The sequence below is a fragment of the Camarhynchus parvulus genome, unplaced genomic scaffold (assembly GCF_901933205.1).
Source record: "Camarhynchus parvulus unplaced genomic scaffold, STF_HiC, whole genome shotgun sequence".
Taxonomy (NCBI): domain Eukaryota; kingdom Metazoa; phylum Chordata; class Aves; order Passeriformes; family Thraupidae; genus Camarhynchus; species Camarhynchus parvulus.
In genome coordinates, this window is record NW_022148012.1 from 1 (window position 1) to 63,198 (window position 63,198).

Consider the following 63,198-nt stretch of genomic DNA (forward strand, 5'->3'; position numbering starts at 1 on the left):
CCCTAAAATAGCCCCAAAAAGCCCCAAAATGCCAAAATTCACCCAAAAAATCCAAAAAAATACCCCAAACCCAGCCCTAAAATAGCCCAAAAAGCCCCAAAATGCCAAAATTCAACCCAAAAAATCAAAAAATACCCCAAACCCAGCCCTAAAATAGCCCAAAAAGCCCCAAAAATGCCAAAATTCACCCGAAAAAAACAAAAATACCCCAAACCCAGCCCTAAAATAGCCCAAAAAGCCCCAAAATGCCAAAATTCACCTGAAAAATCCAAAAATACCCCAAACCCAGCCCTAAAATAGCCCAAAAAAAGCCCCAAAAATGCCAAAATTCACCCGAAAAAATCCCAAAAATACCCCAAACCCAGCCCTAAAATAGCCCAAAAAGCCCCAAAATGCCAAAATTCACCCTAAAAAATCAAAAAAATACCCCAAACCCAGCCCTAAAATAGCCCAAAAAGCCCCAAAAATGCCAAAATTCACCCGAAAAAATCAAAAAATACCCCAAACCCAGCCCTAAAATAGCCCAAAAGCCCCAAAATGCCAAAATTCACCTAAAAAAAAAAAAACCAAACCCAGCCCTAAAAAGCCCAAAAGCCCCACTAAAATTCACCCTAAAAATAAAAAAACCCCAAACAAGCCCAAAATAGCCCCCCAAAATGCTAAAACAAAAAAAAAAAATACCCCAAACCCAGCCCTAAAATAGCCCAAAAAGCCCCAAAATGCCAAAATTCAACCTGAAAAATCAAAAAAAACCCCAAACCCAGCCCTAAAATAGCCCAAAAAAGCCCCAAAAATGCCAAAATTCACCCTAAAAATAAAAAAATACCCCAAACCCAGCCCTAAAATAGCCCAAAAAGCCCCAAAATGCCAAAATTACACCTAAAAAACCAAAAAATACCCCAAACCCAGCCCTAAAATAGCCCAAAAACCCCAAAAATGCCAAAATTCTGACTCCCAAAAAATCCAAAAATACCCCAAACCCAGCCCTAAAATAGCCCAAAAAAGCCCCAAAAATGCCAAAATTCACCCTAAAAATCAAAAAAAACCCCAAACCCAGCCCTAAAATAGCCCAAAAAGCCCCAAAAATGCCAAAATTCACCGAAAAAAACAAAAAATACCCCAAACCCAGCCCTAAAATAGCCCAAAAAAAGCCCCAAAATGCCAAAATTCACCCGAAAAAATCCAAAAAAATACCCCAAACCCAGCCCTAAAATAGCCCAAAAGCCCCAAAATGCCAAAATTCACCCTGAAAAATCCAAAAATACCCCAAACCCAGCCCTAAAATAGCCCCAAAAAGCCCCAAAAATGCCAAAATTCACCCTAAAAAAAAAAAAACCCCCCAAACCCAGCCCTAAAATAGCCCAAAAAAGCCCCAAAATGCCAAAATTCACACCGAAAAATAAAAAATACCCCAAACCCAGCCCAAAATAGCCCAAAAGCCCCAAAATCCCAAAAAAAAAAACCCACCCTAAAAACAAAAAAAGCCCCAAAACCCAGCCCTAAAAACCCAAAAAAGCCCCAAAAAAAAGCCCCAAAAAAATTCAACCCGAAAAAATCCAAAAAATACCCCAAACCCAGCCCTAAAATAGCCCAAAAAAAGCCCCAAAATGCCAAAATTCACCCAACCAAAAAAACCCCAAACCCAGCCCTAAAATAGCCCAAAAAAAGCCCCAAAAATGCCAAAATTCACCAAAAATCCAAAAAATACCCCAAACCCAGCCCTAAAATAGCCCAAAAAAGCCCCCAAAAATGCCAAAATTCACCCGAAAAAAAAAAAAAATACCCCAAACCCAGCCCTAAAATAGCCCAAAAAAAGCCCCAAAAATGCCAAAATTCACCCGAAAAAATCAAAAAAACCCAAACCCAGCCCTAAAATCCCAAAAGCCCCAAAATGCCAAAACAAAAAAAAAAAAAACCCCAAACCCAGCCCTAAAATAGCCCCAAAAGCCCCAAAAGCAGCAAATTCACCCTAAAAAACAAAAATACCCCAAACCCAGCCCTAAAATAGCCCAAAAAGCCCCAAAAATGCCAAAATTCACCCTAAAAATCCAAAAAATACCCCAAACCCAGCCCTAAAATAGCCCAAAAAAGCCCCAAAAATGCCAAAATTCACCCTAAAAATCAAAAAAATACCCCAAACCCAGCCCTAAAATAGCCCAAAAAAGCCCCAAAATGCCCAAAATTCCCCCAAAAAATCAAAAAAAAATACCCCAAACCCAGCCCTAAAATAGCCCAAAAAAAAGCCCCAAAAATGCCAAAATTCACCCGAAAAAATCAAAAAAATACCCCAAACCCAGCCCTAAAATAGCCCAAAAAAGCCCCAAAAAACAAAATTCACCTAAAAATCAAAAAATACCCCCAAACCCAGCCCTAAAATAGCCCAAAAAGCCCCAAAAATGCCCAATTCACCCGAAAAAATCCAAAAAAACCCCAAACCCAGCCCTAAAATAGCCCAAAAAAGCCCCAAAATGCCAAATTCACCCTAAAAAATCCAAAAAATACCCCAAACCCAGCCCTAAAATAGCCCCAAAAAAAGCCCCAAAAATGCCAAAATTCACCCGAAAAAATCAAAAAAAAACCCCAAACCCAGCCCTAAAATAGCCCAAAAAAGCCCCAAAATGCCAAAATTCACCGAAAAAATCCAAAAAAAACCCCAAACCCAGCCCTAAAATAGCCCAAAAAAGCCCCAAAAATGCCAAAATTCACCCGAAAAAATCAAAAAAATACCCCAAACCCAGCCCTAAAATAGCCCAAAAAAGCCCCAAAAATGCCAAAATTCACCCAAAAAAATAAAAAAAAAACCCCAAACCCAGCCCTAAAATAGCCCAAAAAAAGCCCCAAAAATGCCCAAATTCACCCTAAAAAATCAAAAAATACCCCAAACCCAGCCCTAAAATAGCCCAAAAAAAGCCCCAAAATGCCAAAATTCACCCCAAAAAATCCAAAAAAATACCCCAAACCCAGCCCTAAAATAGCCCAAAAAAGCCCCAAAAATGCCAAAATTCACCCGAAAAAATAACCAAAATACCCCAAACCCAGCCCTAAAATAGCCCCAAAAAAAGCCCCAAAAATGCCAAAATTCACCGAAAAAATCAAAAAATACCCCAAACCCAGCCCTAAAATAGCCCCAAAAAAGCCCCAAAAATGCCAAAATTCACCCTAAAAAATAAAAAAAATACCCCAAACCCAGCCCTAAAATAGCCCAAAAAAGCCCCAAAAATGCCAAAATTCACCGAAAAAATCAAAAAAAATACCCCAAACCCAGCCCTAAAATAGCCCAAAAAAGCCCCAAAAATGCCAAAATTCACCCTAAAAAATCCAAAAAAAATACCCCAAACCCAGCCCTAAAATAGCCCAAAAAAAGCCCCAAAAATGCCAAATTCACGAAAAATCAAAAAAATACCCCAAACCCAGCCCTAAAATAGCCAACCAAACCCCCCAAAAGCCCCAAAAATGCCAAAATTCACCTAAAAAAAACAAAAAATACCCCAAACCCAGCCCTAAAATAGCCCCAAAAAAAAAGCCCCAAAAATGCCAAAATTCACCCGAAAAATCAAAAAAATACCCCAAACCCAGCCCTAAAATAGCCCAAAAAGCCCCCAAAAATGCCAAAATTCACCGAAAAAATCAAAAAATACCCCAAACCCAGCCCTAAAATAGCCCAAAATCCCACAAAAAAAGCCCCAAAAATGCCAAAATTCACCCTAAAAAATCAAAAAATACCCCAAACCCAGCCCTAAAATAGCCCAAAAAAAAGCCCCAAAAATGCCAAAATTCACCCAAAAAAAAAAAAAAATACCCCAAACCCAGCCCTAAAATAGCCCAAAAAAAGCCCCAAAAATGCCAAAATTCACCCGAAAAAATCAAAAAAAAAACCCCAAACCCAGCCCTAAAATAGCCCAAAAAAGCCCCAAAAATGCCAAAATTCACCCGAAAAATCCAAAAAAATACCCCAAACCCAGCCCTAAAATAGCCCAAAAAGCCCCAAAAATGCCAAAATTCACCCTAAAAAATCAAAAAAAATACCCCAAACCCAGCCCTAAAATAGCCCAAAAAAAGCCCCAAAAATGCCAAAATTCACCTGAAAAAATCAAAAAAATACCCCAAACCCAGCCCTAAAATAGCCCAAAAAAACCCCCAAAAATGCCAAAATTCACCCGAAAAAATCCAAAAAAAAAACCCCAAACCCAGCCCTAAAATAGCCCAAAAAAAGCCCCAAAAATGCCAAAATTCACCCAAAAAATCCAAAAAAAATACCCCAAACCCAGCCCTAAAATAGCCCAAAAAAAGCCCCAAAAATGCCAAAATTCACCCGAAAAAATCCAAAAAATACCCCAAACCCAGCCCTAAAATAGCCCAAAAAAAACCCCCAAAAATGCCAAAATTCACCCAAAAAAAAAAAAAAAATACCCCAAACCCAGCCCTAAAATAGCCCAAAAAAGCCCCAAAAATGGCAAAATTCGCCCGAAAAAATCAAAAAAATACCCCAAACCCAGCCCTAAAATAGCCCAAAAAAGCCCCAAAAATGCCAAAATTCACCCGAAAAAATCAAAAAAATACCCCAAACCCAGCCCTAAAATAGCCCAAAAAAAAGCCCCAAAAATGCCAAAATTCACCCGAAAAAATCCAAAAAAATACCCCAAACCCAGCCCTAAAATAGCCCCAAAAAAACCCCCAAAAATGCCAAAATTCACCCAAAAAAATCAAAAAAATACCCCAAACCCAGCCCTAAAATAGCCCAAAAAAAGCCCCAAAAATGCCAAAATTCACCCGAAAAAATCAAAAAAATACCCCAAACCCAGCCCTAAAATAGCCCAAAAAAAAGCCCCAAAAATGCCAAAATTCACCCCAAAAAAACAAAAAAATACCCCAAACCCAGCCCTAAAATAGCCCAAAAAGCCCCAAAAATGCCAAAATTCACCCGAAAAAAATAAAAAAATACCCCAAACCCAGCCCTAAAAAAGCCAAAAAAAGCCCCAAAAATGCCAAAATTCACCCGAAAAAATCAAAAAAATACCCCAAACCCAGCCCTAAAATAGCCCAAAAAAGCCCCAAAAATGCCAAAATTCACCCGAAAAAATCAAAAAAATACCCCAAACCCAGCCCTAAAATAGCCCAAAAAAAGCCCCAAAAATGCCAAAATTCACCCAAAAAAACAAAAAATACCCCAAACCCAGCCCTAAAATAGCCCCAAAAAAAAGCCCCAAAAATGCCAAAATTCACCCGAAAAAATCCAAAAAAACCCCAAACCCAGCCCTAAAATAGCCCCAAAAAAAAGCCCCAAAAATGCCAAAAATTCACCCGAAAAAATAAAAAAAAAATACCCCAAACCCAGCCCTAAAATAGCCCAAAAAAAGCCCCAAAAATGCCAAAATTCACCCGAAAAAATCAAAAAAATACCCCAAACCCAGCCCTAAAATAGCCCAAAAAAAGCCCCAAAAATGCCAAAATTCACCCGAAAAAATCAAAAAAAATACCCCAAACCCAGCCCTAAAATAGCCCAAAAAAAGCCCCAAAAATGCCAAAATTCACCCGAAAAAATCAAAAAAAATACCCCAAACCCAGCCCTAAAATAGCCCAAAAAAAGCCCCAAAAATGCCAAAATTCACCCGAAAAAATCCAAAAAAATACCCCAAACCCAGCCCTAAAATAGCCCAAAAAAAGCCCCAAAAATGCCAAAATTCACCCGAAAAAATCCAAAAAATACCCCCAAACCCAGCCCTAAAATAGCCCAAAAAGCCCCAAAAATGCCAAAATTCACCCGAAAAAATCCAAAAAAAATACCCCCAAACCCAGCCCTAAAATAGCCCCAAAAAAGCCCCAAAAATGCCAAAATTCACCGAAAAAATCCAAAAAATACCCCAAACCCAGCCCTAAAATAGCCCAAAAAAAGCCCCAAAAATGCCAAAATTCACCGAAAAATCAAAAAAATACCCCAAACCCAGCCCTAAAATAGCCCAAAAAAGCCCCAAAAATGCCAAAATTCACCCGAAAAAAAAAAAAATACCCCAAACCCAGCCCTAAAATAGCCCCAAAAAAGCCCCAAAAATGCCAAAATTCACCGAAAAATCAAAAAAAATACCCCAAACCCAGCCCTAAAATAGCCCCAAAAAAAGCCCCAAAAATGCCAAAATTCACCCGAAAAAATCAAAAAAAACCCCAAACCCAGCCCTAAAATAGCCCCAAAAAAAGCCCCAAAAATGCCAAAATTCACCCGAAAAAAAAAAAAAAAATACCCCAAACCCAGCCCTAAAATAGCCCAAAAAAAGCCCCAAAAATGCCAAAATTCACCCGAAAAAATCAAAAAAATACCCCAAACCCAGCCCTAAAATAGCCCAAAAAAAAGCCCCAAAAATGCCAAAATTCACCCGAAAAATCAAAAAATACCCCAAACCCAGCCCTAAAATAGCCCAAAAAAAGCCCCAAAAATGCCAAAATTCACCCGAAAAAATCCAAAAAATACCCCAAACCCAGCCCTAAAATAGCCCCAAAAAAAGCCCCAAAAATGCCAAAATTCACCCGAAAAAATAAAAAAAATACCCCAAACCCAGCCCTAAAAATAGCCCCAAAAAAAGCCCCAAAAATGCAAAATTCACCCAAAAAATCAAAAAAATACCCCAAACCCAGCCCTAAAATAGCCCAAAAAAGCCCCAAAAATGCCAAAATTCACCCAAAAAATCAAAAAAACAACCCCAAACCCAGCCCTAAAATAGCCCAAAAAAAGCCCCAAAAATGCCAAAATTCACCCTAAAAAAATCAAAAAAAAACCCCCAAACCCAGCCCTAAAATAGCCCAAAAAGCCCCAAAAATGCCAAAATTCACCCGAAAAATCAAAAAATACCCCAAACCCAGCCCTAAAATAGCCCAAAAAAAGCCCCAAAAATGCCAAAATTCACCTGAAAAAATCCAAAAAAATACCCCAAACCCAGCCCTAAAATAGCCCCAAAAAAAGCCCCAAAAATGCCAAAATTCACCCGAAAAAATACAAAAAAATACCCTAAACCCAGCCCTAAAATAGCCCAAAAAAGCCCCAAAAATGCCAAAATTCACCCCCTAAAAATCCAAAAAATACCCCAAACCCAGCCCCAAAATAGCCCCAAAGAGCCCCAAAATGCAAAATGCACCAAAAAAAAAAAACAAAAAAATCAAAAAAAAGACCCCAAAATAGCCTTAAAATAGCCCAAAAGACCCCAAAAATGCCAAAATTCAACGAAAAAACGCCCAAAAACAACCCCAAACCCAGCCCCTAAATAGCCAAAAAGCCCCAAAAATGCCCCAAAAACCTCAAAAATCCAAAAAATACCCCAAACCAAAACCCTAAAAAAAATAGCCCCAAAACCCCAAAGCACCCCAAAAGATCCAAAAAAACCCCAAAAATAGCCCCAAAAAGCCCCAAAAAAGCCCCAAAAAAATCAAAAAGACCCCCAAAACCCAGCCCTAAAATAGCCCAAAAAAAGCCCCAAAAAAGCCCTAAAAACCCCAAAAATACCCCCAAAAATACCCCAAAACCCAGCCCTAAAATAGCCCTCAAAAAGCCCCAAAAAAGCCAAAAATCCCCTAAAAATCCAAAAAAACCCCCAAACCAGCCCTAAAAGAGCCCCAAAAATACCCTAAAAAACGCCAAAATTCAGCCCAAAAAACCCAAAAAAAAAACCCCAAACCGAGCCCTAAAAGAGCCCAACAAAAATACCCCAAAAAAACACCAAAAAAAGCCCAAAAACACCCCAAAAACCCTAAAATAGCCCCAAAAAACCCAAAAAAACGCCAAAAACAGCCCTAAAAAAACCCAAAAAAAACCCCAAAACAGCCCTAAAATAGCCCCCAAAAAGCCCAAAAAACCCTAAAAAAAAAACCCCCAAACAAGAGCCCCCAAAAAAAGCCCAAAAAAGCCCGAAAATACCCCAAAACCCAAAAAACCCCCAAACCCAGCCCCTAAAAACACCAAAAGAGCCCCAAAAAGTCACAAAAACCCAAAAATAAAACACCCAAAACGGAGCCCCAAAAACATAAAAAAACCCCAAGAGCCCCCAAAAATTCACCCTCAAAACAAAAAATACCCCAAACCAACCCTAAAAAGCCCAAAAAGCCCCAAAACTCCCAAAAATCACCCCAAAAGAGCCCTAAAAAAACACCCCAAACCCAGCCCTAAAAGCCAAAAAGGAGCCCCCAAAATGCCAAAAAATCCCCAAAAAGTACCCCAAAAAACACCCCCCAAACCCAGCCCAAAAAACCCCAAAAAAGCCCCAAAAATAGCCCAAAAACCCTAAAAAATCCCAAAAAACTCCAAAAAGAGCCCCAAAACAGCCTAAAAAACCCAACAAAAGAGCCCCAAAAATATCACTTAAAAACCCCCAAAAGAGCCCCAAAACCCCCAAAAAACCCCAAAAGAACTCTAAAGCACCACAAAAATAGCCCTAAAACCCCAAAAGAGCCCCAAAAAAAGCCCAAAACAGAGCCCCAAAAAAACCCCAAAAACCCCCAAAAAAGCCCCAAAAACAGCCCTAAAGACCTAAAAATAGCCCAAAAAAACCCCCAAAAGAGCCCCAAAACAGCCCAAAAACCCAAAAAAACCCCAAAACCCATCAAAGAGCCCCAAAATACCCTTTAAAAGCCCGCAAAAGAGCCCAAAAACCCAAAAACCCCAAAAACTCTAAAAACCCCAAAATACCCCTAAAACCCCAAAAGAGCCCCAAAAAACCCCCAAAAACCCCAAAAATAGCCCCAAAAACATCAATAAAAACCCCCAAATGAGCCAAAAGCCCCAAAAACCCCCAAAACCAAAAAACCCCCAAAAACCCCCCAAACGCGCCCAAGAAAGAAACTAAAAGTCCCAAAAACCCCAAAATACGTCACCCAAAAACCAAAAATGCAAAAACCCAGCCCCAACCAAAAACACCAAAAATAGCCCTAAAACCCCAAAAGAGCCCCAAAACCAGCCCTAAAAAACCCCAAAAGGCCCCAAAAATCCCCCTAAAAATAAAAAACACCCCCAAAAAGAGCCCCAAAAAACCCAAAAAGCCCCCAGCCAAAAACCACCTGAAAAAAAACCCCCTAATAAACCCCAAAAATAGCCCTAAAAAGCCCAAAAAGACCCCCAAAACCAGCCCTAAAAACCCAAAAAACCCCCCAAAAAACACATCCCTAAATAGCCGAAAAGGAGCCCTGCAAAACACACCTATCAAAAAAACCCCAAAACAGCCCCCAAAAAGCCCTAAAAATCCCCAAAAGCTAAAACAACCTAAAACTAAAAAAACCCCAAAACAGACCCCCAAAATATCCTGTAAAACCCCAAAATACCAACCCCAAAACACCCCAAAAGAACCCCTAAACCGAGCTCCTAAACACCCCAAAAGAGCCCTAAAACCAAAATCAACCCAAAACTCAAAAACCCCAAACCAGCCCTAAAACACCCAAAATACCCCCCAAAAAACCTCAAAAACGCCCCAAAAACACCCCTAAAACCCCAAAAGAGCCCCAAAATTCGCCCTAAAAATGCCCCCAAAATTCCCGAAATCTACAAAACAAACCAAAACCGAGCCCCAAAAAAGCCCTAAAAACCCCAAAATCCCCAAAAACACCCGAAACATCCAAAACAACCTGTAAAGAGCCCAAAATCCCCAAATAGCCCCTAAAAACCCAAAAAACAGCCCCAAAACCTCAAAAAAACCTGAAAGGAGCCCCAAACACCCCCAAAAAACCCCTAAAAAAGAGTTCCCAAAAGAGCACCCAAAAACAGCCCTTCAACACCCCAAAAATACGCCCCAAAAATCAGCTCCCAAACAGCCCCAAAAACAGCCCCAAAACCCCAAAGGAGCCCCAAAAGAACTTCAAACACCCCAAAAAACCCCCCCAAAACAGCTCCAAAAAGAGCCCCAAAAAGCTAAACACAAACACCCCAAAATAAACAGCCCTAAAATAGCCCAAAAGCCCCAAAAAGCCCTAAAAATCCAAAACCCCCCAACATACCCCAAAAACCCTGAAAAATATCCCCAAAGCCCCTAAAAGCCCACCACCCGGAAACTTCAAAAGAAATGCCCCAAACCAGCCCTTAAAACCCAAAAGAGCCCCAAAAATCAATCACTTTAAAAACCCCAAAAATAGCCCTAAAACACCCTAAAGAGCCCCAAAAGAGCCCCAACAAGTAAATGTCCCTCAAAAACCACCAATAAAAGGATAACCCTAAAACCCCAAAATAGCCCCAAAAAAGCCCCTAAAAATCCCCAAAATATCCCCAAAAAACATCAAAAAAGACCCCCAAAATACGCTTAAAAAACCCCAAAGCCCAAAAGCCCCAAAATATCCCAAAAAACCACAAAGAGAAATACCCCAAAGCCAGCCCTAAAACAGCCCCAAAAAGATCTAAAAACCAAACTGGAAAATCTCCCCAAAAAACTCAGAAAACCCCCAAAAACAGCCCCTAAAAAAAAGCCCCCAAAAGAGCCCCAAAAATATCCATAAAAAACCCCCAAAACCCAAAATACCCTTCATAAAACCCACCCCAAAATACCCCAAAACACCTCTAAAACCCCGAAAATATCCCCAAAAAAACTACAAAAAAGAGCCCCAAAACAGCCCTATAAAAAACCCCAAAAGAGCCCCAAAATGCCAATAATCATGCAAAAAACCCAAAAAATACCCCTAAACCCACAAAAGAGCCTAAAACACCCCAAAACACAAAGCACCCCTAAAAGACCTAAAACACCCCAAAACAGCCCTAAAACCGAAGAAGCCCCAAAAAGAGCCACAAAACAACCCTTAAAAAAAAAAGCAAACCCCAAAAAAGACCGAGCCCTAAAACCAAGAAATATCCCCAAAAAACCCCAAAGGAGCCCCAAAACACCTCAAAAACCCCTAACCGAGCCCCCAAAAGACCCCAAAAACCCCCAAAAGGAGCCACAAACACCCCAAAAAATAGCCCCAAAAACCCCCCAAAAACCCGCCCCAAAATAGCCCCAAAAAACCCTGAAAACAACATCCCCAAAAAAATCATAAAAAAGACCCCCAAAAACAGCCCTAAAACAACCCCAAAAGAGCCCCAAAATATCCATAAAAACCCCAAAAAAGCCCCAAAAATACCCCAAAAACAGCCCTAAAACAGCCCCAAAACCAAAAGAGCCCAAAAACCAGCCCCCTAAAAACCCCAAAAATACCCCCAAAACAACAACCCCTAAAATACCCCCAAAGAGCTACAAAAATGAAGCCTGCCAGGGAAAAACACGCGCTAAAAAACCAAAAAACCCCAAAAAGCCCCAAAATATCTCCAAAAGCCCCCAAAATAAAACTCAGGCAGCGCCCTAAAAATGAGCAAGGGGAAAAGAACCCCAAAAAAAGCCCACAACACCCCCAAATACCCCCAAAAAACCCCAAAACCGAGCTCCAAAATATCCCTAAAAACCCCTAAAAAAGCCCCCAAAACACCCCAAAAGGAACCCCAAAACACTCTTACAAACAACAAAACATAGAACCCTAAAAAAACCCCAACAAGCCCCCCCGCAAAAAACCCCCAAATTCATCCCAAAACTACCCAAAAAGAACCCCCAAACTAACCCCAAAATAGCCCAAAAGCCCCAAAAGGCCCCCCCAAAAAAATCAACATAAAAATACCCCAAACAACCCCAAAATATCCTAAAAAACCCCCAAAACCCCAAAAATATCACTTCTAAAAAAATCCTAAAAAACCCCAAACACATCCCTAAAAAGACCCCAAAAAACTCTAAACAACCCAAAAAACTGCAAAAACCTCAAAAGAGCCCCAAAATACCCAACAAAAAACCCTGAAAAATATCTACAAACCCAACACAAAAGGAGCCCCAAAATGCTCTAAAACCCCTAAAATACCCTAAAACCAGCCAAAAAGGAGCCCAAAAAAGCCCCTAAAAATCCCAAAAATACCCCCCAAAAACATCAAAAACACCCCAAAACGAGCCCTAAATACACCCAAAAATCCCCAAACATGCCAAAAAGCACCCCAAAACAACCCTAAAACACCCCAAAAAGAGCCCCAAAAACTCAAAAAAGAGGCCCCAAAAACAGCCCCTAAAACCCCAAAATCCCCAAAAAAATCCACCAAAGGAAACCCTAAAATTCCCAAAATCAAAACAAGCCCAAAAAGCCCCAAAACACCCCGAAAAACGGCCAAAATAACCCCAAAACAAAAAACCCTGAAAATAAACCAATAAACCTTAAAAGAGCCCAAAAAGAGCCCTAAAAAACCCAAAACACCACCCAAAACATAAAAAAATACCCCAAAAACCCATCAAACCCGTAAAACAGCCCCCAAAAAGCTTCCAAAATACAAACGCCCAAAAAGAACCCCAAAACACCCCCCAAAATCCAGCCCAAAAGAGCTCCAAAAACCCCTAAAATATCCTTCAAAAACCCCCAAAAAATAACCCCCAAAATACCCAGCCCTAAAACTCCCAAAAACTCCCCTTAAAAAAAAATCAAAGGGAGCCCCCAAAAATTAGTCCTAAAACCACCCTAAAAGAACCCCAAAACACCCCAAAAAACCCCAAAAGAGCCCTAAACACCCCAAAGAACCCCAAAAAAGCCCAAAAAGACCCCAAAACAGCCCTAAAACACCCAAAAATAGCCCCAAAACAGCCCCAAAAACGCCCAAAAATCCCCCAAACACTCCCAAAAAGAACCCCAAACACAGCCCCAAAAAACCCCCTATAAAACCCCCAAAAGAGCCCCAAACCATCCCCTAAAACCAGAAAAAGCCCCCAAAACACCAAAAGCAGCCCAAAAAGCTAAAAGAGCTCTAAAAGCAGCCCCAAAAGAGCCCTAAAAACACCAAGAGAGCAAACACCCCAAAAATACCCCAAAAGAGCCCTAAAAGACCTAAAACCCCCAAAAAGAGCCCCAAAATATCACCAAAAAAAAGCCCCCAAACCAGCCCTAAAAAGGGCCCAAAAAGGCCCCCCAAAAAAGCCTAAAAAACCAAAGAACCAAAAAACCCAAAAAACACCAAAACGAGGGCCCCAAAGCACCCCAAAAGCCCCAAAACCCAAACTAGAGCCCCAAAAAATCAAACAAAAAATAACCCTAAAACCCCAAAAGAAGAGCCCCAAAAAACGCGAACCCCAAAACTCCCCAAAATAGCCCTAAAACCATCCCAAAAAGCGCCCTACAAAAAAGAGCCCCAAAAACCCAAAAGAACCCACAAGGCCCCAAAAAATATCGCTACAAACACACCCAAAACCACCCCAAAACACCTCAAAAGAGGCCCCAAAAAGAGCTCCCGAACACCCCCAAAATACCCCTCACCCACCAAAACCCCAAAAAGAGCCCCAAAACGAGCCTAAAAAACCAAAAAACCCCAAAAAATCCAAAAGAACCTAAAGAATAGCCCTTAATAAAATATGCTCTAAAAACCCCAAACAACCCCCAAAAACCCCAAAAGAGCCCCAAAAAATCCCTAAACACCCCCAAAATAGCCCTGAAAACCCCAAAACAGAGCCCCCAAAAAGCCCCAAACCCTACAATATCCCCAAAAATACCAAAACCGAGCCCTAAAAGGCTCCAAAAAGCGCCCAAAATAGCCCTAAAAATCCCCAAAAAACCCCAAAAATAAAAACCCCCAAAATATCCCAAAAAACCCCAAAAAACTTCAAAAAAAAAACCCCAAAATACCCCAAAAATCCCCAAAAAAAAGCCCCAAAAACCCTAAAATACCCTAAAAACACCCAAAAAATACCCCAAAAACAAGCCCCAAAAACACCCCAAAATCCCCAAAACAAAAAACCCCAAAAAATCCTGGAAAAAACCCCAAAAAGGCCTAAAAAATAGCCCAGAAAACCCCAAAATACCCCCAAAAAATCACAAAATCCCCAAAACCAGCCTAACCAAAATAACCCCCAAAAGAGCCCACACCCCAAAATATCCCCCAAAAAACCCAAAAAAGCCCCCAACTCCCTAAAAACCCCCAAAAACCCCTAAAATGCCCAAATAAACCCCAAAAATACCCAAAAATACCCCCCAATACCACCCAGGACCTGGCACTGAAAGAGGGAATTTGGGGGAGGCCTCAAAAAATCCCAAAATTCGCCGAAAAGTCTAAAACCCTAAAAAACCCCTAAAAAACCCCAACACTACCTCAAAATTAGCCCAAAAATCCCAAATCACCCAAAAAAACCCAAAAATACCCCAAACACCAGCCCTAAAATAGCCCAAAAACGCCAAAATGCTACCACCCCAAAAAACCCTAAAACCCAAGAAAACCCCAAAGCCCCCAAAGGTCCCCAAAAATCCTCAAAACCCCCAAAAATCAACTTCAAAAAATCCCAAAAAATACCCCAAAATCCCCAAAAATATCCCAAAAACCCCAAAAAATCCCCCACAAAAACCCCTAATACAAACCCTTAAAAAATTCCCAAAAAGCCCCACCCTAAAAAATCCACCCCCAAAACCCCCAAAACCCCAAAAATCCCCAAAAATCCCCCAAAAATCCCCTAAAATTCCCACAAAAAAAACCCCCCAAAAACCCCAAAAATTCCCGTTTCCCCAAAATCCTAAAAACCCCCAAAACAGTTCTAAAACAAAATCCCCAAAAAATCTTAACCCCCAAAAATCCCCCAAAAATCCCCCAAAAACCCCAAAAACCCCAAAAAAATCCTGAAAAACCCCAAAATTCCCCCTAAAATCCCCAAAAATTCTACCCCAAAAAAATCCCCAAAAAATCCCCAAAACTCCCCAAAAACCCCAAAAATCTCAAAAACAAAATCCCAAAAACTCCCCCCAAAAACTAACCAAAACCCCCCAAAATTTAAAAAACCCCTAAAAACCCCAAAAATCGCCAAATCCCAAAAACCCCAAAAAAATCCCCAAAAATCCCCCAAAACCGTAAAAAAATCCCCCCCAAAACCCCAAACCATCCCTCAAATTCCCCCAAAAACCCCCAAAAACTCCCTGAAAACACACCCAAAAAACCCAACAAACATCCCCCAAAATCCCCAAAATCCCAAAACCCCCAAAATTCCAAAACACCAAAAAACCCCAAAAACCCCAAAATCCCCAAAAAATCCCCCAAAAATCCCCCCCCAAAAAATCTTCCAAAAACTTCCCACAAAACCCCAAAACCCCCCAAAACAATCCCCCAAAACCCCCCAAAACCCAAGAAAAACCCCCAAAAAAACCCCCCCCAAATCACAAAAACATCCCCAAAAATCCCCCAAAAATCCCTAAAAACCCCAAAATCCACCCCCCAAAAATCCCCCAAACCCAAAATCCCCAAAACCAAATTCCAACACCAAAATACTTCAAAAACCCAAAAACTCCTACAAAAACCCCAAAAAAAAACCCCCAAAATCCTACCAAAATATCCCCAAAAACAAACCAAAAAATCCCCCAAAACCCCAACCCCCAATTCCCAAAAATCCCAAATACCCCCAAAAACCCCAAAACCCCAAAAATCCCCAAAACCCCAAAAACCCAAAAATCCAAAAACCCCAAAAACAAATCCCCAAAAATTCCCCAAAAACCCCCAAAATACACCCCAAAAAACCCGAAAACCCAAAAACCCCAACACAAAAACCCCAAAAAAAACCCCAAATATCCCCCCAAAACCCCCAAAAAATCCCCCGCCCCCAAAAACCCCAAACACAAAAACCTCCCCCCCAAAAACCCCCCCAAAAACCCCAAAATTCTAAACCAAAAAATCCCAAACCAACAAAATCCCCAAAAACCCCCAAAAAATCTAAAAACCCCCAAAAAAAAACCCCAAAATCCCAAAATTCTCCAAAAATCCCCCAAAAACCCACAAAAAATCCCCCCAAAACCCCAAAATTCCCCCCCAAACCAAAACCCCAAAAAAACCCCAAAAATCCCAAAACTCCCCCAAAACCACTAAAAACCCCCCAAAATCCCCCAAAAAACCCCCCCAAAAACCCCAAAAATCCCCCAAAAAAAATCCCAAAAGCCCCAAAACCCAAAAAAACCCAAAAAACCCCCAAATACCCAAAAACCCCAAAAATACCAAAAAACCCCCAAAATCCCCACAAAAACCCCCCAAACCCCCCAAAAACCCCCCCCAAAAATCCCAAAAGTTTGCCCCAAAAACCCCAAAAAATCCCAAAAAAATCCCCAAAAACCCCCAAAAACCCAATCCCCCAAAAATCACAAAAAAATCCCCCCCAAACCCAAAATCTAAAACCCCAAAAATCCCCAAAAAACCCCCCAAAATTACCCCAAAAACCCAAAAAATCCCAAAAACCCCAAAAACCCCCAAAATCCCCCCAAAAACCCCCAAAAAACCCCAAAAACCCAAAAACCACCCACAAAAACCCAAAAACCCCCCAAAACCCCCCCAAAAATCCCCCAAAAACCCAAAAAATCCCACAAAAACCCCAAACCCCAAAAATCCCCAAAAACCCCCAAAACCCCCAACCCCAAAAACCCCAAAAACCCAAAACCCAACCAAACCCCAAAAAACCCCAAAAAACCCCACAAACCCCCCCAAAATTCCCCAAAAACCCCAAAACCCCAAATCCCTCCTAAAAACCCCCAAAACACCCCCCAAAACCCAAAATCCCAAACCAAAAAAATCCCCAAAAATCCCCAAATCCCCAAAAAAAACTCAACCAAAATTCCCCCAAAATCCCCAAACAACCCCCAAAACCCCAAAAATCCCCCTAAAAAACCAAAAAACAACCCCCAAATACCCCACACCAAACCCCCAAAAATCCCCTAAAAAACCCAAAAATCCCCAAAACCCCCCAAAAACCCCAAAAATACCCAAAACCCCCCAAATCCCACAAAAAATTCCCCCAAAAATTCCCCAAAACCCAAAACCCAAAAACCCCAAAATACCCACGAAACCCCAAAAATCCCAAAATCCCAAAAAACCCCAAAAATGTCCCAAATCCCCAAACAAATCCCAAAACCCCCAAAACCCCAAAAACGCCCCAAAATCCCAAAATTCCTAAAAACCCCAAAATCCCCCAAAATATCCCCCCAACAAAACCCCAAAAAATCCTGAAAAACCCCAAAAATCCCCCCAAACACCCCCAAAACCCCCCAAAAAATCCTAAAACCCCAAAAATCCCCCAAAATCCCCAAAAACCCCCACAAAACCCCCAAAAAACCCAAAAAATCCCCCCAAAATCCCCAAACCCCCAAAAAACCCCAAATTTACCCCCAAAAATTAAAAAAATCCCAAAAAGTCCCAAATCCCCAAAACCTCGAACCCCCAAAAAATCCCCACTAAAATTCCCCAAAAACCCCCCAAAAATTCCCCAAAACCCCAAAAATCCCGGGCCAAAAACTTCGACCCCCAAAACCCTGTACCGCTCCCCAAATCCCCAAAGGGTACCCAAACCCCAAAATTCCCCCCAAACCCCAAAAAGCCAAAATCCCCCATTCCGAAAAACCCCAAAAAATCCCCAAACCCTACAGCTCAAAAACCCCAAAACCCCCGAAAACCGCAAAACTCCAAAAATCACCCCCTAAAAGCCCCCAAAAATCTAAACAACCCCCAAAAAACCCCCAAAATCCCCCACAACATCCTAAAAAACCCCCAAAATGCCCAACCCCTAGCCCCCAAACCCCATTTACCCCAAAATCCGGCGCCAATCCTCCCCAAAAAATCCCAAAAACCCCAAAAATTCCCCCCAAAAATGCCCCAAAAACCCCCAAATCCCCTGACAAAGAGCCCAGGATTTTCCCCAAACCGCCAGATCCCACCTGCAGCCGTTGAGTAAGCCGCGGCTGCAGGCAGCTGAGACTACCCAGAAAAGCCCGGGCAGCACCTGCGCCCGGCGCGCGCCCTAAATCACCTCAGGGCCAAGCGCCACGTTCAGCCCACGTCGGCCACTCCTGCAGCACCACAGGGATTAGGGGATTTGTTTATCGGACGTGGGATTAGGGACAGGGCTGATCTCACGTCCTCTAGGGCCAGCACCACGTTGCAGCCGTAGGCACTCCTGAGAAAGGGGATGGGGGATTTAGGGTGCTGCTCGGCATTGGGGATTTAGGAACTATCGGCATTAGGGGTTTGGAATGGGAAAGCGGATCTAAATCCTCTAGAGGGCCAGCGCCACGTTCAGCCCGCATCGACACTCCTGGAACACCCTGGGGATTAGGGATTTTAGAAGGAACATCGCCATTGGGATTAGGGACAGGGGCTGATCCTAAATCCTCTAGGGCCAGCGCCACGTTCAGCCGATGCGGCCCCCTCCTGCAACCACAGGGATTAGGGGATTTGTGGGGATTTGGGATCAGGAAGTTGAGATTGGGGTAGGAAAATTCTGGGATTTGGGATGGAAATTCTGGGATTTGAGTTTGGAATTCTGGGATTTGGGATGGAAATTCTGGGATTTGGGATGGAAATTCTGGGTATTTAGTTTGGAATTGGGTTTGGGATTGGGAGGAGGTTCTTGGGATTTGGGATGGAAATTCTGGGATTTGGTAATGTTGGGAATTCTGGGATTTGGTTGAAATTCCAGGATTTGGGATTTGAACTCAAATTTAATTTGGGATTGGAAATTTGGGGATTTGGGAATAGAAATTGAGGGCTTGAGGATTGATTCCAGGATTTCAGAGGAATTTTGGGATTAGGTCAGATTAGGATGTGTAATCAGAATCCTGGGATTTGGGATTGGATGAGGTTAATTGGATAGGAGACCGGGGATGGGGATTTGGGATTGGGAATTTGGGGATCTGGGATCAGGAATTCTGGGATTTGGGATCAGAATTCTGGGATTTCAGTTTGGAATTCAGGATTTGGGGTTAGATTCTGGGCTTTGGGATCAAACGGGGAAATTTGGGGGAGGGGGATTTGGATGGAAATTCTGAATTTGGGTTTTGAATTTGGGATTTGGGATGGAATTTGGGATTTGGGATGGAAATTCGGATTTGGGATGAATCCGGGATTTGGGATTGGATTGGGAAAATTTGGGGCGGAATCTGGGAATTTTGGGAGAGGAATTCAGGATTGGGGATTGAGGATTTGGAGATTTGGGATGAGGATTCGGATGAAATTTTGGGATGGATAAGGAGGGGGGGTAAGGAATTTTGGATTTGGGGTTTCCGAATAGAGGGGGGAGTTGGGATAGAATCCCGGGACTTGGAACTGAAGATTAGGGTATGATTCAGAGAGGGAGATTCACCTCCCAAATCCCAAAATTCAATCCATCAATTGTGCTTGTAAATCCCCAAAATTCCTGAAAATCCCCAAAATGTCGCAACATCCCCCCCACCCCCCTAAAATTCCCCACAAAAATCCTCACATTCCCCCAAAAATCACCCCCAAAATTCCCCACAAACCCCCAAAAATCACCAAAAATCACCCCCAACATCCCCCAAATCCCCAAAAATCCCCCCAAAATCCCCCCAAATTCCCCCAAAAATCCCCCGAAAATTCCCCCAATATCACCCCCAAATTCCCCCCAAAATCCCCCCCAAAATCACCCCCAAATTCCTCCCAAAATCCCCCCCAAATTCCCCCAAAATGCCCCCAAAATCACCCCCAAAAATTCCCCCAGAAATCCCCCAAAATCCCCCAAATCCCCCCAAAAATCCTAAAAATTCCCCAAAAAATCCCCCCAAAATCCCTAAAATTCCCCAAAAATCCCCCCCAAAATTCCCCAAAATCCCCAAAAACTCCCCAAAATCACCTCAAAATTCCCCCAAAAACCCCACTAAATCCCCAAAAATCCCCCCAAATTCCCCAAAAACCCCCGAAAATCCCCCAAAATCCCCCCAAAAACCCCCAAAATTCCTAAAAATTTCAAAAATCCCTCCAAAATCATCCCCAAAATCCCCCAAAAATCCCCCAAAATTCCCCAAATTCCCCAAAAATCCCCCCAAAATTCTAAAAATTCCCGAAAAATCCCCCCAAAATTGCCCAAATCGCCCCCCAAAATTCCTAAAAATTCCCAAAGTCCCCAAAAATCCCCAAAATATTGTCCCCAAAATATCCCACCTTCCAGCTAAAGCCTCCTCAGGATGCCCCAAAAAAACCCAAAAAATTCTCCAAAACCCCCAAAAATCCCCCAAAATGTCCGGAAAAATTCCCAAAAATTCCTGCCAAAAAATTCCCAAAAAAATTTTCCCCAAAACATTCTCAAAAAATCCCAACAATTCCTAGAATTGAATAAAAAAAATCCCCTTAAAATCCCCCAAAACTCCCCCAAAAATGCTCCAAACCCCCAGCAGAAGTCTCCCAAAAGTTTTTTCCCAAAACTCCCAAAAATTCCCCCAAAACTCCCAAATATTCCCAAAAATATTTCCCACAATTCCCCAAAATATTCCCCAAAAAATTCCCAAATAATTCCTAAAAAATAAAAAAAATCCTAAAAATTCACCAAATTTCCAAAAACTCCCCAAAATTCAAAAAATCTCTGCCAAAAAAACCTCCCAAAAATTCTCCCAAAAATTCCCAAAAAAAACCCCAAAAACTTCCCAAAAAAACTTTCCCAGAATTCCAAAAAAATCCCCAAAATTTCCCCAAAAATTTTCCTTAAAAAAATCAAAAAGTTCCCCCAAATTCTTAAAAACCCTCTAAAAACAATTCCCCCAAAAATCCTAAAAAAATCCCTCCGAAAAAAGAAAAAAAACACGAGAAAAACCTCGTACGATGCCCCAAGAAATATAAAAAATCCCCAAATAACCCCTAAAATCAGCAAAACCTCCAAAAATTCCCAAAAATTCCCCAAAAATTCCCAAATTTAAAAAAATTCCCAAAAATTCCCAAATTTCCCCCAAAACTCCAAAAAGAATCCCCAAGAAATTCCCCCCAAAAATCTCAGACAAATTCCCAAAAATTTAACAAAAACTCCCTAAAACACAAGCGTAAAAAATTCCCCAAAATTCCCCTAAATTCCCAATTTCCCCCCAAAATTCCCAAATTCTCCCAAATTCTTCCCAAAATTCCCAAAATTTCCCCAAAATTCCCCAATTTCCCCCAAAATTCCCAAATTTTCCCCAAAAATTCTCACAAAAATCCCCAAAAATTACTCAGAATTCAAGAGAAAAAATCCCCAAAAATCCCCAAAAAATATTTCCCAAATAATTCCCAAAAAGTAAAAAAATCCCCAAAATTTCTCCAAAAATCCCAAAAAGAACCAAAAATTCAGCAAAAAATTCGAGAAATTTCCCTCGAAAAAATAAAAAAACCTCCCAAAATTCTTTTCCCAAAATTCCTAAAAAAATGAAATAAATTCAAAAAGATCACCCAAAAAAATCTCTAAAACCCCCAAAACTTCCCAAGATTTCCCAAAATTCCCAAAATTCCCAAAAGAACTCCCAAAAATTCCCAAAAAATCCCCCAAAGTGACCCAGAATTCAGGAGAAAAAATCCCCAAAATTCCCCAAAAACCCCAAAAGTTACAAAAGATCCAAAAACCCAACAAAGCCCCAAAAATCCCCCTCAAAAATCCCAAATTTCCCCCAAAAATCCCAAAAGAATCCCCCAGAAATTCCCCCAAAAAAATCTCAAAGGAATTCCCCAAAAATTTAACAAAAAACTCCCTAAAAACACCAAAAAGTTCCCCAAAATCCCCCCAAAACAATTTTCCCCCCCCAAAAATTCCCCAAACAAATTTCCCCCAAAATTCCCAAAATTTCCCCAAATTTCCCCCCAAATTCCCCAAATTCCCCCAAAAATTCCAAATGCGACTCCAAAATTTCCCCCCAAAATTCCCAAAATTTCCCCAAAAATTCTCACAAAAATCCCCAAAATTACCCAGAATTCAGGAGAAAAATCCCCAAAAATCCCCAAAATTCCCCAAAAGTTACAAAAAGATCCAAAAAACCCAACAAAGCCCCCAAAATTCCCCTCAAAAATCCCAAAATTTCCCCCAAAAATCCCAAAAGAATCCCCAAAAATTCCCCCAAAAATCTCAAAAGAATTCCCAAAAATTTAACAAAAACTCCCTAAAAACACCAAAAAGTTCCCCAAAATCCCCCCCAAAATTCCCAAATTTCCCCCAAAATTCCCCAAAATTTCCCCCAAAATTCCAAAAATTTCCCAAATTTCCCCCAAAATTCCCAAATTTCCCCCCAAAATTCCCAAATACTCCGAGAGAATTTCCCCCCAAAATTTCCCCCAAAAATTCCCCAAACAGGTCTCACAAAAAATCCCCAAAATTACCCCAGAATTCAGGAGAAAAATCCCCAAAAATCCCCAAAATTCCCCAAAAGGATTGCAAAAGATCCAAAAAACCAACAAAGCCCCAAAAATTCCCTCAAAAATCCCAAATTTCCCCAAAAATCCCAAAGAAGATCCCCAGAAATTCCCCCAAAAATCTCAAAGGAATTCCCAAAAATTTAACAAAAAACTCCCTAAAAACACCCCAAAAAATTCCCAAAAATCCCCAAAATTCCCAAATTTCCCCTACATTCCCAAATTTCCCCCAAAATTCCCAAATTTCCCCAAATTTCCCCCAAATTCCCAAAATTTCCCCAAAATTCCCCAATTTCCCCCAAAATTCCCAAATTTTCCCCAAAAATTCTCACAAAATCCCCAAAATTCCACCCACCGGAATTCAAGAAAAAAATCCCCAAAAATCCCCCAAAAATATTTCCCAAATAATTCCCAAAAGTCAAAAAAAATCCCCAAAATTTCTCCAAAAATCCCCAAAAGACTCAAAAATTCGGCAGCCAAAAAAAATTCCCAAAATTTCCTCCGAAAAAAAAAAAACCACTCTCCCAAAATCTCTTTCCCCAAAAATTCCTAAAAAATGAAATAAATTTCAAAAAAATCACCCCAAAAAATCTCTAAAACCCCCAAAACTTCCCAAGATTTCCCCAAATTTCCCAAAAATCCCCAAAAGAACTCCCCAAAAATTCCCCAAAAAAAATCCCCCAAAATGACCCAGAATTCAGGAGAAAAATCCCAAAAATTCCCCAAAATCCCCAAAAAGAGTACACAAAAGATCACAAAAGCCAACAAAGCCCCCCAAAATCCCTCAAAAATCCCAAATTCCCCAAAAATCCCAAAGAATCCCCAGAAATTCCCCAAAAATCTCAAAGAATTCCCAAAAATTTAACAAAACACTCCCCTAAAACACCCAAAAAAGGATTCCCCCAAAATCCCCCAAAATTCCCAAATTTCCCCCCAAAATTCCCAAATATTCCACAAAATTCCTAAATACTCCCAAATTTCCCCCAAAATTCCCCAAAATTCCCGAAAAATTCCCAAAATTTTCCCAAATTTCCCCCAAAATTCCCAAATTTCCCCAAAAATTCTCACAAAAATCCCCAAAATTACTCAGAATTCAAGAGAAAAAATCCCCCAAAAATCCCCCCAAAAATATTTCCCAAATAATTCCCAAAAATTCAAAAAAAAATCCCAAAATTTTCTCCAAAAAATCCCCAAAAGAACCAAAAATTCAGCAAAAAAATTCCGAAAATTTCCCTCCGAAAAAACAGAAAAAACCTCCCAAAATTCTTTCCCAAAAGTTCCAAAAAAATGAAATAAATTCCAAAAAATCACCCCCAAAAAAATCTCTAAAACCCCAAAAAACTTCCCCAAGATTTCCCAAATTTCCCCAAATTCCCAAAAGAACTCCCAAAAAATTCCCCAAAAAATCCCCAAAATGACCCAGAATTCAGGAGAAAAATCCCCAAAATTCCCCAAAATTCCCCAAAAGTTACAAAAAGATCCAAAAAACCCAACAAAGCCCCAAAAATTCCCCTCAAAAATCCCAAATTTCCCCCAAAATTCCCAAAAGAAATCCCAGAAATTCCCCAAAATCTCAAAGAATTCCCAAAAATTTAACAAAAACTCCTAAAACACCCAAAAAATTCCCCAAAATTCCCCCAAAATTCCCAAATTTCCCCAAAATTCCCCCAAAATTTTCCCAAATTTCCCCAAAATTCCCAAAATTTCCCCAAAAATTCTCCACAAAAATCCCCAAAATTACTCAGAATTCAAGAGAAAAATCCCCACAAAATCCCCCAAAAATATTTCCCAAATAATTCCCAAAAAGCCAAAAAAAAATCCCAAAAATTTCTCCAAAAAATCCCCAAAAGAACCAAAAATTCAGCAAAAAAATTCCGAAAATTTCCATCAGAAAAAATAGAAAAAACCTCCCAAAATTCTTTCCCAAAATTCTTTCCCAAAAATTCCAAAAAAATGAAATAAATCCCAAAAAATCACCCAAAAAAAATCTCTAAAACCCCCAAAACTTCCCCAAGGTTTCCCAAATTTCTCCAAAATTCCCAAAAAAGAACTCCCAAAAATTCCCCAAAAATCCCCAAAATGACCCAGAATTCAGGGAGAAAAATCCCCCCAAAAATTCCCCAAAATCCCCAAAAGTTACAAAAAGATCCAAAAAACCCAACAAAGCCCCAAAAATTCCCCTCAAAAATCCCAAATTTCCCCCAAAATTCCCAAAAGAATCCCCAGAAATTCCCCCCAAAAATCTCAAAGAATTCCCAAAAATTTAACAAAAAACTCCCTAAAAACACCAAAAAATTCCCCAAAATCCCCCCAAAAATTCCCAAATTTCCCCCAAAATTCCCAGATTTCCCCCAAAATTCCCAAATATTCCCAAATTTCCCCCAAAATTCCCAAAAATTCCCAAATTTCCCCCAAAATTCCCAAATATTCCCAAATTTCCCCCAAAATTCCCAAATTTCCCCCAAAATTCCCAAAATTTCCCCAAAAATTCTCACAAAATCCCCAAAATTACCCAGAATTCAAGAGAAAAAATCCCCCAAAAATCCCCCCAAAAATTTCCCAAATAATTCCCAAAATTCAAAAAAAAAAAAAAAATTTCTCTCCAAAAATCCCCAAAAGAACAAAAATTCAGCAAAAAATTCCGAAAATTTCCCTCGGAAAAATAGGAAAACCTCCCAAAATTCTTTTCCCAAAATTCTTTCCCAAAAATCCAAAAATGAAATAAATTCAAAAAATCACCCCCAAAAAAATCTCTAAAACCCCCAAAACTTCCCCAAGATTTCCCAAATTTCCCCCAAATTCCCAAAAGAACTCCCAAAAATTCCCCAAAAATCCCCAAAATGACCCAGAATTCAGGAGAAAAATCCCCAAAATTCCCCCAAAACCCCCAAAAGTTACAAAAAGATCCAAAAAACCCAACAAAGCCCCAAAAATTCCCCTCAAAAATCCCAAATTTCCCCCAAAAATCCCAAAAGAATCCCCAAAAATTCCCCCAAAAAATCTCAAAGAATTCCCAAAAATTTAACAAAAAACTCCTAAAAACACCCAAAAAAATTCCCCAAAATTCCCCCAAAAATTCCCAAATTTCCCCCAAAATTCCCAAATTTTCCCAAATTTCCCCCCAAAAATTCCCAAATTTCCCCAAAATTCCCCAAAATTCCCAAAATTTCCCCAAAAATTCTCACAAAAATCCCCAAAAATTACCCAGAATTCAAGAGAAAAAATCCCCAAAAATCCCCCAAAAATATTTCCCAAATAATTCCCAAAAAGTCAAAAAAAATCCCCAAAAATTTCTCCAAAAATCCCCCAAAAGACTCAAAAATTCAGCAAAAAAATTCCGAAAATTTCCCTCCGAAAAAATAGAAAAAACCTCCCAAAATTCTTTCCCAAAAATTCCTAAAAAATGAAATAAATTCCAAAAAATCACCCAAAAAAAATCTCTAAAACCCCCAAAACTTCCCCAAGATTTCCCAAATTTCCCAAAATTCCCAAAAGAACTCCCAAAAAATTCCCCAAAAAATCCCCAAAATGACCCAGAATTCACGAGAAAAATCCCCAAAAATTCCCCAAAATTCCCCAAAAGTTACAAAAAGATCCAAAAAACCCAACAAAGCCCCAAAAATTCCCCTCAAAAATCCCAAATTTCCCCCAAAATTCCCAAAAGAATCCCCAGAAATTCCCCCCAAAAATCTCAAAGAATTCCCAAAAATTTAACAAAAAACTCCCTAAAAACACCAAAAAATTCCCCAAAATCCCCCAAAAATTCCCAAATTTCCCCCAAAATTCCCAAATATTCCCAAAATCCCCCCTAAATTCCCAAATTTCCCCCAAAATTCCCAAATTTTCCCAAATTTCCCCCAAAATTCCCAAATTTTCCCAAGTTTCCTCAAAATTCCCAAAATTTCCCCAAAAATTCTCACAAAAATCCCCAAAATTACTCAGAATTCAAGAGAAAAAATCCCAAAAATCCCCCCAAAAATATTTCCCAAATAATTCCCAAAAATTCAAAAAAAAATCCCAAAAATTTCTCCAAAAAATCCCCAAAAGAACCAAAAATTCAGCAAAAAAATTCCGAAAATTTCCCTCCGAAAAAATAGAAAAAACGTCCCAAAATTCTTTCCCAAAAATTCCTAAAAAATGAAATAAATTCCAAAAAATCACCCCCAAAAAATCTCTAAAACCCCCAAAACTTCCCCAAGATTTCCCAAAATTCCCAAAAGAACTCCCAAAAAATTCCCCAAAAAATCCCCAAAATGACCCAGAATTCAGGAGAAAAATCCCCAAAATTCCCCAAAACCCCCAAAAGTTACAAAAAGATCCAAAAAACCCAACAAAGCCCCAAAAATTCCCCTCAAAAATCCCAAATTTCCCCCAAAAATCCCAAAAGAATCCCCAGAAATTCCCCCAAAAATCTCAAAGAATTCCCAAAAATTTAACAAAAAACTCCCTAAAAACACCAAAAATTCCCCAAAAATCCCCCAAAATTCCCAATTTTCCCCCAAAATTCCCAAATATTCCCAAAATCCCCCCTAAATTCCCAAATTTCCCCCCAAAATTCCCAAATTTTCCCCAAATTTCCCCCAAAATTCCCAAATTTTCCCCAAAAATTCTCACAAAAATCCCCAAAATTACTCAGAATTCAAGAGAAAAAATCCCCAAAAATCCCCCCAAAAATATTTCCCAAATAATTCCCAAAAATTCAAAAAAAATCCCAAAAATTTCTCCAAAAAATCCCCAAAAGACTCAAAAATTCAGCAAAAATACCGAAAATTTCCCTCCGAAAAAATAGAAAAAACCTCCCAAAATTCTTTCCCAAAATTCTTTCCCAAAAATTCCTAAAAAATGAAATAAATTCCAAAAAATCACCCAAAAAAAATCTCTAAAACCCCCAAAACTTCCCCAAGATTTCCCAAATTTCCCAAAATTCCCAAAAGAACTCCCAAAAAATTCCCCAAAAAATCCCCAAAATGACCCAGAATTCAGGAGAAAAATCCCCAAAATTCCCCAAAATTCCCCAAAAGTTACAAAAAGATCCAAAAACCCAACAAAGCCCCAAAAATTCCCCTCAAAAATCCCAAATTTCCCCCAAAAAATCCCAAAAGAATCCCCAAAAATTCCCCCAAAAATCTCAAAGAATTCCCAAAAATTTAACAAAAAACTCCCTAAAAACACCAAAAAATTCCCCAAAATTCCCCCAAAAATTCCCAAATTTCCCCCAAAATTCCCAAATTTTCCCCAAAAAATTCTCACAAAAATCCCCAAAATTACCCAGAATTCAAGAGAAAAAATCCCCAAAAATCCCCCCAAAAATATTTCCCAAATAATTCCCAAAAAGTCAAAAAAAAATCCCAAAAAATTCTCCAAAAAATCCCCAAAAGAATCAAAAATTCAGCAAAAAAATTCCGAAAATTTCCCTCCGAAAAAATAGAAAAAACCTCCCAAAATTCTTTCCCAAAAATTCCTAAAAAATGAAATAAATTCCAAAAAAATCACCCAAAAAAAAATCTCTAAAACCCCCAAAACTTCCCCAAGATTTCCCAAATTTCCCAAAATTCCCAAAAGAACTCCCAAACAATTCCCCAAAAAAATCCCCAAAATGACCCAGAATTCAGGAGAAAAATCCCCAAAATTCCCCAAAATTCCCCAAAAGTTACAAAAGATCCAAAAACCCAACAAAGGCCCCAAAATTCCCCTCAAAAATCCCAAATTTCCCCAAAAATCCCAAAAAGAATCCCCAGAAATTCCCCAAAATCTCAAAGAATTCCCAAAAATTTAACAAAAAACTCCCTAAAAACACCAAAAAATTCCCCAAAATTCCCCCAAAATTCCCAAATTTCCCCAAAATTCCCAAATTTTCCCAAAATTTCTCACAAAATTCCCAATTTTCCCCCAAAATTCCCAAATTTTCCCAAATTTCCCCCAAAATTCCCAAAATTTCCCCAAAAATTCTCACAAAAATCCCCAAAATTACTCAGAATTCAAGAGAAAAAAATCCCCAAAAATTCCCCCAAAAATATTTCCCAAATAATTCCCAAAAAGTCAAAAAAAAATCCCCAAAATTTCTCCAAAAAATCCCCAAAAGAACCAAAAATTCAGCAAAAAAATTCCGAAAATTTCCCTCCGAAAAAATAGAAAAAACCTCCCAAAATTCTTTCCCAAAAATTCCTAAAAAATGAAATAAATTCCAAAAAATCACCCAAAAAAAATCTGTAAAACCCCCAAAACTTCCCCAAGATTTCCCAAATTTCCCCAAATTCCCAAAAGAACTCCCAAAAAATTCCCCAAAAAATCCCCAAAATGACCCAGAATTCAGGAGAAAAATCCCCAAAATTCCCCAAAACCCCCAAAAGTTACAAAAAGATCCAAAAAACCCAACAAAGCCCCAAAAATTCCCCTCAAAAATCCCAAATTTCCCCCAAAAATCCCAAAAGAATCCCCAGAAATTCCCCCCAAAAATCTCAAAGAATTCCCAAAAATTTAACAAAAAACTCCCTAAAAACACCAAAAAATTCCCCAAATTTCCCCCAAAATTCCCAAATTTCCCCCAAAATTCCCAAATTTCCCCAAAAATTCTCACAAAAATCCCCAAAATTACCCAGAATTCAAGAGAAAAAATCCCCAAAAATCCCCCCAAAAATATTTCCCAAATAATTCCCAAAAAGTCAAAAAAAAATCCCCAAAATTTCTCCAAAAAATCCCCAAAAGACCCAAAAATTCAGCAAAAAAATTCCGAAAATTTCCCTCCGAAAAAATAGAAAAAACCTCCCAAAATTCTTTCCCAAAAATTCCAAAAAAATGAAATAAATTCCAAAAAATCACCCAAAAAAAATCTCTAAAACCCCCAAAACTTCCCCAAGATTTCCCAAATTTCCCCAAATTCCCAAAAGAACTCCCAAAAAATTCCCCAAAAAATTCCCAAAATGACCCAGAATTCAGGAGAAAAATCCCCAAAATTCCCCAAAATTCCCCAAAAGTTACAAAAAGATCCAAAAAACCCAACAAAGCCCCAAAAATTCCCCTCAAAAATCCCAAATTTCCCCCAAAAATCCCAAAAGAATCCCCAGAAATTCCCCCCAAAAATCTCAAAGAATTCCCAAAAATTTAACAAAAAACTCCCTAAAAACACCAAAAAATTCCCCAAAATCCCCCCTAAATTCCCAAATTTCCCCCAAAATTCCCAGATTTTCCCAAATTCCCCCCAAAATTCCCAAAATTTCCCCCAAAATTCCCCCCAAAATTCCCAAATTTCCCCCAAAATTCCCAAAATTTCCCCAAAAATTTCTCACAAAAATCCCCAAAATTACTCAGAATTCAAGAGAAAAAATCCCCCAAAAATCCCCCCAAAAATATTTCCCAAATAATTCCCAAAAAGTCAAAAAAAAATCCCAAAAATTTCTCCAAAAAATCCCCAAAAGAACCAAAAATTCAGCAAAAAAATTCCGAAAATTTCCCTCCAAAAAAATAGAAAAAACCTCCCAAAATTCTTTCCCAAAATTCTTTCCCAAAAATTCCTAAAAAATGAAATAAATTCCAAAAAATCACCCAAAAAAAAATCTCTAAAACCCCCAAAACTTCCCCAAGATTTCCCAAATTTCCCAAAATTCCCAAAAGAACTCCCAAAAAATTCCCCAAAAAAATCCCCAAAATGACCCAGAATTCAGGAGAAAAATCCCAAAATTCCCCAAAATTCCCAAAAGTTACAAAAAGATCCAAAAAACCCAACAAAGCCCCAAAAATTCCCCTCAAAAATCCCAAATTTCCCCCAAAAAATCCCAAAAGAATCCCCAAAAATTCCCCCAAAAAATCTCAAAGAATTCCCAAAAATTTAACAAAAAACTCCCTAAAAACACCAAAAAATTCCCAAAATTCCCCCAAAATTCCCAAATTTCCCCCAAAATTCCCAAATTTTCCCCTAAATTCCCAAAATTTCCCAAATTTTCCCCAAATTTCCCCCAAAATTCCCAAAATTTCCCCAAAAATTCTCACAAAAATCCCCAAAATTACCCAGAATTCAAGAGAAAAAATCCCCCAAAAAATCCCCCCAAAAATATTTCCCAAATAATTCCCAAAAATTCAAAAAAAAATCCCAAAAAATTTCTCCAAAAAATCCCCAAAAATTCCCAACAATTTCCCCCCAAAAACCCCAAAAGAATCCACAACAATTCTCATTCCATTCTCCCAAAAATTCCTTCCAAGAATCCCCAAAAATTCCCCCAAAATTAAAAAAAACCTCCTAAAAACACCAAAAAATTCCCCGAAATTCCCCCAAAAATTCCCAAATTTCCCATAAAATTCCCAAATTTTCCCCAAAATTCCCAAAATTTCCCAAATTTCCCCCAAAATTTCCCCAAAATTCCCAAATTTTCCCCAAAATTTCTCACAAAAATCCCCAAAATTACTCAGAATTCAAGAGAAAAAAATCCCCAAAAATCCCCCCAAAAATATTTCCCAAATAATTCCCAAAAAGTCAAAAAAAAATCCCCAAAATTTCTCCAAAAAATCCCCAAAAGAACCAAAAATTCAGCAAAAAAATTCCCAAAATTTCCCTCCGAAAAAATAGAAAAAACCTCCCAAAATTCTTTCCCAAAATTCTTTCCCAAAAATTCCTAAAAAATGAAATAAATACCAAAAAATCACCCCAAAAAAAATCTCTAAAACCCCCAAAACTTCCCCAAGATTTCCCAAATTTCCCAAAATTCCCAAAAGAACTCCCAAAAAATTCCCCAAAAAATCCCCAAAATGACCCAGAATTCAGGAGAAAAATCCCCAAAATTCCCCAAAATTCCCCAAAAGTTACAAAAAGATCCAAAAAACCCAACAAAGCCCCAAAAATTCCCCTCAAAAATCCCAAATTTCCCCCAAAAATCCCAAAAGAATCCCCAGAAATTCCCCCCAAAAATCTCAAAGAATTCCCAAAAATTTAATAAAAAACTCCCTAAAAACACCAAAAAATTCCCCAAAATTCCCCCAAAAATTCCCAAATTTCCCCCAAAATTTCCAAATTTTCCCAAATTTCCCCAAAATTCCCAAATTTTCCCCAAAATTCCCGAATATTCCCAAATTTCCCCTAAAATTCCCAAAATTTCCCCAAAATTTCTCACAAAAATCCCCAAAATTACTCAGAATTCAAGAGAAAAAATCCCCCAAAAATCCCCCCAAAAATATTTCCCAAATAATTCCCAAAAATTCAAAAAAAAATCCCAAAAATTTCTCCAAAAAATCCCCAAAAGACTCAAAAATTCAGCAAAAAAATTCCCAAAATTTCCCTCCGAAAAAATAGAAAAAACCTCCCAAAATTCTTTCCCAAAAATTCCTAAAAAATGAAATAAATTCCAAAAAATCACCCAAAAAAATCTCTAAAACCCCCAAAACTTCCCCAAGATTTCCCAAATTTCCCAAAATTCCCAAAAGAACTCCCAAAAAATTCCCCAAAAAAATCCCCAAAATGACCCAGAATTCAGGAGAAAAATCCCAAAAATTCCCAAAATTCCCCAAAAGTTACAAAAAGATCCAAAAAACCCAACAAAGCCCCAAAAATTCCCCTCAAAAATCCCAAATTTCCCCCCAAAAATCCCAAAAGAATCCCCAAAAATTCCCCCAAAAATCTCAAAGAATTCCCAAAAATTTAACAAAAAACTCCCTAAAAACACCAAAAAATTCCCCAAAATCCCCCTAAATTCCCAAATTTCCCCCAAAAATTCCCAAATTTCCCCCAAAATTCCCAAATTTTCCCAAAATTCCCCCAAAATTCCCAAAATTTCCCCAAAAATTCTCACAAAAATCCCCAAAATTACCCAGAATTCAAGAGAAAAAATCCCCAAAAATCCCCCCAAAAATATTTCCCAAATAATTCCCAAAAATTCAAAAAAAAATCCCAAAAATTTCTCCAAAAAATCCCCAAAAGAACCAAAAATTCAGCAAAAAAATTCCCAAAATTTCCCTCCGAAAAAATAGAAAAAACCTCCCAAAATTCTTTCCCAAAAATTCCAAAAAAATGAAATAAATTCCAAAAAATCACCCCAAAAAAAATCTCTAAAACCCCCAAAACTTCCCCAAGATTTCCCAAATTTCCCCAAATTCCCAAAAGAACTCCCAAAAAATTCCCCAAAAAAATCCCCAAAATGACCCAGAATTCAGGAGAAAAATCCCCAAAAATTCCCAAAATCCCCAAAAGTTACAAAAAGATCCAAAAACCCAACAAAGCCCCCAAAATTCCCTCAAAAATCCCAAATTTCCCCCAAAATCCCAAAAGAATCCCCAAAAATTCCCCCCAAAAATCTCAAAGAATTCCCAAAAATTTAACAAAAACTCCCTAAAAACACCAAAAAATTCCCCAAAATTCCCCCAAAATTCCCAAATTTCCCCCAAAATTCCCAAAATTCCCAAATTTCCCCCAAAATTCCCGAATTTTCCCAAATTTCCCCCAAAATTCCCAAAATTTCCCCAAAAATTCTCACAAAAATCCCCAAAATTACCCAGAATTCAAGAGAAAAAATCCCCAAAAATCCCCCCAAAAATATTTCCCAAATAATTCCCAAAAATTCAAAAAAAAATCCCCAAAATTTCTCCAAAAAATCCCCAAAAATTCCCAACCATTTCCCCCCAAAAAATCCCAAAAGCATCCACAACAATTCCCATTCCATTCTCCCAAAAATTCCTTCCAAGAATCCCCGAAAATTCCCCAAAAATTAAAAAAAACCTCCTAAAAACACCAAAAAATTCCCCAAAATTCCCCAAATTTCCCCCAAAATTCCCAAATTTCCCCCAAAATTCCCGAATATTCCCAAATTTCCCCAAAATTCCCCAATTTCCCACCTTCCAGCTGCGTCTCCAGGATGTGCAGGCTGCAGTGGAACGCCCTCAGCGCTCGGCGCAGCGCCGTCACGGACCCCGAAATTCCCAAATTTTCGGAAATTCCCGGATTTCCCTGGCTGCCCTCGGCCTCCTGGGCTTCCTCAGGGATTTTTGGGAATTCGGGGAATTCGGGGATTTCGGGGATTTCGGGGATTTCGGGGTTTTCGGCCATGAAGAGGAAAGTGCGGCCGATGGTGGCCCAGGCGCGCTGCTGCTCCACGGCGTCGCTGAGGGAGCGGGCCAGGGCCAGGTGCTGCAGCTGGTGCTGGCAAAATGGGGCAGAAAACGGGGAAATTGGTTAAAATTGGGGAAAATTGGGAATTTTGGGGGAAATTTGGGGAAAAAATTGGGAAAAAAAAGGTTGAAATTTGGTTAAAATTGGGAGCAATTTGCTGCTCTGAGGGGTCCCAGAGACGCCAGGGCAGGGAGAGGGGTTGGAGATGGGGCTGGGAAAATGGGGGAAAAATGGGGGAAATTGGTTAAAAATGGGATGAAAAGGGGGGGAGATGGGGCTGGGGGAAAGAAGGTGGAAAAATGGGGAAAAAAGGGGGAAATTTTGGGAAAAAACTGGGAAAAATTGGGAGCAATGGGGAGCAATTTGCTGCTCTGCTGGGTCACTGAGGGAGTGGGCCAGGGCCAGGTGCTGCAGCTGGTGCTGGGAAAATGGGGCAGAAAATAGGGAAATTGGTTAAAAATGGGGAAAATTGGGAATTTTGGGGGGAAATTTGGGAAAAAATTGGGAAAAAAAAGGGAAAAATTTGGTTGAAATTTGAGGAAATTGGGAGCAATTTGCTGCTCCACGGCGTCGCTGAGGGAGCGGGCAAGGGCCAGGTGCTGCAGCTGGTGCTGGGAAAATGGGGCAGAAAACAGGGAAATTGGTTAAAAATGGGGAAAATTGGGAATTTTGGGGGGAATTTGGGAAAAAAATGGGAAAAATTGGGTCAAAATTGGGGGAAGTTGGGAGCAATTTGCTGCTCTGAGGGGTCCCAGAGACACCAGGGCAGGGGGAGGGGCTGGAGATGGGGCTGGGGGAAAATGGGGGGAAAATGGGGCAAAAAAGTGGGAAATTGGTTAAAAATGGGGGGAAAAGGGGTGGAGATGGGGCTGGGGGAAGAAGGGGGGAAAATGGGGCAAAAAAAGGGGGAAATTTTGGGAAAAATTGGGAAAAAATGGGAAGAAATTGGGAGCAATTTGCTGCTCCACGGCGTCGCTGAGGGAGCGGGCCAGGGCCAGGTGCTGCAGCTGGGGCTCGGAAAATGGGGCAGAAAACAGGGAAATTGGTTAAAAATGGGGAAAATTGGGAATTTTGGGGGGAATTTGGGAAAAAATTGGGAAAAAATTGGGGAAAATTTGGTTAAAATTGAAGAAATTGGGAGCAATTTGCTACTCCACGGCGTCGCTGAGGGAGCGGGCCAGGGCCAGGTGCTGCAGCTGGTGCTGGCAAAATGGGGCAGAAAACAGGGAAATTGGTTAAAAATGGGGAAAATGGGAATTTTGGGGGGAATTTGGGAAAAAATTGGGAAAAAATTGGGGAAAATTTGGTTACAATTGAAGAAATTGGGAGCAATTTGCTGCTCCGGCGTCGCTGAGGGAGCGGGCCAGGGCCAGGTGCTGCAGCTGGTGCTGGCAAAATGGGGCAGAAAACAGGGAAATTGGTTAAAATTGGGGAAAATTGGGAATTTTGGGGGAAATTTGGGAAAAAATTGGGAAAAATTTGGGGAAAATTTGGTTACAATTGAAGAAATTGGGAGCAATTTGCTGCTCCACGGCGTCGCTGAGGGAGCGGGCCAGGGCCAGGTGCTGCAGCTGGGGCTGGGAAAATGGGGCAGAAAACAGGGAAATTGGTTAAAAATGGGGAAAATTGGGAATTTTGGGGGAAATTTGGGAAAAAAAAGGTTGAAATTTGGTTAAAATTGGGAGCAATTTGCTGCTCTGAGGGGTCTCAGAGACGCCAGGGAAGGGAGAGGGGCTGGAGATGGGGCTGGGAAAATGGGGAAAAAATGGGGGAAAAAAGTGGGAAATTGGTTAAAAATTGGGGGAAAAGGGGTGGAGATGGGGCTGGGGGAAGAAGGGGGGAAAATGGGGGAAAAAAGGGGGAAATTTTGGGAAAAAATTGGGAAAAAATGGGAAGAAATTGGGAAGAAATTGGGAGCAATTTGCTGCTCCACGGCGTCACTGAGGGAGCGGGCCAGGGCCAGGTGCTGCAGCTGGGGCTGGGAAAATGGGGCAGAAAACAGGGAAATTGGTTAAAAATGGGGAAACTTGGGAATTTTGGGGGAAATTTGGGAAAAAAATGGGAAAAAAAAGGGAAAAAATTGGGGAAAATTTGGTTAAAATTGGGAGCAATTTGCTGCTCTGAGGGGTCTGAGAGATGCCAGGGCAGGGAGAGGGGCTGGAGATGGGGCTGGGAAAATGGGGGAAAAAAGGGGAAAATTGGTTAAAAATGGGATGAAAAGAGGGGGAGATGGGGCTGGGGGAAAGAAGGGGGAAAATGGGCAAAAAAGGGGGAAATTTTGGGAAAAATGGGGAACAAATGGGAAGAAATTGGGAGCAATGGGGAACAATTTGCTGCTCTGCTGGGTCACTGAGGGAGCGGGCCAGGGCCAGGTGCTGCAGCTGGGGCTGGGAAAATGGGGCAAAAAACAGGGAAATTGGTTAAAATTGGGGAAAATTGGGAATTTTGGGGGGAATTTGGGAAAAAATTGGAAAAAATTGGGTTAAAATTGGGGGAAGTTGGGAGCAATTTGCTGCTCTGAGGGGTCTGAGAGACACCAGGGCAGGGAGAGGGGCTGGAGATGGGGATGGGAAAATGGGGGAAAAATGGGGCAAAAAAGGGGGAAATTGGTTAAATTGGGAAAAATTGGAAAAGTTGGTTAAAATTAGAGAGGATTTGGGGAAAATTTGGGGAACATTTGGGGAAAAATTGGTTAAAATTGAAGAAATTGGGAGCAATTTGCTGCTCTGAGGGGTCCCAGAGACACCAGGGCAGGGAGAGGGGCGGGAGATGGGGCTGGGAAAATGGGGGGAAAATGGGGGAAAAAAGGGGGAAATTGGTTAAAAATGGGATGAAAAGTGGGGGAGATGGAGCTGGGAGAAAGAAGGTGGAAAAATGGGGAAAAAAGGGGAAAATTTTGGGAAAAAATTGGGAAAAATTGGGAGCAATTGGGAGCAATTTGCTGCTCTGCTGGGTCACTGAGGGAGCGGGCCAGGGCCAGGTGCTGCAGCTGGGGCTGGGAAAATGGGGCAGAAAATGGGAAATTGGTTAAAAATGGGGAAAAATGGGAATTTTGGGGAGAATTTGGGAAAAAATTGGGAAAAAAAAGGGAAAAATTTGGTTGAAATTTGAGGAAATTGGGAGCAATTTGCTGCTCCACGGCGTCGCTGAGGGATCGGGCCAGGGCCAGGTGCTGCAGCTGGGGCTGGGAAAATGGGGCAAAAAACAGGGAAATTGGTTAAAATTGGGGAAAATTGGGAATTTTGGGGGGAATTTGGGAAAAAATTGGGAAAAAAATGGCTGAAAATTTGGAGGAATTTGCTGCTTCAAAGGGTGGGAGAGATGCCAGGGCAGGGAGAGGTGCTGGAGATGGGGCTGGGAAAATTGGGGGAAAATAGGGGAAAAATGGGGGAAATTGGTTAAAATTGGGGAAAATTGGGCAAGAAAGGGAAAATTTGGGAGGATTTGGGAAAAAATTGGGAAAAAATTGGGGAAAAATTTGGTTAATATGGGAGCAATTTGCTGCTCTGGGGGTCCCAGAGACATGGGGCAGGGAGAGGGGCTGGAGATGGGGCTGGGAAAATGGGGGAAAATGGGGCAAAAAAGGGGGAAATTGGTTAAAAATGGGATGAAAAGGGGGGGAGATGGGGCTAAGGGGAAGAAGGGGGGAAAATGGGCAAAAAAAAAAGGGGGAAAAAAATTGGGAAAAATGGGAAGAAATTGGGAAGAAATTGGGAGCAATTTGCTGCTCTGCTGGGTCACTGAGGGGGCGGGCCAGGGCCAGGTGCTGCAGCTGGGGCTGGGAAAATGGGGCAGAAAACAGGGAAATTGGTTAAAAATGGGGAAAATTGGGAATTTTGGGGGAAATTTGGGAAAAAAAAGGTTGAAATTTGGTTAAAATTGGGAGCAATTTGCTGCTCTGAGGGGTCTCAGAGACGCCAGGGAAGGGAGAGGGGCTGGAGATGGGGCTGGGAAAATGGGGAAAAAATGGGGGAAAAAAGTGGGAAATTGGTTAAAAATGGGGGGAAAAGGGGTGGAGATGGGGCTAGGGAAGAAAGGGGAAAATGGGGGAAAAAGGGGGAAATTTTGGGAAAAAATTGGGAAAAAATGGGAAGAAATTGGGAAGAAATTGGGAGCAATTTGCTGCTCCACGACGTCACTGAGGGAGGCGGGCCAGGGCCAGGTGCTGCAGCTGGGGCTGGGAAAAATGGGGCAGAAAACAGGAAGTGGTTAAAATGGGGAAACTTGGGAATTTTTTGGGGGAAATTTGGGAAAAAAGTGGGAAAAAATGGGGGAAAAATTGGGGAAATTTATAAATTGGGAGCAATTTGCTGCTCTGAGGGGTCTGAGAGATGCCAGGGCAGGGAGAGGGGGCTGGAGATGGGGCTGGGAAAATGGGGAAAAAGGGGAAAAGTGGTTAAAAATGGGATGAAAGAGGGGAGATGGGGCTGGGGAAAGAAGGGGGAAAATGGGCAAAAAAAGGGGAAATTTTGGGAAAAATGGGAACAAATGGGGAGAAATTGGGAGCAATGGGGAACAATTTGCTGCTCTGCTGGGTCACTGAGGACGGGCCAGGGGCCAGGTGCTGCAGCTGGGGCTGGGGAAAATGGGGCAAAAACAGGGAAATTGGTTAAAATTGGGGAAAATTGGGAATTTTGGGGAAATTTGGGAAAAAATTGGAAAAAATTGGGTTAAAATTGGGGAAGTTGGGAGCAATTTGCTGCTCTGAGGGGTCTAGAGAGACACCAGGGCAGGGGAGGGGGCTGGAGATGGGGATGGGAAAATGGGGGAAAAATGGGGCAAAAAGGAAGTGGTTAAATTGGGAAAAATTGGAAAAAGTTGGTTAAAATTAGAGAGGATTTGGGGAAAAAATTTGGGAACATTTGGGGAAAAATTGGTTAAAATTGAAGAAATTGGGAGCAATTTGCTGCTCTGAGGGGTCCCAGAGACACCAGGGCAGGGAGAGGCGGGAGATGGGGCTGGGAAAATGGGGGAAAATGGGGAAAAAGGGAAGTGGTTAAAATGGGATGAAAAGTGGGGGAGATGGAGCTGGGAGAAAGAAGGTGGAAAAATGGGGAAAAAAGGGGAAAATTTTTGGGAAAAATTGGGAAAAATTGGGAGCAATTGGGAGCAATTTGCTGCTCTGCTGGGTCACTGAGGGAGCGGGCCAGGGCCAGGTGCTGCAGCTGGGGCTGGGAAAATGGGGCAGAAAATGGGGAAATTGGTTAAAAATGGGGAAAAATGGGAATTTTGGGGAGAATTTGGGAAAAAATTGGGAAAAAAAAGGGAAAAATTTGGTTGAAATTTGAGGAAATTGGGAGCAATTTGCTGCTCCACGGCGTCGCTGAGGGATCGGGCCCAGGGGCCAGGTGCTGCAGCTGGGGCTGGGAAAATGGGGCAAAAACAGGGAAATTGGTTAAAATTGGGAAAATTGGGAATTTTGGGGGTATGGGGAGAAAAAATTGGGAAAAAATGGCTGAAAAATTTGGAGGAATTTGCTGCTTCAAAGGGTGGGAGAGATGCCAGGGCAGGGAGAGGTGCTGGAGATGGGGCTGGGAAAATGGGGGGAAAATAGGGGAAAAATGGGGGAAATTGGTTAAAATTGGGGAAAATTGGGCAAGAAAGGGAAAATTTGGGAGGATTTGGGAAAAAATTGGGAAAAAATTGGGAAAAATTTGGTTAATATGGGGAGCAATTTGCTGCTCTGAGGGGTCCCAGAGACGCCAGGGCAGGGAGAGGGGCTGGAGATGGGGCTGGGAAAATGGGGGGAAAATGGGGCAAAAAAGGGGGAAATTGGTAAAAATGGGATGAAAAGAGGGGGAGATGGGGCTAAGGGGAAGAAGGGGGGAAAATGGGCAAAAAAGGGGGAAATTTGGGGAAAAAATTGGGAAAAAATGGGAAGAAATTGGGAAGAAATTGGGAGCAATTTGCTGCTCTGCTGGGTCACTGAGGGAGCGGGCCAGGGCCAGGTGCTGCAGCTGGGGCTGGGAAAATGGGGCAGAAAACGGGGAAATTGGTTAAAAATGGGAAAAATGGGAATTTTGGGAGAATTTGGGAAAAATTGGGAAAAAAAAGGGAAAAATTTGGTTGAAATTTGAGGAAATTGGGAGCAATTTGCTGCTCCACGGCGTCGCTGAGGGATCGGGCCAGGGCCAGGTGCTGCAGCTGGGGCTGGGAAAATGGGGCAAAAAACAGGGAAATTGGTTAAAATTGGGGAAAATTGGGAATTTTGGGGGAAATTTGGGAAAAAATTGGGAAAAAAATGGCTGAAAATTTGGAGGAATTTGCTGCTTCAAAGGGTGGGAGAGATGCCAGGGCAGGGAGAGGTGCTGGAGATGGGGCTGGGAAAATGGGGGGAAAATAGGGGAAAAATGGGGGAAATTGGTTAAAATTGGGGAAAATTGGGCAAGAAAGGGAAAATTTGGGAGGATTTGGGAACAAATTGGGAAAAAATTGGGAAAAATTTGGTTAAAATTGGGAGCAATTTGCTGCTCTGAGGGGTCTGAGAGACACCAGGGCAGGGAGAGGGCTGGAGATGGGGCTGGGAAAATGGGGGAAAAATGGGGCAAAAAAGGGGAAAATTGGATAAAAATGGGATGAAAAGAGGGGGAGATGGGGCTGGGGGAAAGAAGGTGGAAAATGGGGCAAAAAAGGGGGAAATTTGGGGAAAAATGGGGAAGAAATGGGAAGAAATTGGGAGCAATGGGGAACAATTTGCTGCTCTGCTGGGTCACTGAGGGAGCGGGCCAGGGCCAGGTGCTGCAGCTGGGGCTGGGAAAATGGGGCAGAAAACAGGGAAATTGGTTAAAAATGGGGAAAATGGGAATTTTGGGGGGAATTTGGGAAAAAAATTGGGAAAAAAAAGGTTGAAATTTGGTTAAAATTGGGAGCAATTTGCTGCTCTGAGGGTCTGAGAGCCGCCAGGGCAGGGAGAGGGCTGGAGATGGGGCTGGGGGAAAATGGGGGAAAAATGGGGGAAAAAAGTGGGAAATTGGTTAAAAATGGGGGGAAAAGGGGTGGAGATGGGGCTGGGGGAAAGAAGGGGGAGAATGGGGCAAAAAAAGAGGGAAATTTTGGGAAAAAATTGGGAAAAAATTGGGAAGAATTGAGAGCAATTTGCTGCTCTGCTGGGTCACTGAGGGAGCGGGCCAGGGCCAGGTGCTGCAGCTGGGGCTCAGAAAATGGGGCAGAAAATAGGGAAATTGGTTAAAAATGGGGAAAATTGGGAATTTTGGGGGGAATTTGGGAAAAAATTGGGAAAAATTGGGTTAAAATGGGGGAAGTTGGGAGCAATTTGCTTGCTCTGAGGGGTCCCAGACGCCAGGGCAGGGAGAGGGGCTGGAGATGGGGCTGGGAAAATGGGGGAAAAATGGGGCAAAAAAGGGGAAATTGGTTAAATTGGGAAAAATTGGAAAAATTGGTTAAAATTAGAGAGGATTTGGGGAAAATTTGGGGAACATTTGGGAAAAATTGGTTAAAATTGAAGAAATTGGGAGCAATTTGCTGCTCTGAGGGGTCCCAGAGACACCAGGGCAGGGAGAGGGGCTGGAGATGGGGCTGGGGAAAATGGGGGAAAATGGGGCAAAAAAGGGGGAAATTGGGAAAAAATGGTGGAAAAGGGGGGAAGATGGGGCTGCGGGGAAGAAGGTGGAAAAATGGGGGAAAAAAGGGGGAAATTTTGGGAAAAAATTGGGAAAAAATGGGAAGAAATTGGCAGCAATGGGGAGCAATTTGCTGCTCTGCTGGGTCACTGAGGGAGCGGGCCAGGGCCAGGTGCTGCAGCTGGGGCTGGGAAAATGGGGCAGAAAACAGGGAAATTGGTTAAAAATGGGGAAAATTGGGAATTTCGGGGGGAATTTGGGAAAAAATTGGGAAAAAATTGGGGAAAATTTGGTTAAAATTGGGAGCAATTTGCTGCTCTGAGGGGTCTGAGAGACGCCAGGGCAGGGAGAGGGAGTGGAGATGGGGCTGGGAAAATGGGGGGAAAAATGGGGAAAAAGGGGAAATTGGTTAAAATTGGGGAAAATTGGAAAAAAACGGTTAAAATTAAAGAGGATTTGGGGAAAATTTGGGGAAAATTTGGGAAAAAATTTGGTTAAAATTGCAGAAATTGGGAGCAATTTGCTGCTCTGAGGGGTCCCAGAGACACCAGGGCAGGGAGAGGGGCTGGAGATGGGGCTGGGGGAAAATGAGGGAGAAATGGGGGAAAAAAGGGGAAAATTGGATAAAAATGGGGGGAAGAGGCAGGGAGATGGGGCTGGGGGAAAGAAGGTGAAAAAATGGGGAAAAAAAGGGGGAAAATTTGGGAAAAAATTGGAAAAAATTTGGTTAAAATTGGGAGCAATTTGCTGCTCTGAGGGGTCTGAGAGATACCAGGGCAGGGAGAGGGGCTGGAGATGGGGCTGGGAAAATGGGGGAAAAATGGGGGAAAAATGGGGGAAATTGGTTAAAAATGGAATGAAAAGGGGGAGAGATGGGGCTGGGGGGAAGAAGGGGCCAAAAATGTGGAAATTTTGGGAAAAATTGGGAAAAAAATGGGGAAAAATTGGGAAGACATTGGGAGCAATGGGGAGCAATTTGCTGCTCTGCTGGGTCACTGAGGGAGCGGGCCAGGGCCAGGTGCTGCAGCTGGGGCTGGGAAAATGGGGCAGAAAACAGGGAAATTGGTTAAAAATGGGGAAAATGGGAATTTTGGGGGGAATTTGGGAAAAAATGGGAAAAAATTGGGTTAAAATTGGGGGAAGTTGGGAGCAATTTGCTGCTCTGAGGGGTCTGAGAGACACCAGGGCAGGGAGAGGGGCTGGAGATGGGGCTGGGGAAAAGGGGGAAAAATGGGGCAAAAAAGGGGGAAATTGGTTAAATTGGGAAAAATTGGAAAAGTTGGTTAAAATTAGAGAGGATTTGGGGAAAATTTGGGGAACATTTGGGGAAAAATTGGTTGAAATTGAAGAAATTGAGAGCAATTTGCTGCTCTGAGGGGTCCCAGAGACACCAGGGCAGGGAGAGGGGCTGGAGATGGGGCTGGGAAAATGGGGGGAGAAATGGGGGAAAAAGTGGGAAATTGGTTAAAAATGGGGGGAAAAGGGGTGGAGATGGGGCTGGGGGAAGAAGGTGGAAAAATGGGGGAAAAAAGGGGGAAATTTTGGGAAAAAATTGGGAAAAAATGGGAAGAAATTGGCAGCAATGGGGAGCAATTTGCTGCTCTGCTGGGTCACTGAGGGAGCGGGCCAGGGCCAGGTGCTGCAGCTGGGGCTGGGAAAATGGGACAGAAAATAGGGAAATTGGTTAAAATTGGGGAAAATTGGGAATTTTGGGGGAATTTGGGAAAAAATTGGGAAAAAATTGGGAAAAAATTGGTGAAACCAGCCAGGGCTGCCAGAGGTGCTGGAGATGGGGCTGGGGGAAATGGGGAAAAAGGGGAAATTGGTTAAAAATGGGAGAAATGGGAAAAATTGAGATAAATTGGGAGGAATTTGGAAAAAATTTGGGGGAAATAGGGAAAAAATTGGGAAAAAATTGGGAAAAATTTGGTTAAAATGGGGAGAAATGGGGAGCAATTTGCTGCTCTGAGGGGTCCCAGAGACGCCAGGGCAGGGAGAGGGGCTGGAGATGGGGCTGGGAAAATGGGGGAAAATGGGGCAAAAAAGGGGGAAATTGGTTAAAAATGGGATGAAAAGGGAGGCAGGGAGATGGGGCTGGGGGGGAGAAGGGTGAAAATTGGGAAAAAAGGGGGAAATTTTGGGTAAAATTTGGGAAAAAATGGGAAGAAATTGGGAGCAATGGGGAGCAATTTGCTGCTCTGCTGGGTTACTGAGGGAGCGGGCCAGGGCCAGGTGCTGCAGCTGGGGCTGGGAAAATGGGGCAGAAAACAGGGAAATTGGTTAAAAATGGGGAAAATGGGAATTTTGGGGGAAATTTGGAAAAAAATTGGGAAAAAATTGGTTAAAATGGGGAGCCATTTGCTGCTCTGAGGGGTCCCAGAGACGCCAGGGCAGGGAGAGGGGCTGGAGATGGGGCTGGGAAAATGGGGAGAAATGGGGGAAAAATGGGGGAAATTGGTTAAAATTGGGAAAAATTGGGCAAGAAAGGGAAAATTTGGGAGGATTTGGGAAAAAATTGGGAAAAAATTGGGTTAAAATTTGGAGAAATTGGGAGCAATTTGCTGCTCTGAGGGGTCCCAGAGACGCCAGGGGTGGGAGAGGGGCTGGAGATGGGGATGGGAAAATGGGGGAAAATGGGGCAAAAAAGGGGGAAATTGGTTAAAATTGGGAAAAATTGGGCAAGAAAGGGAAAATTTGGGAGGATTTGGGAAAAAATTGGGAAAAAATTGGGTTAAAATTTGGAGAAATTGGGAGCAATTTGCTGCTCTGAGGGGTCCCAGAGACGCCAGGGCAGGGAGGAGGGGCTGGAGATGGGGCTGGGAAAATGGGGTGAAAATGGGGCAAAAAAAAAGGGGAAAATTGGTTAAAAATGGGATGAAAAGAGGGGAAAATGGGGCTAGGGGAAAGAAGGGAGAAAATGGGGGAAAAAAGGGGGAAATTTTGGGAAAAAATTGGGAAAAAATGGGAAGAAATTGGGAAGAAATTGGGAGCAATTTGCTGCTCTGCTGGGTCACTGAGGGAGCGGGCCAGGGCCAGGTGCTGCAGCTGGGGCTCGGAAAATGGGGCAGAAAACAGGGAAATTGGTTAAAAATGGGGAAAATTGGGAATTTTGGGGGGAATTTGGGGAAAAAATTGGGAAAAAATTGGGGAAAATTTGGTTAAAATTGGGAGCAATTTGCTGCTCTGAGGGGTCCCAGAGACGCCAGGGCAGGGAGAGGGGCTGGAGATGGGGATGGGAAAATGGGAGAAAAATGGGGGAAATTGGGAAAAAATTGGGAGAAATTGAGAGAAATTTGGGAGAAATTTGGAGTAATCCAGTAAGAAAATTGGAGAAAATGGGAGGAATTGGGAAAATTTGGTTAAAATCGGGAGAAAATTGAGAGAAAATATGGAAGAATTGGGAAAAATGAGGAAAAAGCAGGAGGGGGTTTGGGATTGGAATTTGGGAATTTTGGGGTTTGAAATTCGGGATATTTGGAGAGGATTGTGGAAATTTGGGATTGGAATTTTGGGAATTTTGGGATTGGAATTTTGGGAATTTTGGGATAAGAATTTTGGGAATTCTGGGATTGGAATTTTGGGAATTTTGGGAATGGATTTTGGGATGTCTATGGTTGGAAATTTTGGAAATTCTGGAAAGGAATCTTGGGCATGTGGGAATGAATTTTGGGATTGGAAATTTGGGGAATTCTGTGAATGGATTTTGGGAATCTCTGAGTGGAATTTTAAGGATTTTGGGAAAGGTATTTTTGGGTTTGATTTGGGGGAATTTTGGGAATTTTGGGATAGGAATTTTGGGAATTTTTGGATTGGAATTTCGGGAATCTGGGATGGGATTCTGGGGGTTCTAAGAATGGATTTTAGGATTCTGGGAGTGGAAATTTGGGGAATTCTGGGAGTGGAATTTGGGATTGGAATTTTGGGAATCGGGGATTGGAATTTTGGGAATTTTGGGATTGGAATTTTGGGAATTCTGGGATTGGAATTTTGGGAATCCGGGATGGGATTCTGGGGGTTCTAAGAATGGATTTTAGGATTCTGGGAGTGGAAATTTGTGGAATTTTGGGAGTGGAATTTGGAATTGGAATTTTGGGAATCGGGGATTGGAATTTTGGGAATCTTGGGATTGGAATTTTGGGAATCTGGGGTTGGAATTTTGGGAATCTGGGATGGGATTCTGGGGGTTCTAAGAATGGATTTTAGGATTCTGGGAGTGAAAATTTGGGGAATTCTGGGAGTGGAATTTGGGATTGGAATTTTGGGAATCGGGGATTGGAATTTTGGGAATTTTGGGATTGGAATTTTGGGAATTTTGGGATTGGAATTTTGGGAATCTGGGATGGGATTCTGGGGGTTCTAAGAATGGATTTTAGGATTCTGGGAGTGGAAATTTGTGGAATTTTGGGAGTGGAATTTGGGATTGGAATTTTGGGAATCGGGGATTGGAATTTTGGGAATTTTGGGATTGGAATTTTGGGAATCTGGGATTGGAATTTTGGGAATTTTTGGATTGGAATTTCAGGAATCTGGGATGGGATTCTGGGGGTTCTAAGAATGGATTTTAGGATTCTGGGAGTGGAAATTTGGGGAATTTTGGGAGTGGAATTTGGAATTGGAATTTTGGCAATCGGGGATTGGAATTTTGGGAATTTTGGGATTGGAATTTTGGGAATCTGGGATTGGAATTTTGGGAATTTTGGATTGGAATTTTGGGAATCTGGGATGGGATTCTGGGGGTTCTAAGAATGGATTTTAGGATTCTGGGAGTGGAAATTTGTGGAATTTTGGGAGTGGAATTTGGAATTGGAATTTTGGGAATCGGGGATTGGAATTTTGGGAATTTTGGGATTGGAATTTTGGGAATCTGGGATTGGAATTTTGGGAATCTGGGATGGGATTCTGGGGGTTCTAAGAATGGATTTTAGGATTCTGGGAGTGGAAATTTGGGGAATGTTGGGATTGGAATTTGGGATTGGAATTTTGGGAATCGGGGATTGGAATTTTGGGAATTTTGGGATTGGAATTTTGGGAATCTGGGATTGGAATTTTGGGAATCTGGGATGGGATTCTGGGGGTTCTAAGAATGGATTTTAGGATTCTGGGAGTGGAAATTTGTGGAATTCTGGGAGTGGAATTTGGGATTGGAATTTTGGGAATTTTGGGATTGGATTTTTGGTGGGGGGTCTAAGAATGGATTTGAGGAATCTGGGAATGGAAATTCGGCTTCCTAAAATTGCAAATCCCCAAATTCCAATCCCAACATTCCCAAAATTCCCGAAATTCCCAAAAATTCCCATTTTCCCCTCACCCTCAGTGCCTGTGGGAAGCTCTGGAGCTCAGGGCCAGGCGCTCCTGATTTTCCCATTTTCCCGATTTCCACCCCCAAATTCCCTGCCAACATTCCCAGGGGATTTTGGGAATTCTGGGAATGGATTCGGTCATTTGGGATTGGAATTTGGGGAACTTGGCATTGGATTTTGGTATTTCCAGGGTCGATTTTGGGAATCTGGGATTGGATTTTGGGAATGTGAGATGGGATTTTTGGGAATTTGGGAATTCTGGGATTGGAATTTGGGAATTTGGGAAGGGATTTGGGGGGGTTTGATTGGATTTTGGGGAATGTGGGGATTGGAATTTTGGGAATTTAGATTGGTTTGGGGAATCTGGAGTTTGATTTGGGGAATTCTGGGATTGGATTTGGGGAATCTGGGATTGGAATTTTGGGAATTTGGGATTGGATTTCGAGAAGCAGAATGGAAATTTGGGGAATTCTGGGATTGGATTTTGGGAATTTGGGATGGGATTTTAGGAAATTGAGAATGGAAATTTGGGGAATTCTGGGATTGGATTTTGGGAATTTGGGATGGGATTTTAGGAAATTGAGAATGGAAATTTGGGGAATTCTGGGATTGGATTTTGGGAATTCTGGGATGGGATTTTAGGAAATTAAGAATGGAAATTTGGGGAATTCTGGGATTGGATTTTGGGAATTTCAGGGTTGGATTTGGGAATCTGGGATTAGAAATTTAGGGAATTGTAGGAGTGGAATTTTGGGAATTGTGGGAGTGCAATTTGTGGAATTCGGGATTGGATTTGGGGAATTCTGAGAATGGATTTTGGGAATTCTGGGATTGGATTTTGGGAATTTCAGGGTTGGATTTGGGAATCTGGGATTAGAAATTTAGGGAATTGTAGGAGTGGAATTTTGGGAATTGTGGGAGTGGAATTTGGAGAATTTGGGAGTGGATTTTGGGAATTGGGGGAGTGGAATTTGTGGGATTCGGGATTGGATTTGGGGAATTCTAAGAATGGATTTTGGGAATTCTGGGATTGGATTTTGAGAATTTGAGAGCAGGTTTTGGGAATTCTGGGATTGGAATTCTGGGAATCTGGGGTTGGAATTTGGGAATGTGGAATTGGATTTTGGGGGGGGGTTTGATTGGGTTCTGGGATGGGGTTTTAGAACTCCAGGAATGGAAATTTGGCTTCCCAACATTCCAATTTCCTAAAATTCCACTCCCACTTCCCAAAAACCATACCCCAACATTCCCAGAATTCCCGGAATTCCCGGTTCCCCTCACCTGCAGTGCCTGAGGGAAGCGGTGCAGCTCGGCCAGGCGCTCCCCGACCTTGCGGTGAGCGACGGCGCAGCCCAGGGCGTCCCCGGAGCCCTGCAGCAGCTGCAGCTCCAACCGGTGCTGGGCCAGCGCCTCCTCGAACCGGCCTGGAATTACAGACGTGATCCCATAAATCCTGATCCCATAAATCCCATAAACCCATAACCCTGATCCCATAAATCCTGATCCCATTGATCCCATAACCCTGATCCCATATAAACCCGGAGCCCTGCAGGAGCTGCAGCTCACCAGCTGGCCGGTGCTGGGCCAGCGCCTCCTCGAACCGGCCTGGAATGGGAATGATCCCATAAATCCTGATCCCATTGATCCCATAGATCCCATAACCCTGATCCCATAAATCCTGATCCCATTGATCCCATAGATCCCATAACCCTGATCCCATATAAACCCTGAGCCCTGCAGCAGCTGCAGCTCCAACCGGTGCTGGGCCAGCGCCTCCTCGAACCGGCCTGGAAATGGGAATGATCCCATAAATCCTGATCCCATTGATCCCATAAACCCATAACCCTGATCCCATAAATCCTGATCCCATTGATCCCATAGATCCCATACCCCTGATCCCATAACCCTGATCCCATAAATCCTGATCTCATAAATCCTGATCCCGTAAATCCCATAATCCTGATCCCATAAATCCCATAACCCTGATCCCACTGATCCCATAAATCCCATAATCCTGATCCCATAAATCCCATAACCCTGATCCCACTGATCCCATAAATCCCATAATCCTGATCCCATAAATCCCATAACCCTGATCCCATAACCCTGAGCCCTGCAGCAGCTGCAGCTCCAACCGGTGCTGGGCCAGCGCCTCCTCGAACCGGCCTGGAAATGGGAACGATCCCATAAATCCTGATCCCATTGATCCATAACCCTGATCCCATAAATCCCATAAATGCCATAACCCTGATCCCATAAATCCCATAACTCTGATCCCATATAAACCCTGAGCCCTGCAGGAGCTGCAGCTCCAACCGGTGCTGGGCCAGGGACTCCTCAAACCGGCCTGGAATTACAGACATGGTCCCATAAATCCTGATCCCATTGATCCCATAAACCCTGATCCCATAAATCCCATAAATGCCATAACCCTGATCCCATAAATCATGATCCCATAACCCTGATCCCATAAATCCTGAGCCCATAACCCTGAGCCCATAACCCTGATCCCATAAATCCCATAAATCCTGATCCCATAAATCCCATAAATCCTGATCCCATATATCCCATAAATCCTGATCCCATAAATCCCATAACCCTGATCCCATAAATCCATGAATCCCATAAATGCCATAACCCTGATCCCATAAATCCCATAAATCCTGATCCCATAAATCCCATAAATCCTGATCCCATAAATCCCATAACCCTGATCCCATAAATCCTGATCCCATAAACCCTGATCCCATAAATCCCATAAATCCTGATCCCATAACCCTGATCCCATAAATCCATAAATCCCATAAATCCCATAAACCCTGATCCCATATAAACCCTGAGCCCTGCAGCAGCTGCAGCTCCAACCGGTGCTGGGCCAGCGCCTCCTCGAACCGGCCTGGAATTGGGAATGATCCCATAAATCCTGATCCCATTGATCCCATTGATCCCATAACCCTGATCCCATAAATCCTGATCCCATAACCCTGATCCCATAAATCCTGATCTCATAAATCCTGATCCCGTAAATCCCATAAATCCGGATCCCATAAATCCCATAACCCTGATCCCACTGATCCCATAAATCCCATGAACCCTGATCCCATAAATCCCATGAACCCTGATCCCACTGATCCCATAAATCCCATAATCCTGATCCCATAAATCCCATAACCCTGATCCCATAACCCTGAGCCCTGCAGCAGCTGCAGCTCCAACCGGTGCTGGGCCAGCGCCTCCTCGAACCGGCCTGGAATGGGAATGATCCCATAAATCCTGATCCCATTGATCCCATAGATCCCATAACCCTGATCCCATAAATCCTGATCCCATTGATCCATAACCCTGATCCCATAAATCCCATAAATGCCATAACCCTGATCCCATAAATCCCATAACTCTGATCCCATATAAACCCTGAGCCCTGCAGGAGCTGCAGCTCCAACCGGTGCTGGGCCAGGGACTCCTCAAACGGGCCTGGAATTACAGACATGATCCCATAAGTCCTGATCCCATTGATCCATAACCCTGATCCCATAAATCCCATAAATGCCATAACCCTGATCCCATAAATCCCACAAATCCCATAACCCTGATCCCATAAATCCTGATCCCATAACCCTGATCCCATAAACCTGATCCCATAACCCTGAGCCCATAAATCCCATAAATCCTGATCCCATAAATCCCATAAATCCTGATCCCATAAATCCCATAAATCCATGAATCCCATAAATGCCATAACCCTGATCCCATAAATCCCATAAATCCTGATCCCATAAATCCCATAAATCCCATAACCCTGATCCCATAAATCCTGATCCCATAAATCCCATAAATCCTGATCCCATAAATCCCATAACCCTGATCCCATATAAACCCTGAGCCCTGCAGCAGCTGCAGCTCCGCCCGGTGCTGGGCCAGCGCCTCCTGGAACCGGCCTGGAATTGGGAATTCCAGACCCTCATCCCATAATTCCAGACCCTGATCCCAAAAATCCCAATCGTGATCCCCAAATTCCATTCCCAGAATTCCCAAAATCCATTCCCAGAATTCCCAAAATCCATTCCCAGAACTCCCAAATTCCAATCTCAGATCCCATAATCCGCTCCTAGAAATCCCAAAATCCCAATCCCAGACTCCCAAATCCCACCGCAGATCCCAAAATTCCAATAGCAGATCTCCAAATCCCAATCCGAATTTCCCGAATTCCAACCCCAGACTGCAAAATCCTCTCCCACATTCCCAAAATTCCAATCCCACATCCCAAAATTCCAATCCCACATCCCAAAATTCCAATCCCACATCCCAAAATCCACTCCCAGAATTCCCAAATTCCAACTCCCAATTGCCAAAAATCCAATCCCAGATCCCAAAAATCCAAACCTGGATCCCAGTTTCCCATTCCCAGTTTCCCAGTTGGAAATCCCCGCCCATTCCCAGTTTCCATTCCCAGTTTCCCAGTTGGGAATTCCCATTTTTCCCGGAATTCTGTCTCACCATGAGCAGTCAGGATCTCTCCATTCCCATTCCCAGTTTCCCATTCCAGTTTCCCAGTCCCATTCCCAGTTTCCCATTCCCACTTTTCCCAGTTTGAATTCCCATTCCCCATTCCCCATTCCCAGTTCCCCAATTTCTCATTCCCAGTTTCCCAGCCCCATTCCCAGTTCCCCAATTTCTCATTCCCAGTTTCCCCAGTTCAGAATTCCCATTTTTCCCTGGAATACGCACCATGAGCAGCCAGGATCTCCCCATTCCCATTCCCAGTTTCCCCAGTTGGGAATTCCCATTTTTCCCTAGAATTCTCACCCTGAGCAGCCAGGATCTCCCCATTCCCATTCCCAGTTCCATTTCCAGTTTCCCAGTTTGAATTCCCAATTTCTCAGTTCACATTCCTAATTTCACAGTTTGAATTCCCAGATTCCCACTTCAGAATTCCCAGTTTTCCCAGTCTCATTTCCAGTTTCCCATTCCCCATTCCCCATTCCCACTTTTCCCAGTTTGAATTCCCAGTTTCCCAGCCCCATTCCCAGTTCCCCAATTTCTCATTCCCAGTTTCCCCAGTTGGGAATTCCCATTTTTCCCTGGAATTCCCTCTCACCCTGAGCAGCCAGGATCTCCCCAGCCCCATTCCCAGTTTCCCATTCCCATTCCCAGTTTCCCCAGTTCAGAATTCCCATTTTTCCCTGGAATTCCCACCATAAGCAGCCAGGATCTCCCCATTCCCATTCCCAGTTTCCCAGTTCAGAATTCCCATTTTTCCCTGGAATTCCCTCTCACCACGAGCAGCCAGGATCTCTCCATTCCCATTCCCAGTTTCCCCGGCTGGGAATTCCCATTTTTCCCTGGAATTCTCTCTCACCACGAGCAGCCAGGATCTCCCCAGCCCCATTCCAGTTTCCCAGTCCCATTCCCCATTCCCACTTTCCCCAGTTTGAACTCCCAGTTTCCCAGTCCATTCCCAGTTCCCATTCCCAGTTTCCCAGTTCAGAATTCCCATTTTTCCCTGGAATTCTCTCTCCCCATGAGCAGCCAGGATCTCCCCATTCCCATTCCCAATTTCCCAGTTCAGAATTCCCATTTTTCCCTGGAATTCCCTCTCACCATGAGCAGCCAGGATCTCTCCATTCCCAGTTCCCATTCCCAGTTTCCCATTCCCATTCCCAGTTTCCCCAGTTGGGAATTCCCATTTTTCCCTGGAATTCCCTCTCACCATGAGCAGCCAGGATCTCCCCATTCCCATTCCCAGTTTCCCCAGTTGGGAATTCCCATTTTTCCCTGGAATTCCCACCATAAGCAGCCAGGATCTCTCCATTCCCATTCCCAGTTTCCCATTCCCATTCCCAGTTTCCCCAGTTGGGAATTCCCATTTTTCCCTGGAATTCCCTCTCACCATGAGCAGCCAGGATCTCCCCAGCCCCATTCCCAGTTCCATTTCCAGTTTCCCAGTCCCATTCCCCATTCCCCATTCCCAATTTCCCAGTTTGAATTCCCAGTTTCCCATTCCCAGCCCCATTCCCAGTTTCCCATTCCAGTTTCCCAGTTGGGAATTCCCATTTTTCCCAGGAATTCCCTCTCACCACGAGCAGCCAGGATCTCCCCAGCCCCATTTCCAGTTTCCCATTCCCATTCCCAGTTTCCCATTCCAGTTTCCCATTCCCATTCCCTATTCCCACTTTTCCCAGTTTGAATTCCCAATTTCCCAGCCCCATTCCCATTCCCATTCCCAATTTCCCTGTTCAGAATTCCCATTTTTCCCTGGAATTCCCTCTCACCATGAGCAGCCAGGATCTCTCCATTCCCAGTTCCCATTCCCAGTTTCCCATTCCCATTCCCAGTTTCCCCAGTTCAGAATTCCCATTTTTCCCTGGAATTCTCACCATGAGCAGCCAGGATCTCCCCATTCCCATTCCCAGTTTCCCAGTTCAGAATTCCCATTTTTCCCTGGAATTCTGACCACGAGCAGCCAGGATCTCTCCATTCCCATTCCCAGTTTCCCCAGTTGGGAATTCCCATTTTTCCCTGGAATTCCCTCTCACCATGAGCAGCCAGGATCTCCCCCAGGCGGTTGCAGGCCGCCGCCTCCTCGGCCGCGTTCCCGACTCGCCGCGACTTCTCCTTGGATTTCTCCAGCTCTGCCGGCAAAAAAATTCCCAAAAAAAAATTAAATTTGGGGAAAAAAAAAATGGGAATCCGGGCTGGGATTGGGTTTTCCCCAAGGGGATTTTTGGGATGAAGGATTTACGGAGGGTTTGGGGAAGTTTTTTAAGGGGGTTTTTAGGGAAATGTCACTAAAAAAATAAGGGAATTTTCAAAGAAAATTCTCACAAAAAAAAAAATCCCGCAAAAAAATCCAGGGAATTCCCATTAAAAACTAGGGAATTTCCACAAGGATCTAAGAAATTAAAAAAGAAAAAAAAAATTCCCCCCAAAAATCCAAGAAATTCCCAGAAAAATCCGGGGCGTTCTTAAAAAAAAAATCCAGGAAATTCTCAAAATTCCAGGAACGTAAAAAAAAAATTCAGGGAATTCCCAGAAAAATTAAAAGAATTCCTAAAAAAAAAAAAGAAAATCAAAGAAATTCCCACAAAAATCCAAGAAATTCCATTAAAAAATTCAAAAAATATCCAACAAATTTTTTAAAAATCCAGAAAATTCCCAAAAGGATCCAGGGAATTTCCACAAAAATCCAAGAAATTCCCATAAAAATTGAGAAAATTCCCCCAAATTCCAGGCAAAAAAATTCAGAAAATTCCCTCCAAGAAATCCTAGAAATTCCCAGAAAAAACTGAAAGAATTCCTTAAAAAAATCAAAGAGTTTCCCACAAAAATCCAGAAAATTTCCACAAGAATCTAAGAAATTTTTTTTAAAAAATCAAGAAAATTCCCACAAAAATCCAGGACATTAAAAAAAAATTCCAGAAAATTTCCCACAAAAATCCAAGAAATTCCCACAAAAATCCAAGGAATTCCTAAAATAAGCAAAGAAATTCCCATAAAAATCCAGGAAATTCTCACCAAGATCCAGGGAATTCCCAAAAATTCAAGAAATTCCAAAAAAAAAGCAGAAAATTCTCCCCCAAGAAATTCCCACAAAAATTAAATGAATTCCTAAAAAAAAAAAAAATCAAAGAAATTCCCATAAAATCCAGAGGAAATCCCCACAAAATCCAGACAATTCCTCCAAAAAATCCAGCAAATTACCTCAAAAAAAAATACAAGGAATTCCCACAAAAATCCAGGGAATTAAAAAAAAAAAATTCAGGAAATTTCCAAACCGTCCAGGGAATTCCCAAAAAAAATCCCTGTGAGGGGTTTGAGGGATTAAAAAGCCCCAAAATAAAAATTTAAACAATCATGAGTGGATTTTGAGTTTCTGTGAGGGGTTTGTGTGGTTGAAAAGCCCCAAAATAAAAATTAAAAATATTCACGAGGGGAATTGAGCTCCTGTGAGGGGTTTGAGGGATTGAAAAGCCCAAAATAAAAATTTAAACACTTGTGAGGGAATTGAGCTCCTATGAGGGGTTTGAGCGGTTAAAAAGCCCAAAATAAAAATTTAAACACTCGTGAGGGAATTTCAACTCCTGTGAGGGGTTTGAGGGGTTAAAAAGCCCCAAAATAAAAATTTAAACACTTGTGAGTGGATTTTGAGTTTCTGTGAGGGGTTTGAGGGGTTAAAAAGCCCAAAATAAAAATTAAAACACTCGTGAGGGAATTTCAGCTCCTGTGAGGGGTTTGAGGTCTTAAAAAGCCCCAAAATAAAAATTAAAAATATTCATGAGGGGAATTGAGCTCATTTGAGGGGTTTGAGGAATCAAAAAGCCCCAAAATAAAAATTAAAAACATTCGTGAGGGGAATTGAGCTCCTGTGAGGGGTTTGAGGTATTAAAAAGCCCCAAAATAAAAATTAAAAATATTCATGAGGGGAATTGAGCTCATTTGAGGGGTTTGAGGAATCAAAAAGCCCCAAAATAAAAATTAAAAACATTCGTGAGGGGAATTGAGCTCCTTTGAGGGGTTTGAGGGATCAAAAAGCCCCAAAATAAAAATTAAAACATTCATGAGGGGAATTCAGCTCCTCTGAGGGGTTTGTGGGGCTGAAAAGCCCCAAAATAAAAATTTAAACACTCGTGAGGGGAATTCAGCACCTGTGAGGTGTTTGAGGTATTAAAAAGCCCCAAAATAAAAATTAAAAACATTCGTGAGGGGAATTAGGCTCCTGTGAGGGGTTAGAGGAATCAAAAAGCCCCAAAATAAAAATTTAAACAATCATGAGTGGATTTCAGCTCCTGTGAGGGGTTTGAGGGATTAAAAAGCCCCAAAATAAAAACTTAAACACTCGTGACAGGATTTGGAGCTTCTGTGAGGGGTTTGAGGGATTAAAAAGTCCCAAAATAAAAAACTGAAAAGTCATGAGGGGATTTTAGCCCCTCTGAGGGGTTTGAGGGGTTGAAAAGCCCAAAATAAAAATTTAAACAATCATGAGGGGATTTCAGCCCCTCTGAGGGGTTTGAGGAATTGAAAAGCCCAAAATAAAAATGTAAATATTCGTGAGGGGAATTCAGCACCTGTGAGGTATTTAAGGGATCAAAAAGCCACAAAATAAAAATTTAAACACTTGTGACAGGATTTGGAGCTCCTGTGAGGGCTTTGAGGGGCTGAAAAGCCTCAAAATTAAAATTTAAACACTCGTGAGTGGATTTTGAGCTTCTGTGAGGGGTTTGTGTGGTTGAAAGGCCACAAAATAAAAATTTAAACACTCGTGAGGGGATTTTGAGTTTCTGTGAGGGGTTTGAGGGATCAAAAAGCCCCAAAATAAAAATTAAAACACTCGTGAGGGAATTTCAGCTCCTTTGAGGGGTTTGAGGTATTAAAAAGTCCCAAAATAAAAATTTAAACAATCATGAGTGGATTTCAGCTCCTGTGAGGGGTTTGAGAGATTGAAAAGCCCCAAAATAAAAATTTAAACACTTGTGAGGGGATTTGGAGCACCTGGGAGGGGTGTGAGGGGTTGAAAAGCCCCAAAATAAAAATTTAAATACTCGTGAGGGGATTTCAGCTCCTGTGAGGGGTTTGAGGGGTTGAAAAGCCCAAAATAAAAATTAAAACATTCGTGAGGGGAATTGAATTCCTGTGAGGGGTTTGAGGGGTTGAAAAGCCCAAAATAAAAATTCAAACAATCATGAGGGGATTTCAGCTCTTGTGAGGGGTTTGAGGAATTGGAAAGCCCCAAAATAAAAATTTAAACACTCGTGAGGGGATTTGGAGCACCTGGGAGGGGTTTAAGGTATTAAAAAGCCCCAAAATAAAAATTTAAACACTCGTGAAGGGATTTTAGCCCCCGTGAGGGGTTTGAGGTATTAAAAAGTCCCAAAATAAAAATTTAAACACTCGTGAGGGCATTTTGAGTTTCTGTGAGGGATTTGTGTGGTTGAAAAGCCCCAAAATAAAAATTGAAAAATCATGAGGGGATTTTAGCCCCTGTGAGGGGTTTGAGGTATTAAAAAGCCCCGAAATAAAAATGTAAACACTCGTGAGTGGATTTCGAGTTTCTGTGAGGGGTTTGAGGAATCAAAAAGCCCCAAAATAAAAATGTAAACACTCGTGAGTGGATTTTGAGTTTCTGTGAGGGGTTTGAGGGGTTAAAAAGCCCCCGGGTTAAGAGTTTAACCCCGTGAGGGGAATTGGAGCTCCTGGGAGGGCTTTGACGGATTGAAAAGTCACAAAATAAAAATTTTAACACCCGTGAGGGGGTTTGGAGCTCCTGCGAGGGGCTTGAGGGATTAATGAGCTCCAAGGGTGAAGATTTGAACCCTCGTGAGGGGAATTTAAGTGCTAGGAGGGGTTTAGAAGGTTTGATAAGCCCCGGGGTGAAGATTTAAACCCACGTGAGGGGATTTGGAGCTCCTGTGAGGGGTTTGAAGGTTTGAAAAGCCCCCGGGTGAAGATTTTAACCCCCATCAGGGGAACTGAAGCTCATGGCCGCCTGAGGGGAGCCAATCCTGAGGGGACCGCGGGGCCGCCTGAGGAGGCTCCGGCTCGGGAGTCACTTCTGGAGCCCTGAGGGTGCCCGTGCCCCCTTCCAGCCCTCCTCCGAGCCCTTCCGGCGCCATTTAAACCGCGTTCAGCGCCATTAAAGCCCCGACTCACGGCGAATCTCCCGCGCCGCCTCAGCGCTCAGCTCGCCCGCCATTCCCCCGCTCCGTGAGACCACGCCTCCCTCGCGCTCTGATTGGCTGAGCGCCGCCGTTTTGACCAATCAACGCCCGGCAAGGCGAAAACAAACGCTCCTATTGGTCAATAGAGGCGAAGTCCCGCCCCTTTGGTGAGGCGGGAAAAGGCGCTTCCGCCCGGCCCTCAGCGGCGGCTTGGGGAGTCACCCAGTTTGCTCCCAGTAAATCCCAGTAAATCCCAGTTTATTCCCAGTAAATCCCAGTAATTCCCAGTAACTCCCTGTAAATTCCAGTAACTCCCAGTAACTCACAGCACTCCCAGTTCAGTCCCAGTAACTCCCAGTAAATCCCAGTACCTCCTGGTTTACTCCCAGTACCTCCCAGTTATTCCCAGTAAATCCCAGTTTGCTCCCAATAATTCCCAGTATCCTCAGTAACCCCATCCCAGTAACTCTCAGTTCACGCCCAGTATCCCCAGTGCTCCCAGTATCCCCATCCAGGTGACTCCCAGTCACTCCCAGTCACTCCCAGTTCACTCCCAGTCACTCCCAGTTCACTCCCAGTTCATTCCCAGTCATTCCCAGTTCACTCCCAGTCACTCCCAGTTCATTCCCAGTTCATTCCCAGTCATTCCCAGTTCATTCCCAGTCACTCCCAGTCACTCCCAGTTCATTTCCAGTCACTCCCAGTCATTCCCAGTTCACTCCCAGTTCATTCCCAGTCACTCCCAGTCACTCCCAGTTCATTCCCAGTCACTCCCAGTTCATTCCCAGTTCATTCCCAGTTCATTCCCAGTCACTCCCAGTCACTCCCAGTTCATTCCCAGTTCATTCCCAGTCACTCCCAGTTCATTCCCAGTTCACTCCCAGTCACTCCCAGTTCACTCCCAGTCACTCCCAGTTCACTCCCAGTCACTCCCAGTCATTCCCAGTTCACTCCCAGTTCATTCCCAGTTCACTCCCAGTCACTCCCAGTCATTCCCAGTTCACTCCCAGTTCATTCCCAGTCACTCCCAGTTCACTCCCAGTTCACTCCCAGTCATTCCCAGTCATTCCCAGTCACTCCCAGTCACTCCCAGTTCACTCCCAGTCACTCCCAGTCACTCCCAGTCACTCCCAGTCACTCCCAGTTCACTCCCAGTCATTCCCAGTCATTCCCAGTCACTCCCAGTCACTCCCAGTTCATTCCCAGTCACTCCCAGTCACTCCCAGTCACTCCCAGTTCACTCCCAGTCACTCCCAGTCACTCCCAGTCACTCCCAGTCATTCCCAGTTCACTCCCAGTTCATTCCCAGTCACTCCCAGTCACTCCCAGTCACTCCCAGTTCATTCCCAGTTCATTCCCAGTCACTCCCAGTCATTCCCAGTTCACTCCCAGTACATTCCCAGTCATTCCCAGTCATTCCCAGTCACTCCCAGTCACTCCCAGTCACTCCCAGTTCACTCCCAGTTCATTCCCAGTCACTCCCAGTCATTCCCAGTTCACTCCCAGTACATTCCCAGTCATTCCCAGTCATTCCCAGTCACTCCCAGTTCACTCCCAGTTCATTCCCAGTCACTCCCAGTCACTCCCAGTTCACTCCCAGTTCACTCCCAGTCACTCCCAGTCACTCCCAGTCACTCCCAGTTCATTCCCAGTCACTCCCAGTCACTCCCAGTCACTCCCAGTTCCTCAAAGTTCCATCAAAACCACCGCAAGAACTCCAGAATTCCATCAAAACCACCCCAAAACTTCCAATTTTGGTCAAAACCTCTCCAAGAACCTCAAATTTTCAGCAAAATCCCCAAATTTTCACCAAACCACCCCAAACCTCTTCAATTTTGGGTCCAACTCCTCCAATTTCCATCAAAACCACCCAAAATCCTCAAATTTGGACCTAAACCAGCTCAAATGCTCAAATTTGGGTCAAAATCAGCAAATTTTTGTCAAATTTGCCTCAAGAACCTCAATTTCCATCAAAACCACCTCAAATCTTCAAATTTTGGCCAAATGCAGCAAATTTGGGTCAAAATGGGCAAATTTGGGCCAAAACCACCCCAAGGACCTCAAATTTTCATCCAAACCAACCCGAAACTTCCAATTTTGCCCCAAACCATTCCAAGAACCTCAAATTTTCCCCAAAACCACCCTAAAACCTCCTCAATTTTGGGTCAAACCCCTCAAATTTGGTCAAAACCACCCCAAAATCCTCAAATTTGGACCTAAACCACCCCAAATCCTCAAATTTGGGTCGAAATCGTCAAATTTTGGTGAAATTCGCCTCAAGAACCTCAAATTTTCATCAAAACCAACCCAGAATTCCGAAATTTTAGTCAAACCACCCCAAAACTTCAAAGTTCCATCAAAACCACCCCAAGAACTCCAGAATTCCATCAAAGCCACCCCAAAACTTCCCATTTTGGTCAAAATCTCTCCAAGAACCTCAAATTTTCAGCAAAATCCCCAAATTTTCCCCAAACCACCCCAAACCTCTTCAATTTTGGGTCCAACTCCTCCAATTTCCATCAAAACCACAAAAAATCCTCAAATTTGGACCTAAACCAGCTCAAATTCTCAAATTTTGGCCAAATGCAGCAAATTTGGGTCAAAATGGGCAAATTTTGGTCAAAACCACCCCAAGGACCTCAAATTTTCATCCAAACCAACCCGAAACTTCCAATTTTGCCCCAAACCATTGCAAGAACCTCAAATTTTCCCCAAAACCACCCTAAAACCTCCTCAATTTTGGGTCAAACCCCTCAAATTTGGTCAAAACCACCCCAAAACCTTCAAATTTGGACCTAAACCAGCCCAAATGCTCAAATTTGGGTCGAAATCAGCAAATTTGGGTGAAAATCAGCCCCAGAACCTCAAATTTTCACCAAAACCAACCCAAAACTCCTAAATTTCGGTCAAAACCACGCAAAATGTCAATTTTTTTTTTCAAAAACCACCCCAAAACTTCAATGTTCTATCAAAACCACCCCAAGAACTCCAGAATTTCACCAAAACCACCCCAAACCTCTCCAATTTTGGGGTCCAAACCCTCCGATTTTGGTGAAACCACCCTCAAAAAAACCCCAAAATTCCCAGTTCATTCCAGCTCCTCCCAAATTCCCCGGAAACCCCCAAAAACCCCCAAAATTTTTTCAAACCCATTCCACCCCAATCCTCCCAGTCACCCATCATCCCATTCATTCCCAGTCACATTCCCATTCTCCCAGTCACTCCCAGTTCATTCCCAGTTCATTCCCAGTTCATTCCCAGTCACTCCCAGTCAACTCCCAGTTCATTCCCAGTCATAAAGTTCACTCCCAGTCACTCCCAGTTCATTCCCAGTTCATTCCCAGTTCATCCAGTTCCCAGTTCCCAGTCATTCCCAGTTCATTTCCCAGTTCATTCCCAGTTCACTCCCAGTCATCCCAGTTCCTCCCAGTCCTCCCAGTCCTCCCAGTTCATTCCCAGTCACTCCCAGTTCATTCCCAGTTCATTCCCAGTCACTCCCAGTTCATTCCCAGTTCATTCCCAGTTCATTCCCAGTCACTCCCAGTTCATTCCCAGTCACTCCCAGTTCATTCCCAGTTCATTCCCAGTCCATCTCCCAGTTCATTCCCAGTTCATTCCTCTCCCAGTCCTCCCAGTCACTCCCAGTTTCATTCCCAGTTCACTCCCAGTTCACTCCCAGTTCACTCCCAGTTCCTCCCAGTTCATTTATATCCCAGTTCACTCCCAGTCACTCCCAGTTCATTCCCAGTTCATTCCCAGTCACTCCCAGTCACTCCCAGTTCATTCCCAGTTCATTCCCAGTCATCCCAGTCATCCTCCCAGTTCACTCCCAGTCTCCCAGTCCCTCCCAGTTCCCAGTTCCTCCCAGTTCATTCCCAGTTCATTCCCAGTCATTCCCAGTCACTCCCAGTTCACTCCCAGTTCACTCCCAGTTCACTCCCAGTCACTCCCAGTCACTCCCAGTTCATTCCCAGTTCATTCCCAGTCACTCCCAGTTCATTCCCAGTTCACTCCCAGTTCCATTCCCAGTTCATTCCCAGTCACTCCCAGTCATCCCAGTCCATCCCAGCATCCCATCCCAGTCACAGTCACTCCCAGTCACTCCCAGTCCCAGCTCCCAGTCATTCCAGTCTCCCAGTTCACTCCCAGCATCCCAGTCACTCCCAGCACTCCCAGTTCCCAGTCACTCCCAGTTCATTCCCAGTCATTCCCAGTCCTCCCAGTCCCTCCCAGTCACTCCCAGTTCATCCCTCCCAGTCACTCCCAGTCCATTCTCCCAGTCCTCCCAGTCACTCCCAGTCACTCCCAGTTCACTCCCAGTCACTCCCAGTCACTCCCAGTTCATTCCCAGTTCATTCCCAGTCCTCCCAGTCACTCCCAGTCACTCCCAGTCACTCCCAGTTCATTCCCAGTCCTCCCAGTCCTCCCAGTCACTCCCAGTTCATTCCCAGTCACTCCCAGTCATTCCCAGTCCTCCCAGTCATTCCCAGTTCATTCCCAGTTCATTCCCAGTTCATTCCCAGTCACTCCCAGTTCACTCCCAGTCCTCCCAGTCCCAGTTCATCCCAGTCCTCCCAGTCACCCAGTCCTCCCAGTCATCCCAGTCACTCCCAGTTCATTCCCAGTCACTCCCAGTCACTCCCAGTTCATTCCCAGTCACTCCCAGTTCATTCCCAGTTCATTCCCAGTCCCTCCCAGTCACTCCCAGTTCATCCCAGTTCCTCCCAGTTCCCAGTTTCCCAGTTCATTCCCAGTCACTCCCAGTTCACTCCCAGTTCACTCCCAGTCACTCCCAGTTCATTCCCAGTTCACTCCCAGTCACTCCCAGTTCACTCCCAGTTCATTCCCAGTCACTCCCAGTTCATTCCCAGTCACTCCCAGTTTCCTCCCAGTTCATTCCCAGTCACTCCCAGTCACTCCCAGTCACTCCCAGTTCATTCCCAGTTCATTCCCAGTCACTCCCAGTTCCCAGTTCATTCCCAGTCACTCCCAGTCACTCCCAGTTCATTCCCAGTTCATTCCCAGTTCCTCCCAGTTCATCCCATCACTCCCAGTCCCCCCCAGTCCTCCCAGTTCATCCCAGTCCTCCCAGTCATTCTCCCAGTTCACTCCCAGTCACCCCAGTCTCCCATCCTCCCAGTCACTCCCAGTCATCCCAGTCATTCCCAGTCACTCCCAGTCATCATTCCCCCATCACTCCCAGTTCACTCCCAGTTCATCCCAGTCCTCCCAGTATCCCAGTTCCCAGTTCATTCCCAGTCCTCCCAGTCATCCCAGTTCACTCCCAGTTCGCTCCCAGTCACTCCCAGTTCATCCCAGTTCATTCCCCTCCCATCACTCCCAGTCACTCCCAGTCATCCCAGTCTCCCAGTTCATTCCCAGTTCATTCCCAGTACATCACTCCCAGTCACTCCCAGTTCATTCCCAGTTCATTCCCCAGTACTCACTCCCAGTCCTCCCAGTTCATTCCCAGTTCATTCCCAGTCACTCCCAGTCACTCCCAGTCACTCCCAGTCACTCCCAGTCATTCCCAGTTCATTCCCAGTCACTCCCAGTCACTCCCAGTTCATTCCCAGTTCATTCCCAGTTACTCCCAGTCACTCCCAGTCACTCCCAGTTCACTCCCAGTTCATTCCCAGTCACTCCCAGTCACTCCCAGTCCCTCCCAGTTCATTCCCAGTCACTCCCAGTCACTCCCAGTTCATTCCCAGTCACTCCCAGTTCACTCCCAGTCACTCCCAGTCACTCCCCAGTTCATTCCCAGTCACTCCCAGTTCATTCCCAGTCCTCCCAGTCACTCCCAGTCACTCCCAGTTCACTCCCAGTCCCAGTCCTCCCAGTCCCAGTCCTCCCAGTTCATTCCCAGTCACTCCCAGTTCACTCCCAGTCACTCCCAGTCACTCCCAGTTCACTCCCAGTTCATTCCCAGTCCTCACTCCCAGTTCATTCCCAGTCACTCCCAGTCACTCCCAGTTCATTCCCAGTTCACTCCCAGTTCCCAGTCACTCCCAGTCACTCCCAGTCACTCCCAGTCACTCCCAGTTCATTCCCAGTTCATTCCCAGTCACTCCCAGTCACTCCCAGTTCATTCCCAGTTCATTCCCAGTTCACTCCCAGTCACTCCCAGTCACTCCCAGTTCATTCCCAGTTCACTCCCAGTCACTCCCAGTCACTCCCAGTCACTCCCAGTTCATTCCCAGTTCACTCCCAGTTCATTCCCAGTCACTCCCAGTCACTCCCAGTTCATTCCAGTCACTCCCAGTTCATTCCCAGTCACTCCCAGTCACTCCCAGTTCATTCCCAGTCACTCCCAGTTCATTCCCAGTTCACTCCCAGTCACTCCCAGTCATTCCCAGTTCATTCCCAGTTCATTCCCAGTCACTCCCAGTTCACTCCCAGTTCACTCCCAGTTCACTCCCAGTTCATCCTCCCAGTCACTCCCAGTCATTCC

General features: G+C 43.0%; 1 protein-coding gene across 1 annotated transcript; it reads right to left on the bottom strand.

Moving 5' to 3' along the window:
* Positions 1 to 32,938: 32,938 nt before the first annotated feature.
* Positions 32,939 to 56,799, bottom strand: LOC115915963 (tonsoku-like protein; the record flags this gene model as incomplete). Its single annotated transcript, XM_030969661.1, has 4 exons — positions 56,740 to 56,799; positions 52,629 to 52,724; positions 47,374 to 47,516; positions 32,939 to 33,242 (listed from the first exon to the last, which is right to left on the bottom strand). Coding segments are annotated over exons 1-4 (586 nt in total), but the record flags the coding sequence as incomplete, so codon positions are not given.
* Between the last annotated feature and the right edge of the window lie 6,399 nt (positions 56,800 to 63,198).